The sequence below is a fragment of the Lepus europaeus genome, chromosome 8 (assembly GCF_033115175.1).
Source record: "Lepus europaeus isolate LE1 chromosome 8, mLepTim1.pri, whole genome shotgun sequence".
Classification (NCBI taxonomy): domain Eukaryota; kingdom Metazoa; phylum Chordata; class Mammalia; order Lagomorpha; family Leporidae; genus Lepus; species Lepus europaeus.
Genome location: NC_084834.1, coordinates 91068228 through 91140316, shown reverse-complemented (window position 1 = coordinate 91140316; position 72089 = coordinate 91068228). Strand labels below are relative to the sequence as shown.

The 72089-nt window shown below is 38.2% G+C and overlaps 1 protein-coding gene across 1 annotated transcript; it reads left to right on the top strand.

Moving 5' to 3' along the window:
• The first annotated feature begins 36785 nt into the window (after window positions 1-36785).
• Window positions 36786-37243, top strand: LOC133765636 (ubiquitin-like protein FUBI). The gene is given in 2 exon segments (XM_062199181.1): window positions 36786-36942; window positions 36945-37243. Coding segments are annotated over 2 exon segments (399 nt in total). The 5' UTR covers window positions 36786-36842.
• Window positions 37244-72089: the final 34846 nt, after the last annotated feature.

Genomic DNA, 72089 nt, shown 5'->3' with positions numbered 1-72089 from the left:
AAGCAATTTATAGATTCAATGAGATACCAATCAATGTACCAAAGACATTCTTTGCAGATCTGGAAAAAATGATGCTGAAATTCATATGGAGACACAGGAGACCTTGAATAGCTAAATCAATCTTGTACAACAAAAACAATGTCGGAGTCATCACAATACCTGATTTCAAGACATATGATAGGGCAGTTGTAATCAAAACAGCATGGTACTGGTACAGAAACAGATGGATAGACCAATGGAACAGAATAGAAACACCAGAAATCAACCCAAACATCTACAACAAACTTATATTTGATCAAGGAACCAAATCCAATCCCTGGAGTAAGGACAGTCTATTCATAAATGGTGCTGGGAAAACTGGAACTCCACATTTAGATGCATGAAGCAAGACCCCTACCTTTCACCTTACAGAAAATTCCACTCAACATGGATTAAAGATCTAAATCTACGACTCGACACCACCAAATTATTAGAGAACATTGGAGAAACCCTGCAAGATATAGGCACAGGGAAAGACTTCTTGGAAAATACCCCGGAGGCACAGGCAGTCAAAACCAAAATTAACATTTGGGATTGCATCAAATAGAGAAGTTTTTGTGCTGCAAAAGAAACAGTCAGGAAAGTGTAGAGGCAACTGACAGAATGGGAAAAAAAAATATTTGCAAACTATGCAACCGATAAAGGCTTAATAACCAGAATCTACAAAGAGATCAAGAAACTCCAAAACAAGAAAACAAACAACCTACTTAAGAGATGGGCCAAGGACGTAAATAGACATTTTTCAAAAGAGGAAATCCAAATGGCCAGCAGACACATGAAAAAAATGTTCAGGATCACTAGCAATCAGAGAAATGCAAATCAAAACCACATTGAGGTTTCACCACACCCCGGTTAGAATGGCTCACATACAGAAATCAACTAACAACAGATGCTGGTGAGGATGTGGGGAAAAAGGGACAGTAATCCACTGTTGGTGGGAATGCAAACTTGGAAAGCCACTATGGAAGACAGCTTGGAGATTGCTCAGATACCTGAATATAACCCTACCCTACAACCCAGGCATCCCACTCCTTGGAATTTACCCAAAGGAAATTAAATTGGCAAATAAAAGAGCTGTCTGCACCTCAATGTTTATTGCAGCTCAATTCACAATAGCTAAGACCTGGAATCAACCTAAATATCCATCAACAGTAGACTGGATAAAGAAATTATGGGATATGTACTCTATAGATTACTATACAGCAGTAAAAAGCCATGAAATCCGGTCATTTGCAACAAAATTGAGGAATCTGGAAAACATCATGCTGAGTGAATTAAGCCAGTCCCACAGGGACAAATATCATATGTTCTCCCTGATTGGTGACAACTATCCAAGCATCCAAAAGGAAACCTGTAGAAGTAAATGGACACTATGAGAAATAATGACTTGATCAGCCCTTTTCCTGACTGTCAATGAACAACTTACTATTTTATTCCTTTTAGTATTTTTTGTTCTACTTAATACCATTGGTTGAACTCTTTAATTGACACACAATTATTCTTATGTGTTGAAATTTAACTGAAGAGTGACCCCTGTTAAATATAAGAGTGGGAATAAGAGAGGGAGCAGATGTATAGTTTGGCACATGCTCACTTGGACTTACCCTTAATGGTAGAGTTAGACACATGCCAGGGGATTCCAATTCAACCCCATCAAGGTGATATGTACCAATGCCATCTCACTAGTCAAAGTGATCAGTTTCAGTTCATTATTGATCATAATGATAGGATTAAGTGTCAAAGGGATCACATAAACAAGACTAGTGTCTGCTAATACTTACTGATAGAATTAAAAAGTTGAGAATGATCCAACCTGGGAAGCGGGATACACAGCAGACTCATAGAATGGCAGATGTCCTAAACAGTACTCTGGCCTCAGAATCAGCCCTTAAGGCAATTGAATCTGGCTAAAAAGCCCATAAGAGTTTCCCAGGCATGGAAAGCCAAGACACTGTGGGAAAAAAAAGACCTAAATGAAAGATCTCTGCAAGTTAGATCCCAGTGGAAAGAACTGGCCATCAAAGAAGGCAGTACTTTTCTCTGAAGGGAGGAGAGAACTTCCACTTTGACTATGGGCTTGTCTAAATATTATCAGATTTTGTGAACTCAAGAGGCTTCCATAGCCTTGGCAACTCATGCAAGAGCCTTGGATGATTACTGATGTCATAAGAGTCAATTTGTTAAATCAACAACGGGAGTCACTGTGCAACTACTCTCCTTGTAGGATCTCTGTACTTAATGTGTTGTACCATGTGAATTAACAATAAAACTACTATTCAAACAGTACTCTATACTTTGTCTGTGTGAGTACAGTCTGCTGAAATCTTTACTTAGTTTATACTAAGTTGGTCTTCTGTGTATAAAGATAATTTAAAATGAATCTTGACAAAGAATGGCATGGTAGAGGGAGTGGGAGAAGAGATGGTTGTGGGTGGGAGGGAGGTTATGGAGGGAAAAGCTGCTATAATCCAAAAGTTGTATTTTGGAAATTTATATTTATTAAATAAAAGTTGAAAAAATAGATCCTCTTTCAAAGAAAATCCCAGAACCAGATGCCTTAATGCTCAATTTTAATAGATGTTTAACACTAATTGCAATTCTTTTCAAAATATTCAAAATAATTGAAAGGGAGGTAATCATCCCAAATGTCTGCTATGAAGCCAGCATCACCTTAATTCTAAAACCAGAAAAAGGCACAACAGACAAAGAGAATCATAGATCAATATCACTGATGAACATAGATGCAAAAATTCTTAATAAAATATCAGTTAATCTAACCCAACAACACTTCAGGTGGATCATCCACCCAGACCAAGTTTGAATTATCCCTAGTATTCAAGGATGATTGAGCATTCATAAGTCAATAAATATGATATATCACATTATAAATTGAAGAATAAAAACCATGTGATTATCTCAATAGATGCAGAGAAAGCATTTCATAAAATACAACACCCTTTGATGAAAAAAACCTTAAGCAAATTAGATAGAGAAGGAACATCCCTCAACACAATCAAGGCAGTATATGACAAACCCATGACCAGCATCATATTAAAAGGGAAAAATTTGAAAGCATTTCAAATAAGATCTAGAACTAGACAAGGATGCCCATTTCCACACTGCTATTCAATATGGTTCTGAAAGTTTCAGCCAGAGTAATTAGGCAAGAAACTAAATCAAAGGGATACAAATTGGTAAGGGAAAAGTCAAATTATCCCCATTTGCAGGGAGGCCAATGGACCCCTCACCCACTTGGGAGACCTGGATGAAACTCCTGGCTCCTGGATTTGGATCAGCCCAGCTCTGGCCATTGTGGCCAACTGGGGAATGAACCATCAGATGGAAGACCTCTCTCTGTCTCTGCCTCTGCCTCTCTGTAACTCTGACTTTAAAATAAGTAAATCTTTTATAAAAACAGAGTCAACTGACAGAATAGGAGAAAACATTTGCAAACTATGCAACTGGTAAAGGGTTAATATCCAAAATCTATAAAGAGGTCAAGAAACTCAACAACAACAAAATAAACAATCCAGTTAAGAAATGTACAAAGGACTTAAATAGGCATTTTTCAAAAGTGGAAATCTAAATGGCTGACAGACACATGAAAAAAATGCTCTGGATCACTAGCCATCAGGGAAATGTAAATCAAAAACACAGTGAGGTTTCACCTTGCCCCAGTTAGAATGGCTCACATACAGAAATAAAAAAAAATAATAAATTCTGGTGAGAATATGAGGAAAGGGTTCCCTAATCCACTGCTGGTGGGAATGCAAACTAATATAGCCATTGTGGAAGACAATATAAACCATCCTCAGAAATCTGTAGATCCTGAAGATAGACCTAGCCATCTCAGGCCTCAGAATTTACCCAAAGGAAATGAAATCAGCATGTGATGGAGTTACTGTACCCCCATGTTTATTGCAACTGGATGGAGTTGGTCTTTGGCCTGGCCCAAGCCTAGTTTTTGCGGTCACCTGGGGAGTGAACCAGCAGATGTAAGATCTCTGTCTTTCTCTGTCTCTGTCTCTCTCTCCCATCATCTCTAATGCTCCAGGTTTTTAAAATAAATATTGGGGCTGGTGCTGTGGCATAGCGGTTAAAGTCATCACCTGCCGTGCTGGCATCCCATATGGGTGCTTGTTCGAGACCTGGCTGATCCACTTCCGATTTTACACTCTGCTATGGCCTGGGAAAGCAGCAGAAGATGGCCCAAGTCCTTGGGCCCCTGAACCCGTGTGGGAGTCCCATAGAAGCTCCTGACTCCTGGCTTTGGATCGGCCCAGCTCTGGCCATTGCAGTCAACTGGGGAGTGAACCAGAGGATGGAAGACCTCTCTCTCTCTCTCCCTTTTCTTTCTCTCTCTGCTTCTCCTTCTCTCTCTGTGTAACTCTGACTTTGAAATAAATAAAATCTTTACAAAAATAAAATAAAAAATATTCTTAAAGTACAACAGCATTGCTGCAACCATTTCTAGAGGAGACAGAGGAAATGACAGCAAGATTTTTCAATTCTGTAACTCAAGAGCGATATTTAGAAATTCCTCTAGTCAGGAGTGAATTCTTTCACAACTCACATGCACAACTCCTTATTTCTGAAATGGTCTGTTCTCATGGCTTTCCCCATCCTACCTTAAATATCTTTCCCAGGGTACACCTGCAATAGATATTTAATGAGGGGCTATTTTTCCAACCACTGTCCTAGGCACTGGAGAAACAGTGATGAGGAACACATTCCCTCCATTGGAGGCAAGCTACGGTCTAGGAGGGTTAGAGATAAAGAAAGATTCATTGCTTGATGTAAGCTGTACTGCAACAGACTGTAGATGAAGGAACATTAGAAACAGGGGAGACAGAAAGGCCAGTCCACATGGGGATTCATGAGCAATTTTACAAAGAAGCAAATGCTTGGGAAGAAGTCACCCAGTAGCAAAGATGAGGAAGTATGTTCTAGACAGAGTGGGGAAAATGGCAATGACCAACAGGAGGGAAACTACATATTCAAACACTTCAGAAATCAGCCAGTAGGGTATTGGCTAGATTGAACATGCAAGATTGTTGCTGAAGAGAGGGTAGGGGCCTGGAACACTCCATAGGCTACTCTAAAGAGTTGAGTTTTTTTGCTCAAAATGGATATGAGTAGAGTAGTGAAATACTGACTTCAAGATATTCAAATATGCCTCCATATGTCCCATTTCTTCCTGGCAAATGGGCATACTGAGATCAATCCCCTTCATGGTTGCACATTTGTTTACACATACAGGTGCACAAAAGGCTTGGCCCCACACACTCAGGTTTTATTTCTCTGAGCCTGATTTCTACTCATAGAACCAAACTGTAATTTGAGATTAAGCAAAAGTAAGGAGTGAAAAGAAAGAAAAGTAAAAACAGGGATATTTGTAGTTTGAGCATTTTTAGTGATTTCTGTGTGACAGGAGTCCTGTATACTGGAGCTGTCAGAGACAGTAGAAAGGAATAAGTTAAGCTACTCCCCATGGAGAGACATTAGAAACAAAACTCAAGTACTGGTCTTATATAGAGAAAGACACAAGAACCTGAACTCTTTCACTCTGTCTGATTACTTCTGCAATAACTTGCTAGCTCCATTTAGGCATCTCTCTAGCTGGGAATGGAGTCTCTTATATCCATCAGGTCAAACCACTATATAATGAAATAGCATTATAAAACAACAGACAGACATCAGCACCTATGCATATTAATGATGTGCTAACATTTCCCTGTGGTTCAGAATTTGTAATGAGCTTTCTCTCTCTGCCAAGTGGACGGTGGCACAGTATAGGTAACATAGTGCAATCACACCTTTAAAATAAATGCAGTCCATTTATCAAATAGGACCCTCGGTAGCAGGAGAAAGGAATCTTGAAAATGTGATTTTTATTTTACTGCTTGCCCCTCCATGCAAACTCTGGCTCCCTGCCGGTCACTGATGGAGAGTTATTTCCAGTGACAAGGGGCCTGGGGAAAGGGAACCTGCCTTGTTCCTTCAGTGCCTTTCAAGAAAATGAACACAGCATTTAAAAGTCACAGAAGTTTAGACTGTTTTTTCTATGCACCTAAGCTGTGCAAGAACATATCCCGGTTCCTTGTCAGAGTTATCCGGCAGGACCAGTGACAGAGAGATCACTACCAGAGCCAAAAATCACCTTGAGTCCGTTCAACCTGAAGGTGTAAGGATCACCCCCTTCTCCTCCCTGCCAGGTCAGGCTCTCCTGCTGCCTTTCAAAAAGCATGGGTTGCCTTCATGATTTTCACCTCGATGATACGGGGGTATCCACTTCAGAAATCCTAAAGCTTTCTGACTATTGCTATAAAATCATATCTGACCAATTTCTGGGCTGGAGTTTACAATTAATCTTAAGCTATTATAGATGGAAACTGTATGTACATTTAAAATTTGTTTGAAGTATACTTTAAAGCATATAGGATGAAGAGAAAAAATGCATAGTGATATAAATCCACCTGTTTGCTTTCAGTTCTAAGAAATGGAACTGTGGTTGAAAATGTAATAACTAAGCATTCATAGTATAGATATATATAATACCACATTTTGGATATGTATATATTACATAAAATATAATAAATGCCAAATTACATTTGTAATTATATGTTAACTTTCATTTTAGGTATTTAACATATTTAATATTTCCTTTACTGTGAACTATTAATATCCCTTGCCCATCTCTCTTTCATGTTTTTATCTTATCATGGTAGGAGTTCTTCACTGATTAAGTCAATTAGTCTCTTGTAACTTGAGCTGTGAAGTTTCCCTGTTTGCTATTGTTTTGGCTTTGCATATGGTATCTTTTGCCACATATAAATGTTTTGTAGCAAAAAATATAAACTTGGGTCAGGCATATGGTATAGTAGTTAAGAGGTCACTTTGGACACCCACATCATGTGTTGGAGTGCTTGCGTTTAAGTTTCAGTTCCACTTCCAGTTCTAGATTCCTGTTAACATGCACCGAGGGAAGCAGCACGGGCCCAAGCGTGTGCATCTCTGTCACCACCTGGGAGACCTTGATGTAGTTCCCTGCTCCTGGCTTCTGACCAGCCCAGTCCTTGGTGTTGGGCTACACAGAGAGTGAACCAGTGGATGGGAGACTTCTCTCTCTCCATTTTAAATAAAAAATTGACTTTTTCAGTATCTGGATTTTGAGTTATAGTAAGAATGTTCTTCATGAAGTCAAAATTATGAAAAAACTCTCATTTCTCCAAGTACTTATATTTTTATATTTTTCCTTTTTTTAGGTTTTTTTTAAACTTTTATTTAGTAAATATAACTTTCCAAAGTACAGTTTATGGATTCCAATGGCTCCCCCCCCCCCATAACTTCCCTCCCACCCATACCCCTCCCATCTCCTGCTCCCTCTCCCATTCCATTAACATCAAGATTCATTTTGAATTATCTTTATACACAGAAGATCGATTCAGTATATATTAAGTAAAGATTTCATCAGTTTGCTCCCACACAGAAAAACAATGTGTAAAATACTGTCTCAGTGCTAGTTATAGCATTACTTCACATTGGACAACACATTAAGGACAGAGATCCCACATGAGGAGTAAGTACACAGTGACTCCTGTTGCTGACTTAACAATTTGACACTCTTGTTTATGGCGTCAGTAATCTCCCTAGGCTCTAGTCATGAGTTGCCAAGGCTATGGAAGCCTTTTGAGTTCGCGGACTTTGATCTTATTCCAACAGGGTCATAGTCAAAGTGGAAGTTCTCTCCTCCCTTCAGAGAAAGCCACCTCCTTCTTTGATGGCCCTGTTCTTTCCACTGGGATCTCACTCACAGAGATCTTTCATTTAGTTTTTTTGTTTGTTTGTTTTTTGTTTTTTGGCCAGAGTGTCTTGGCTTTCCATGCCTACAATACTCTCATGGGCTCTTCAGCCAGATCCGAATGCCTTAAGGGCTGATTCTGAGGCCAGAGTGCTATTTAGGACATCTGCCTTTCTATGAGTCTGCTGTGTATCCCACTTCCCATGTTGGATCGTTCTCTCCCTTTTTGATTCTATCAGTTAGTATTAGCAGACACTAGTCTTATTTGTGGGATCCCTTTGACTCTTAGACCTATCAGTGTGATCAATTGTGGTTGAACTCTGTAATTCACACACAATTATTCTTAGGTGTTTAAATTTAACTGAAAAGTGATCCCTGTTAAATATAAGAGTGGAAATAAGAGAGGGAGGAGATGTACAATTTGGGACATGCTCAATCGGACTTGCCCCAAATGGTGGAGTTAGAAATGTGCCAGGGGATTCCAATACAATCCCATCAAGGTTGTATGTACCAATGCCATCTCACTAGTCCAAGTGATCAATTTCAGTTCACAAATGATCACACTGATAGGTCTAAGAGTCAAAGGGATCACATTTTTTATATTTTTCAATGAAGTAATTGATCCATTTAGCATCGGTAGTGGCAAATTGTGCACTATATGCATCCAATGTTTTTCAAATATTCATGCAATTGAAATAAAAAATATATTTTGAAATTCTTTTTTTAAATTAACCACATTTGAATGTCACCAGTATCATTTATTTATCCTGAATATATTTGTATTCATTTGGAATTTTCCATTCAATTTCATTGTTTTGTTGTACTTTTTCCATTTTTTCATGATTCAGTACCACATTCTTTAATTTCTGAGATTTTCTAATGTATCTTGATATCTGACAATCTTCCTCAGTACTCTGATTTTTTAAGAACTCATCTGGACATTTTTTTCCTTAAGACACTTGGTATCACTTTGTTCAGCCCCTGTCCTCATTTCTCACTACCCAAAATAAAATACTGGGAGCATTTTTACTATTACTGAGTTTTGTTAATTTTTGAAATAACTTAGAGAATATCCTTATGATGTTGAAAGTTCTTATTTATAAATACAGTGCATTTCCATGTATTTCCATGTGTGGTTTTGTGTGCATGTGTGACTTCTAAGAATCTTTTAAAGCTTTCTTAAGTCTTGCATGTTTATCTGAATATTCTTATCTTTTTAGTATTATTGCAAGTGAAAAAGCTTTTCTTTGACCATACCTTCTATGTTGTTCTCTGTATAGTTGATTATGGATATCAATTTTGGGATCCCTAATTGTTTCTAGTAGTTTTTATTGATTCTCTGGGTTTTCTGTTCATCAAATAATCTGGAAAATATGAATACTTTCGCATTTTGAATTTTTTAAAGACTTATTTCTTGAAGGATAAGATATTCAGTGAGAAATAAACTGATTTTCCATTTTTCTGATTCATCCCCCAAATGCCTATAACAGCTAAAGCTGAAGTCATGAAATCCATCTGGGTCTCCCACATGGGTGAAAGGGGCTCAAACACTTTGGCCATCTTTTATTGTCTTCCCAAGGGTGAAGCTGGATTTCAATAAGAGTGTCTGGGGCATAACCAGCACTGGGCTATGTAGGAATAACAAGCAATGGCTTAATCCACTGTGCCACAATGTTGGCCCTTTTTCCAAATTTTATATTGTTTATTTATGCTGCTTATTAGGCTTTTTTTTGGTACTTTAATTAAAATCCCCAAAAGGAGCTTCTTGGGACAGAAAAGAGTTATTTCAGCTTACAAATTGAAGCTTACAGTTCAGGATGAGATGGTCCATGATGTCTGGTGGAAGCACATCATGACAGATGTGAAGGAATGATCAGATTGTGAGCCAAGATGGAAATCATAGAACTATGAATGCAAATAACCTACCCACTTGCAAGAATCACCCTCTGGGGCAAGCCCCCAATGACCCAGACATCTCCCACCAAACCCACCTCTTAGATAGCACAGTCAGATCAAGTCTCCACACCTAATTCATCAACAATAACATTAAGACATCAGAGTTTAAACATCTGCACGAGTGTTTGGGAGACAAGTCCTAGTCAATTCACAGAATACTATTTAATCACATTGGCCTCTATTTCTAACACCATGTTATAAAACAATGATAATGGGCACAGTTCTTTTATTCTTTAGTGGAAAACCTCCTGATGATTTCTCTTGCTTCGGGGATGTTATAAGTACCAAAAAGGGCTTAAACAAAATTCAATATCTATTCTTAATAAAATGGGCAATAAAAGAACAAATGCTAATTTTTTATCATATGATACTGTCTCTTTTCTGGGATCTATTAAATTTTCGTATTCATTCCTTTGGATTTAACTGGAGAATTAGTTTTGCTGCTATTGTGTATCATATACTGCATTATCCTTGGTAAGCCCCATTATCTGTCTAAATCTTTGTAAATAGTCCTTTTATTGAGCTCTAATAGATACCCTAATATGAATGTGCCATCTCTGACCTGTTAGGATTACAACTAAGGCCAACATTTCAGTTTTATGTCTGTTTTCTTTAATAGTACAAGCCGGGACCCATCACAGGGCAGGTCATCAGCAAGATAAGAAGGGTTCACCAGAATATGCAAATCAGTGCACAGATTTCTTCATCAAGAGAGTCTCAGTAGAATAAAATTCACTGTACTAAGTGGTGCTTACTAACATGGTTGATATTCATTTCTTATTCTACCACTGATGAGTTACAATGCTGGCTACAAGCATGGATGAGCTGCTAGTCCAAGGACCATACTTTAAGAAACACAATTGTAAATAGCATTAGATTTGTTGATTTTTAAATGCATGAATATACTTCTGTGAAAATAGCATGACCTAAGTGTTGGTTTGGAAAAGCTCTTTGACAAACTTCATTATTTATCTATTTCTTCAACAGAATTCAGTTTGTTGTGATTGTCCATCTTTTCTAGATTCAGCTTTCATTTTGTTATATTGCACTTTTTCCTCTTCAGGTATTATTTGCATACAGAAAAAGGCATAGTTCTTGCTTTGCCTAATGTACACATCTTTAACCAGTAACTTATTCAAAACACAGAACATTTTAATCACCCCCATGAGTTTCCTCATGCGTCTTTGACAATCAAGCCAATTCCTCCCCATGCAACCACACATTTAAATCACTATAGGTTATTTTTTACATACTCTTTGATATATATAAATGAAATGACGTAGAAAGAATCATGGACTTTGGTATCTGGTTTCTTCCATTAATATGCTTTAGAGTTAATTTTGGTTTTACATTTTTCTAGAAATTTTAAGTGTTGTTGGTAGTTCTTAAAATTTACTGGCATAAAGTTGTATAATATAATTCCTCGAGATTTTTAAAATTTAACCTTTTTGTATTTATTTTTCCATATTATTTATCATATCAGTCATTTATTCTCTTACTCCGTGGTTTTATTCTTCAGGTGCCGTTAAGATTAAACTCTCCAAGTGATCAGCAATGGATCATGTCACTCTTCAGTCAAACTCCTTAACATTTCCTACTGCCTGTGAAAATAACTCCAAAGTTCCTACTCTGTCATCCAAATATGCCCATTATTATTATGTTGCCTGATTTTATTCTTCAGACTCCACTAAGCTTTTTATGCATTTGGATTTGCTCTGTTTAAAAAAAAATCAACAACAATAACAACAACAAAAAGATAAATTAATGAGGGAGAATTTGATGGGAACATAATCCATTGTCTTTCACTATTTCCCATATAAATATTCACTTAAATAACCATTGTTGGAGAACTGCCATGTTTTCTTCAGTTCTGCAAAGAAATCTATGTAATTAGCCAGGATCCTTCTTCGTTTTGGTCACCATAAATTTGAAACTCATATTGAAATATAGTGACTGTGTAAGATTTTGGAAGCTGCCTATTGACTTCTCAACATCTTGTGTAATGTTTAATTCTATTACAGCTTAAACATCTTTATCTCCTGGATACCCGGTTATTTTCCTTTTTAAAAACTGTCTTTAATATCTTTCTTTTTTTATTTATTTATTTTTTTGACAGGCAGAGTTAAGACAGTGAGAGAGAAAGACACAGAGAGAAAGGTCTTCCTTTTCTGTTGGTTCACACCCAAAATGGCCGCCATGGCCAGGGCTACAACGATCCGAAGCCAGGAGCCAGGTGCTTCCTCCTGGCCTCACATGCGGGTGCAGGGCCCAAGCACTTGGGCCATCCTTCACTGCACTCCCGGGCCACAGCAGAGAGCTGGACTGGAAGAGGAGCAACCGGGACAGAATCCAGTGCCCCAACTGGGACTAGAACCTGGGGTGCCGGCACCACAAGGCGGAGGATAAGCCTAGTGAGCCGCGGCGCCGGCCTAATATCTTTCTTTAAATGATCTCTGTAACTTAAAAATGAAGTGAACATGCATGAAAAAATAAAATTGCAGCCAACATAAGCAGTCTTTAAGCTTTCAAGTTGATTTGTTCTTCTTTCTGATTTTTTCTTAATCTGGATGATTCCCATGCCACTATCTACACCTCATAACCTAAAATATTTTACTATCCATACACCAATGACCCAAACTCTATCCTGCCTTCAATATTCACATTGAATTTGGCTATTTCATAAGGTTTCCCTCACCCCCTACCGAGTGAATGCAGCTAGTTGTAAAATTCACCTTTAAGTACCATAAAACCTGACACAGACTTCTTGAGCTTCTCTTACTCTATGTTGGCTTCACCCCAGGCTGATGCCAGGATGGTCACAGCAGTTCCAGGAATTACACCACACAGTGGCAACATGCCACACAGAAAGAAATCCATTCTCTCTCTTGCCATGGGGTAGGGAAATCTTTCCTTAGCGCCCTTACCCATAATCATCATTGGCTAGAGCTGAGTGTATAACTGTACCCAAATTCTTCCATTCGCACTGGAAGAATTAATGTGCTTGCCAGGACTGGGTTGGAAAATCAACTTCATTCCTCTGAAACTGGGCATATGGTCAGTTTCCCTGAAGCCTATGAATGTGTGGAGAATGTAGATGCTAAACCAAACCAGAGCTCTGCTATGAAGAAAATTGGAGAGGAGTATCTACATGATGGATCAGTGGTGAGTTCTGCAATTGTGAGCTCTTCCTTCCAGATTCCTTATGTCACTGTGGTTATGCTTTTGATAACCTACCTTTTGCTTTCTGATATATATTATAGTTATCTTTGTCTTTATTTGATTTCTACTCTCTGGCAACATTAAGTTCTCTGAGGATAGATAGGTACTGAGTGTCCCAGTTGGCAACCTGAAGAATGGTTCACTGTAGTGGATACTCAATAATTGTATGTCTAATTAGCTTTCAGGTTTTCCTCCACAACAGCATGAGTTTAAAAATTCAGCCTCTTTGTATTTCTGTCCATGGCAGATATTTTTTGATAATTTTACATTTTGAAGATGCCTCTTATTAAATGCTACTCACTGGCCCAAACCCACAGTTTCTATAAACAGTTCCATATGTTCTATGCTTTGATTTTCCTACAGTGCGAATAAGCCCCTCTTTCATCATACCATCACTTGGTTACCCTTTGGACTCATTTGTAGAATGGCTGTCAGGGGCTAGGTACAAACTAAAGCCAAAGGACAAAGCTTTCCCTGTGCAAAGGTAACTTCTCAAACCTGGATCATGCTTGTAGCCAGCTCTCATTAGCACCATATTCTAATGCTGCACAGAGCTCCAGCTAGATCTCCATGAGTGGCAAGGACAGCAGGCTCTCTGTGTCTGATAGTGGGCAGGCCCAGCCAGGAGGAGTAAGAGAACATCTGGTAGGATTATGCACTATAGGATGCATTTATTCAATGTTTGAATAAAGGAATTACCTGACCCCACCAGGCCCCAAGATATAGCACTCAAAGAAAGGTGCCTACTCACTCAAAGCTGTTCTCTTCCCCCCTCTCACTCCAGCAGCAACAGTCAAACTACAAATAATCCCAGTGGTTCTTTTCCTCCCACAGCATGAACACAATCTGAGTATAAGCAGGCAGTTGTTTCCAGGATCCAATGAAATATTTTATTTATTTCAACTAGAAATCACCCTAATCAGCTCTTTTGAAAAAGTATACCCTGGAATGCACAAATACTACTTTCTTCTCCAACATGAAAGAAAAGGTAAAATAATAATAATAATCAATTCATAGTTAAATTCCCGAGAAGCAAGCCTGACCATATTTGCAGCAACATCTCTGACTGAAAGTATCGTTGGTTGCCTGTTAAAGATATTGGGTATATTTAATGATTAATCAGTTGATAGAGACATGGGAATCATCAGACATTCATCAAAACTATTTAAGGATTCGAAAAGCAGAAAAAGTCTTCTGGGATGCCACCAAAAAGCTCATTTCTGGAAACAGCATATGAGGGTCAAGACCATAAAATATGTTTAGGAGTTGGAATTTAAACCTCAATAACTCTTCAGCACATCTCTCTGAAGTTGAAGACACCTATTTTTCTTCATCCAGTGCCATATGGCACAGTAAATTATTTCAGGGAGGCACTGTCAAATAGGACTTGCAGACTTGCTTTCTTTGACTTCTTTCTATTGTACAAGTATTCTAGTTTCACTTCTGGACAAGTAAGGCTTTATATGCAGGACTCAGAGCTAATTAATAATAATGAGTTTGGGAGGAAGGGGATCCTTACAGATGGCTGCTCACACTGTTTTTGAAAACAAGGTATCCTGTTTGCTGGAGGTGAAGCCAGAGAAGCTTGGTACTGGCATTATAATGAGTGATGAGTGAATGAGCACATGAACATAACTGGATCTTGTTGCCACAATGACATTAGATAAGTTAATCAACATTTCTGGAGCTGTTTCCTCATCTGTAATTTGGAGAGATTTATAGTTTCTCCTTTGCCATATGAAGTTTAGATATGATAATCTATGTATTATGCTTAGCAAAATGAGTAATGCTTTAAATTAATCCATGAAATATGAATTGTGATGATTATTATAGTGGCTGAGTGCCCTCTTTCTGTGATAATAGGGCCCTCGGCCTGGGAGAAATATCAACTTTAAATTTACTGAAAACAAAGATATGGTTTGAAAACTGAATCATTGTCAGTAAAGCTATTCTCTACCATGTAGACAATATTAACTGGGTCACAGGAAAAAAAGGTTGTCCCTAACCATGAAAAACTGAGACAGTTACTTATATCAGGCAACTTTTGCCACTAAAGCTAAATACTTAACACAAGCTACTGAATGAAAGGGGGTTATTTTGACTCACAGTCTTGGAGGTTCGCAATCCAATATGGGTGGCATCCACATTGGTCTGGTAGTTGATGAAGGTGGTAGATGGCAGAACACATCCTGAAGAAGAATCACATGTAATCTAGGAATCAGAGAGAGGGGTCATGTCTGGTTTTCAGGCTTTTAAATCAACTATCTCATAAGAACCACCTTCCATGGGCATTCCTTCAGTAACCTAACGATCAGTCCCACCTCCTAGACACCACAATTGGATCAAGTCTTCAACCCCCTGGTACCATTAATTCATGATTTGGGCAATTCATTATCTGCATTAGTAGGAGAATCAAGCCACTTTCAAATTGTCATTCTGATGGAGGCAGAAATCATTTAGTCAACTGACCATGATCTTGGTTAAGAGGCTAAACTAAGAGCCAGGTCCACTGAATGGAGGTCAGAACTGATTCTTCATGAAATAGTGAGTGACAGAAAGGCTCAGGGTAAAGAATATCCAAATTTACATACCAGCCTAAGGTCATGGCACTTATGTTGGAAAAAAGGAGGGAGATAACAATTCAACTAACTCTGAAGTCCCACTCAAAAAAACTAGGCTGATGCTTATAAAAAGGATATTTGGTTTTTAATTTTCCTAAAGCCAATATAATCATGAGTCATTAGTAATGTTTCAGTTAATGACTGTGTAAACAATAATGCTGTAAAGTTATAATGAAGCTGGAAAATCACCTTCATTTCCTATCTTTCTGTACCTTTTCTATGTTTAGATATGCTTAGTTACACAATTAGTTCCAAGTGCATTACAATTTCCTATAGTATTTAGTACAGTAACATGCTGTACATGTTTTTAGCCCAGGAGAAATAAGCTATACCATATAGTCTGTATTCATGTATGCATAATCTATTATGTTTGCACAATGATGAAATTGCCAAATAATCCATTTCTCATAATGCATCCCACTGTTAAGCGATGACTGTATTTGAGGAAGAATCCCAGTGTATCTCACTTCCATCATGCTCCCCTCTCTTAGTAATATCACTTTGCTTTCTTCTTGTTATAAACTCTCTCTACATCACAGAACAGAAGCACACATGCAAACTCTAAGAATGGTTAATACATACTGCTAGGCACAATTCTAAATACTGTATCACTGTTTCTTCATATAATTGTCAGATTAACCCCTGGAGATAGGAATTGTTTATAGTCTCATATTTAGACCTTTAGAGAGATTAATTCTCTTGCCACTATTGAAATTCAGACAGTCTGGCTCCAGAGTCTATGCTCTTAATATCATCACCCTGTTACATAAAAACATGAAGCAAACTTTGCAAGGATTCATAATTCGCTTAACAAATAATCATTAGAGTCTTCAAAGGTAAAATATAAAAGTAAAGACTTTGACCTCAATGGCCTTAGTGCCTAGTACATATGTTTACTGTATGTATAAATGACTTTAAATGTAAAATAACATGTGCTACATAATAGGGCTATAGGGTTCCAAGGAAAAATAAATTACTCCTGTCTTAGATGAGCAAAATTTTCATGGAACAGTTAGGATGTAAGTTGTGGCCTGAGCAATGGGTAAGAGATGGCATGACAAGACCATGTGGAACATTTTCATCCAGAAGTGACATGAGAATCACCTGGAGAATATTTTTAAGTGGTAAAACTTGAACTGATACTGATTAAAAGAAATAATGCTAAAGATGTCATTACACACTTACTAGAATGGCCAAAGTTAAAAAGTCCAATATTAGTAAATACTGGTGAAGATATGGAACTACTGGACGTCTCACATACTATTGGTGGGAATTCAAATGGTACAGTTATTTGAGAAACAATATAGCACCATCTATAAGGTAAATGTATACTAAATAAATGGTTCAGTAATCTCATTCCTAGAGAAACAAAAACATATGTCCACATCAAGACTTGTATGCAAATAGCTAGATGCACGCAATTCATAATAACCAAGTAATGAAATAACTTAACTCTCCATCAACCTGTAAAAAGATAAATTGTGATTTATCCATACTACAGAATTTTACTCATCAACAATAAGAAAAATATTAATGTTTGCAAAAATGTGAATCTGAAAAACATGAATGTATGCTAAGTACAAAAAGTCAAACCCAAATGAATATACATTCTATGAATTCATTTATATGAAATTGTAGAAACAGCAAAACTGTGATCTGTGATGACACAAAGCAGATGGGTGACTTTCTGAGGCCAGCAGTCAGGAGAGGGGATCAATAGCCGAGAGGCACAGGCAAATTTCTTTTTTTTTTTTTTTTTTTACAGGCAGAGTAAGACAGTGAGAGAGAAAGACACAGAGAGAAAGGTCTTCCTTTTTCCGTTGGTTCACCCCCTCAAGTAGTCTCTATGGCCAGCGTGCTGCATCGATCCAAAGCCAGGATCCAGGTGCTTCCTCCTGGTCTCCCATGAGGGTGCAGGGTCCAAGCACTTGGGCCATCCTCCACTGCACTCCTGGGCCACAGCAGAGAGCTGGCCTGGAAGAGGAGCAACTGGGACAGAATCCGGCACCCCAACTGGGACTAGAACCCAGATTGCCAGTGCCGCTAGGCGGAGGATTAGCCTAGTGAGCCATGGTGCCGGCCATAGGCAAATTTCTAAGGAGACAGAAGTGCTCTAGGTCTTGTTGGGGGTGGCAGTTACAGGCCTGTATGTAATTAGCACATTTTATCAAGCTGTTGATGTTTTATTGTCTATAAATTATACTGATGCCACAACACAGACCAATGAAATCAGAACCTAGAGGTCTGAGGTTCTATCTATCTATCTATCTATCTAATCTTTCTATCAGCTATCTATCTGTCTAAGATGCAGAAAGACAGAGAGCTCACAGCTACTGGTTCATTTCCCAAATAGCAACAATGTCTGAGGCTGAGACAGGCCAAAGCCAGGACCTGAGAATCAATCCAGATCACCCATTTAGATGGCACGGACTCAAGTACTTGGGCATTCACCTGCTGCCTTGCAGAGTGCACATTAGCAGGAAGCTACAATTAGGAGCAGAGTAGAGACACATCTAAGCACTCCAATATGGGTTGTGATTGTCCCAAATAGCATCTTTTCTGTTTTGTTTTTGTTTTTTTTTTTTTAACAGGCAGAGTGGACAGTGAGAGAGAGAGACAGAGAGAAAGGTCTTCCTTTACCGTTGGTTCACCCTCCAATGGCTGCTGCAGCCAGCACGCTGTGCTGATCTGAAGGCAGGAGCCAGGTGCTTCTCCTGGTCTCCCATGGGGTGCAGGGCCCAAGCACTTGGGCCATCCTCCACTGCACTCCTAGGTCACAGCAGAGAGCTGGCCTGGAAGAGGGGCAACCGGGATAGAATCCAGTGCCCCAATGGGGACTAGAACCCGGTGTGCCAGTGCCACAATGTGGAGGATTAGTCTATTGAGCCGTGGCGCCGGCCCCAAATAGCATCTTAACTGCTAGACCAAACATCACTGCAGCAACATTATTTTTTAAAAGTTCCCCAGCAATTTCTAATATGCAGCCAGAATGAAAAACTATCATTCCAGGAAAAAGAAGTATGAACAAATATATGTTCACATAAATATTATCTTATAAATAAGTATTTTAAAAAAGAAGTAAAATTACGCATGTTCAAGGGACAATGTGGCTAAAGCGCAGGGTCTACAGGAAGGAATGGTGAAAGTTAATCTAGAAGTATAACTTGGGAATCGTCATGGAAATTCATACGTTTCCATAGTGAGTGAATACTAGACCATCCATCAGATTTGCCCCCTGAAAACATGCATAGAAAATATTCTCAATGCTTATTTGTGAAAAAGATATTCATATTTCTACAAATGGTGTAATTGTTGTTATTGATAACAAGTATTCTTTTGAACTATATTGAGTGTATTCTAAGTGTTACAGGCAAAGAGAACTGATTATGTCATTGTTAGAAGAAAAACTGAGGTCAATTAACTTTAACAAAGTTTACTTGAGCAAAGAAAAAAAGTTTAGAACCAGGCAACATTCGAGACCAAAGATGGTCTCCTTGCCTCCTTGCAATGTGATTTGCTGCTTTATGACCAGAAAGACAAGGCACATAGAAATAATCTGATTGGTACAATCTGGGATTTGCCTTATGTTGACATAACTTGGTACCCTTTTTCCTGGGAACATACTAAGGGGTCAGCTGCTGTGATTGGTTGAAGCTCAGTTGCTTAGTAATAAGAATACACACATAAGTCTCATCTCAACATATCTATATATCACACTGGGTTGCAGTTCTCTATATACAAAAGGCCCCTTTTGGCCAAACTCATTTTTCAAGTATGAAGACTGGTTTAGGTTAATACATTCTGTTTCAACATCATTGTGTGATGTTGAGCAAGTGTTCTCTTTTAACTTCAGTAAACTTCTATTTACCAATCTGTAAAATCAAGTCTTGGGCTGGTGGATTTCTCCAATCCCTTCCAGCATTTACCCATCTTTTCAAAGGCAAAGGAATTAGATCCTAGGAATCAATACCATATTGAAAATAATGACTATTATAGAATCTCAGGCAACCTTGATCTAGAAATCAGTCAGGACATGGAATAGATATTCTTTCCTTCTTTTTTTCTTCAGGGACACATGATGTCTGGAATTGCATCTGCTTGCTGTTTCTCATTTTACGGACTAATTTCTTCTGCTGACCTTTCTTGTATGTGTTCCAAAGTGACAGCTTCAGTTCTCTAGTCTATAGGACCTTTACCTTATAAATAATTTTATCACTGCCTCCCAACCTAAACAAGGCCCCTATTTCTTTGAGTACAATTCCTGATACATTCAGGGTGGGGTTTTGGGTGTGGTATGGGTGTGGGTGGCAGATGGAATGCAATATTTAGGATTGTTCCTTTCCGTATAGAACAGGGAATGGTATCACCAAGTATACTAGCAATCTAGTCATTTATTTTTCACCTTGCAGGGTTAATCATGGATCCTGATACCCTTGGAGTCTCCACTTTTATCATCTAATTGTAATTTCTGTATAATAGTGTGTTGGTCTGTATACATATAAATGTAAAGCAGGGGTATGTGTTTGCACACAGGCATATGTGCTTCAGTTAACATTCTTCTGTTTATTTCCATTTCTTCTGAAAATAGTTAAATGATGAAAGACTTGGGGACATTATATTTTTCCAAATATTTAATTCATATTTCCCAAAGACAGATAGTATTCTTCTATCTAACAAGAAAAGAAATATTTTTATATCTGGCTATCTGTCTGTATCAGTGCAACAAAATCTCAACAAGAAATAATTATGAGTATAGTTTGATACTTTACAATAGCCACAACCTGAGAATTCCAAGAAACAGGGGCAAACTTTTTTGGGCAAAAATATGCCAAGATAAGGATTGTTCTTTCATTCTTTTACAACCAAAAGCGAAGTCATCACTGATAGAACAGGCAGCAAGGCACCACCAATGACAAAGACCTCTTTATTGCTATAACTGAGATACTGTATAAACTCTAATATAATAGATATTTTTTCAATTCATGCATTAGATTAGAATTTCAACTCATAAAGGTCTTACAAATACATGGATTGATACAATAGCAAATAGGAAGAAAAAAGTCTGGCGCTATGGAAATGAACTTGTCTAAGACTAAACACTCTGTTATGAATGAAGAGACTGAGAGTTTATGCAATTAGTTTTTGGCACATGGGTATGGGCACAGGTCAAAGAAAGAAGAGATGCAGATGAATCAAAGAAGAGACACAGACCTCCCATAACTTACACTACAGTGAATAATAATTCTTAGTTAAAATAAAAAGATATACCTTAACTCTGCTACTACATGGATAGAACTAATTACATGTTTAGTGGTTGTATGCACACAAATGCAAATGTATCTGGGCAGATACACATGCTTAAGGTGACTCTGATAGTCCACGTAGATCATTCAGAGCACAAGCTTAATTTCTGTTCGCTAACCTTTTCTGTTGGTTTTCTATAGCTAAAGGACTCTTTCTGGTACCAGAAGACAACCGAGAGTGCTACATACTCTGTGTATCTGTTGGTCTATGTTTGCTTCTCTGTGTCTGTCTCTCTCATTCTCTCTCTTTTTCAGGAGGAACTGAAAAATGTTGCCTGGTATTTCCATGGGAAAGCCATTTGCCACAGCAGCATTTAAGTCCCCCTTGAGAGTAGATTATATCCCCATGTGAAACTCATATCAAATATTTTGGGCCATTAACCCATCTTAAGGCTGTGATGTAGCACTGCCAGCATGAAATATGCAATTAGTTATTAAAGGCCAATAAGAAAGAAAAAGTCTCCAGTAACAGAAGTAAAGCCTGGTATCTCTTGATTGCATGCATCATCACACCATCAGCAGCTGCTTCCTCTGTCAGTGGCAGAACAGTAAATCTGAGAGTGTGGTTAGTCATCTACAATATGGTTAGGAGAATGCCAGAAAAGAACAGAATGACTTTGGGTGAAAAAAAAAGTTTCTGGTCAGCTAAAGTTACAGTCCAACTCCAAAGGTCATGGCAACATAATCATCTTTTCTCACTGCACAAAGGAGACTCAACACTGCCTTAATTTTTTCACTCCTGTTATCCGTGGCACTCCCTGTGCAACATTACATCCAGCAAACTAATAGACAGGCCATTTACTTATTATATAAATAAATTTATGGTATCCAATAAGGTACATATACTTTGATCCTGCAGAGAGGATTATGGAAGTAGAAATGAGTTTTTCATCCATGTCTCCAAAGGTCTGGCCAAGACACAGGGGTTGGTTAACCATTATTCTAGAGGTAAACTTTGACTACTGCAGAGGCAGCAAAAGATAGAAATTTTAAAAACTATTCTCAAAAATCTTCAGCCAATGAAATATTGATCCATCAGGAGAACTGATTCCTTGACATTGAAGTGATATTTCTTCATATGTGAAGGATTCTGCACAATCTCCAGAACTCAGCCCATAGGATTTCCCAATGGGTATATTTTTTTGCCTCCCAAATTTATACTCTTTACCATATGGTCCCAAGTGTTTGTATTCATTTAGGCTTGTAACAGTTGTCAGGCTCAAACTCTGGTAAAGACTTTCATTTCAAGAAAAACAGTCTATGCAATATTTCTCTCGTGAACAAACCATTTCATCTGATCCCCTGAAAAATATTCAGAAAAGTAAAGTAAAACAAAAATCTCCTATAATTCCAATAATCAGAGATACCCATTATTAATACATTGGGATATGTAACCATACATATCTAAAACAATTTTAATGATGTACATGTATATGTTAGTAACAAATCTGAGTACATGGTTGGAAGATACTGCCATATAAACCCTAAGTACATATAAATGAATGAACAAGAAACTCAGCATCTCTCTCTTCCTTGCTGACAACACCATATCTAGCTAAGGTGCAACACAGATGCAATTTCCTTTCTCCAATCGGAGTTCCCCACTGCAAAAGTGTAAGCTCTATATTCCAAGCCCAGAAACTCAATGTCTTTCTCAGTAATAGTCATCATTGTGAAAAGAATCAAAGTAAAGAATGAATCTAAAACAAAACAAAAGGTAAGCACAGCCTTAGAGGATAGTTTTCTTCATCAAAACCTATCAATCATGACTGTAAGCACTCAACACATTTCTACCAAACTCATCTGAAACGTGGCACTCAGAGCTCTGCTCCTCTCACAATCATATGTTCCTAGTCCCCATCAAACAGCCTTCAGCTTCCCAGAGTGACATCTGTACCTCCAGATGTTCATGTTTTATCAGGCCCTTCTCAGCCATTTTGATCAGGGTACATGTACACAAATTATATCATAAATCTTCTCACACTTCATGTACTATATCAAATAAGAAAAAACTACCAAATTTTTATAGGACTATATGAAGCCTAAGAAATGTAACTTGAGATTTAACACTATTTATAAGCATGTGCTATTATTCTTAATCCTTTGATTAAGATGAGCTTGCAGTACTGTACAGATTTATTATGAACCATATGCTCTTTAATTATCATTGCCTCCCAAAGTCACCACTCTGCACATCTGCAGCCGATCCAGGCTGCTGTTCCTCTGTCCCTGCCTCAGCAGGATCTGATAATCATTTTTCAGCTGGACACCTTGATGAAGAGCCAGTCCCAACAATGTCTCAGAAGAGTGATTAAAATAAAATAAAAGGGAAGGGAAACAAACAGTGTCTTGGAGAGAGTGTGGAGAGAGGGGGAGATCTGTTAGTGCTGTGCTTCACTCATCTATCTGATTAGCTGAGATGTGTTTTCATTGTATTGTTAGTATTTGTTCACCAAAATCCAGCTGTTGCAAACGGATTTAAGGAGTCTTGCTCTCTCAAAGCAAATGGGAATGCAGAGTGTGCAAACACTAGTCTTGTTCTCAGATATCAGCTGTGCCTGGATGATTTAAAATCTTTGGTACTGAACAATCTGGGGAGACATAATTAATGGAGACTTGAATGAATTTTTAAAGATTTACTCCACAATTTTAAATGAAGTTCTAGTTAACTAAGCATCTCTCTACATAAAAAAGGAAAAGTTATTTTAAACTGGTTTCCCCTTTATTGAATTTTAACATTCTTAAGGTCAGACATCCTTTTCCTCCAGTAGATAGAAGAGACATGCAAAAGACAAATGCTTCCTGAGGTATTATATACTTTATTAAAAATGGTGAGTTTCAGTAGAAAGAAAGCTGACTTACAAATCAGGAGGCATATGTTGGGAAAATCAGTTAACTTTATAGTTTTTCATCTGTGTTGTGAAGTGCTAGAGCCAGATGATCCTTACAGCAACCTCCCCTGCCTAAATTAGGGACACTAATTCATTAGTATTGAATTTAAGAGATGTACAACCATCTGTGTTTTGGCCACATAGCAAGGTGGATGGGTAACATTTGGTCTGATTCTATTTCTGCAGAAATGAAGATCTCAAGAACATATTCATTCACCAAACACCTTATCAGAATCAATTTGAGAGTCAATCTCCTGCTTTGAAAAATTTCAATTCTAAAAAATTTATTTTAAGATTTTTCCAAAGTAAAGCTGTCAAACATGTCTTTATAAAAATAATAGATCCTAGAAAAGTGAGGAAAAACTAGAAGATGCACAATGCCAGAGCTGCAGAATTGGCTACCAGATTTCAAGACTAACTATAAAGCAGAACTAAGAGAGTGAGGTTTCAGTCCAAAACAGACAAGTAAACCGAGACAGGACAAAGGGGTCATGTAATGAATCCATACATAAACAGTCACCTGATGGATAAAGGCTGTCACTCCATTCACTAGGGAATGGACAATCTTTTCAATAAGTATAAAAAAATTAACCTGGATCTCTGCCTCATATTATGCACAAAAATCAATTTAAAATGAATCAGATACCTAAATTATGAAAGATACACAAGAAATTTTCTGGAAGAAAACAATAAAAGATATCTTCAGGATCCTGCAATAGGCCAATATTTCTTAAACCAAAAAAGAAGATAAATTAACCATAAGATAAAAATAAGTAAACTGTTTGGCATGAAATTTAAATATATTGTTTGGGGCCAGCATTGTGGTGCAGTGGGTTAAGCTGCCACTTGTAATGCTGGCATCCCACACTGGTGTGACAGTTTCATTCCTAGCTGCTCTGCTTCTAATCCAGCTTCCTCCTAATGCAACTCAGAAGGCAGTAGATGATGCTCAAATCCTTGGGCCCCTGCCACCCACGTGGGAGACCCTGATGAAGTTCCTGGTTCTTGGCTTTGGCCTGGTCCAGCCTTGGATGTTACATTCATCTGTGTAATGAACCAGCAGATGGAAGACAACCATCTCTTTCTTTCTCTTTAGATAGATAGATAGATAGATAGATGAATAGATAGATATCGCAAGAATAGATATATAAAATCTTCCCCATTTCTGTCACTTTGCTTTTAAATAAATAACTAAAAGCTTTAAAAACTTCTTTTTAAAAACCAACATTAAAGAAGTGAAAAAGCAAGCAACAAGCTGAAAAAAATAATTGCAATACACAACCCAACAAACAACTCATATTCAGAATATGTTTTAAAATCTACAAATCAATAAGAAAAAGACAACTCAGATTTTTTAATACAGGGGAAAGAGCAGACCAGATACTTCACAGAAGTGCAGCATATGACCAGTAAACATGAAAAGAAGCTTACCATGCTCAATCATCTGAGAAATGAAAATTGACCATACTTCATCCAAAATGACTAAAAATATAGAGATCTCTCCCTGCAGTAGTAAACATTGGTGAGCATGTGGAATACTCACATGTTGCTAATGGGAGTATAAACTGGTACAAGCCCTTTGGGAAATGTTTGCCCAACTAGTAGAGCTAAACATATGCTTATCCTAGAACACAACAATCTCATTCTTAGTGCCACCACCACAAAAACATCGACAAGTCTGTTTTTAGCTGTACTGTTTATGATAGCTAAAAATGGAAAACAATGAATGTCTATCAACAATAGAATAATTAAGCTACAGCTTATTCATACAATGAAACAACCCAGCAGTGTAAAAGAACAAACTTGCTCCACATGACAGCATGAGTAAAATCTCGCTGGAATAATTCTGGGCAGAAAAGAAGGTCAACACAAAAGATTATGACTGCACTCGTAGATGAAGTTTAAAATCAGACAAAACACATCGTGGTAAAGGACAGAAGAGTGGTTACCTCTGGGATGAGAATCGCAGAGAGGGGCTAGAAATCTGAGCTTCTAGAAAGCAGGAGTGAGATCATATTCTATTGGGGTCATGATTTTTATTCTCTGTTTTTAGTGAATTGAAAACATTACCCTGAATGTAAATCCTCAATTTCTGAGAATAGTAATAAACCAAGTTCCCACCAGAGCTGGACGACTGGGGAGACTTTCCTGGCCCCATGTAGTATCAAGTAGGGCTCTCTTCTATACCTAACAAGTTGTGAGGTAAAGGGAAATTGCTACTCAGGTAGCAACATGCAGAGAAAAAATCTTCTATGGTTATAGGTCAAATGAGTAGTATATTTACAAAAATGGAAGCAAAACGCCAGTAGGACCAACAGTCAGTTTGAAACCATTCTATTTCTGCAAACTGAAGTGAATCTGGGTACCTTTTAAAGAACCTGGGATTAAAGCTCTCACCTTTTCACTAAAGCAGAAGTGAAATTCATTCAAGACCAAAAGGATTAGTGGGGCTCCCATATCCAGGATCTTTGGGATCAGAAGAAACCGACACAACATTCACTATTTAAAAAAAAAAAAAGTCCTAAAAAAATCAAATTTTGGTTCTTGGATTTTCCATTCAAAGTGACTCTGCTGCATACTAAAAATGGTAAAATAATGCCACCAAGCCCTAGCCTTCCATTTTCAAGATCCTAATCTGTGAAGATTTTGCCTAGGGAGTGAGATTACTCATTTCTTATGAGATTTTCAGCTTTCATCTGTACCTAGAATATCAGTTCTTATCCAAACATCCTCCCATACTTATCAGTTATTATCGGTTGTAAAATGAATACCAAGAAATGTGTTGGTTTTTTTTATAAATAATCAAAGATGCTTTTAAAGAAATGAGTTTATTTAAGAATTTTAATTCCCATTCTATAATTGGGGAAATTGGTGACTGAGGATTGACAGGGTACTGACTTGCCCTAGGACCCAAAGTAAGGTAAAGGGGCAGGGGCCTCTGTTTTTATCATGAATTTCCTCTCCACGGGAGTCACTTGTGCCCTGCCTTTGGCATGGTGGCGTGTCTGTGACACACATCAGACAAAGAATGAGCAAGTTCTGAAAGTCTCAAGGCCTAATTTCAAAGTGTAGGTAAATCCACCTCCATGCTGCCATAGCTCATCATCTGTTTCTTACCTCAGAGACTGCAATCTCATATTAAAATGTTGTGGTCACAAATCTTGGGTATTGGAAATAACTTGACAAAACACCTGGCTCAAAAAAGTGAGATTGAGGGTCTCTTGAAGTAAAAACAGCCACAAATCTGTGAAAGATAAGAATATTAACTTTCTAGAGTGTTCTGCAATAGCATGAAATGACCACATTATCCACTCCAATTCTGTCACCTTTTTTTAGTAGTTTCTATGTTTTAGTGTTCCTTTCTTTTAAGATTTATTTATTTTATTTGCAAAGCAGAGTTACAGAGGCACAGGCAGAAAGAGAAAGAAAGGTCTTCCATCCACTGGTTCATTTTCATTCTCCAAATGGCCCCAATGGCCATAGCTGGGTTGATCCAAAGCTAGGACCCAGGGGCTTCTCCAGGTCTCCCATTTGGGTGCAGGGGCCCAAGGACTTGGGCAATCCTTTACCACTTTCCTAGGCCACAGCAGAGAGTTGGTCAGAAGTGGAGCTGCCAGGACTCAAACCAGCACCCATATGGATGCAGGCATTGCAGACAGCGGCTTCACCCGCTAAGCCACAGTGCTGGCCCCCTTAGTGTTTTCTTTTTAGAACTTATACATTTCTTCCTTAGAAACTTATTTTACTTTGTGTCACAGTCAACAGATGGGAAAATATAACCAAATGTTGAAAGATGACAATTATCTCCCTAACTAAACAAAAATAACTCCTATTTCTGAGTGAGAAATACCATGTTATACACTTATTTATTCAGTGTAAGCTGGTTGGCTTCGCCAAAGCTACATGTGATTGGAACAGAGATCACTGCTCATATAAACCTGTCTTTTGTCTGAATCTTGATGATTTCCCTCACTAAAACCTATGTGTAAGTGATTAAGTGTAGAACTTCATGAGCCCAATTAATTCAGAGAAATATAAATTTACAGAGCATCAGGAAATCAATTAATCCAACTCCCTCCATTTATAGAGGGAAAAACCTGAAATATGGTCAATTGCAAAGAACTCCATCTAAAACTGTTATTATGGATAGACTCTAACTGATATAGAAATGATACCTGCTTGATTTGTAATTCTCTTGACTAACTCTGATAACAGTTTTAAGAAATATTTTCTATAAAGGTGAAATATGTCATACTCATGTCATTTCCTTTTTAAAATCAAGGTCTGAGCTCCTTGACTTGTTTTTAACTGCATGGAAATTGTTAGCGACAACGCTGAAGAAACTGAGAAAGCAAATCCTGACATCTCAGATTGCCCCCTAGATGCTATCAGGGAATTTTGCCAACTGATTCCAAGTTGACAACAACGCCTGTCATTTCTGAGCTAAGCCTTGACTACCTGTGTGAGCTTGGCCAAATTACATAACTTCTCCATTCCTTAGTATCCCCATCTGCTTAATGGAGATAGCAACAGCAACTGCACCACAGGAGTACCGTCTACTATTGAACTTCAAAAAGTCTCTGGAGAATTGAAAATGAATCATGATGTGATTGGAAGGGGAGAGGGAGAGGGAAAGGGGAGGGTTGTGGGTGGGAGGGAAATTTTGGGAGGGGGAAGCCATTGTAACCCATAAGCTGTACTTTGGAAATTTATATTCATTAAATAAAAAAAAAGTCTCTGGAAAAATGCAATTAAGAGAAACATTTCTTTTGGTGCAACAGCAACAAAAAAACACTTGGAAATCCATGCAGTGTTTTCATATCACACATTTTCCATGAACTTTTTGAAGACCTCTCATATTTGTAAATACATGTAAACAGTGCCTGAGGACACATACATTGGCTAGTGTCATTATCATTATTCAGATAATAAGATGATGATGATGCTTTACTACACATAGAAAAAGCTGAAGTGAATATGATTTATTCATTCATATTTAATTCACCATTAAATTAACTTGGTGTCAAAATTTTGTTCAGAGTTTTTCATTTTTATTTACTTCTTTACATTTTATTTTTAATGCTTTTTTATGTTAATGTGATATAATTATAAAGAGAACAGATTCAATGTAGTCATAGATACAATTCTAAGAATGTAACAATATTCCTTTTCTCCCTCCCTAATTTCCTTCCACCCACCCATCCTCCTTCCTTCCCTGCCTCCCTCCTTTCCTTCCTCCCTCCCTTCTTTCCTTCCTTCCATTTGTCCTTCCTTCCTTCCTTCATTTTTTAAATTTTTGATATAACATATTCTTAACTTACATTATAATCAAAGGCTTAATGCTCCACTAAATAAAGAATCAATAACTAACTGTAAAGTAAAAAAAAAAAACAAAAACAAAACAAAAAAAAAACCCCTGGTTTAGCATTTATTTGAAAGGCAAAGAGAGAGATATCTTCTATCCATTGGTTCATTCCCCCAAATGCCTACAACAGCCAGAGCTAAGCCAGGATAAAGGTAGGAGCCTGGAACTCAAATCTGAGTCTCTTCACATGGGTGGCAGGGATCCAAGTATTTTAGCCATCACCACTACCTCCCAGGGTATACATTGCCTTGAAGCTAGATCAGAAGCAGAGCTGGGACTCAAACCAGATATTCCAACATGGGGTATAGGCATCCCCAGAAAGAACTTAACCACTTGTGCCAAATGATCAGAATTACTTTTAAAAATTAATCTTGTCTTAAATTCACCCAGGTATGTCATCTCCACTTGTAAATTCTGAACCCCTGAGGTACTACAGTTTAGATAATTTGAGTACACATAGCAAGGCCTAGCAGATTGCCTTGTGCATATCAGCTGCACAATCAGCATTTGTTCAATTAATGAATAAAGGTTTAAATAAACGAAGCCCAAAGGAAAAGAGACTGCTGCCCACCTTCCCCCGACACTAGGCACTCCCCCCCGCCACACACACACAACTATGCCCAATTTATTGGAAGGCATCCAAATCACTGATGAAACATTTGGCTCAAGTCTTCAAAATAGTACACAAATAGATAAATGGTCTCTTTTTTTCCTTATAGCTTTTAATATCCTGTTCTTTATAAATGACTTTCAGACTCATTTTATATTATGGTTATCTTCTGAAAATGTATTATATCCTAATAGCCAGGCTGCTTTCCCTACCTCCAACACTAGCTTTTTGGTTTGGTGGTGATTTTTTACTTTGAGACATTAATTTAAGTATTCTGCTTGTCAGTGGATGAGTGAATGAATTATTCATTTTATTATGAAACATAAATTTTAAAGAACAGCATTATAACTTCTTTTTATATGCCAAAAATAATAGATCATTCCAGAAGCCATTATGGCACCCCTTATCTAACAGAGGGTGCACTTTTGAAAGCTGTGCCAAACTAATGTGTTTTAGTATAAATACAACTATGAAATATCAGAAGAAACCAGTTCAATTTATTTTTGTTATCTAAGTAACAATAATATAAACCATACCTAAATTAGATAGTGTTATAATTCTTTGATTCCTATTAATATTAACCAGAATAAATGCTTAAGGGAAGACCAATATCATAAACACAGCTTCTTATCCACTACCCTAACCCAAATACTCACTTTTCCTACCAAAATATCATGCTCATAAATATGTGATAGATCTGAAATAAGAAATAAAGAATAAAGTTAATCTCAACATTAATTACAATTTATTCTAACTAAAGGCCCTATGCTATACATTAACATTTGAAAGATTTGTCTGTGTAGTTAAGCACTGTAAGATGCCTTACAGTAACTAGTTTTTGCTACATATTATAGCTTCTTCTCAACTTAATGACAAAAACAATTTTTTATATGTTACTATAAATTCCATTCTACATCCTTCTTTTCCCAAACTTATCTCTTAGTTAAAAGAGCAATGGGGCTTAGCTAACTGTCATCCTGTTAGACTCTACAGATAATAAGTATATTACTTTCTGGCCCATCTTTATTTTTAAATGTTATTAAAAAGGAACATGAAAGATAGTCATTACAGATGAAGAAACAGTCATTACAATGAAGGAGATAGATTTACTAAATGACAGAGGAGTGAATGAACTGAGGTAGTTAAGACTCCTAGGGAGCATGAAAAGCCATTCTGATTATTTTAATTTCCTAAACTCTTCAGTGTTATGAGAGGCCCTTTAAAGCTTCATATTCTTTCACATTTGTCTATTGCTATTATCTTGTCCAGAGCTCTCACTCACCTTCAGGCTACCCAGGAAGACTGTTAGCATCAGACTGGCAGGATTTAATCAGAGTTTATTGCTTCAGATAAAAACATTGCCACAATTTTTATCTTTTTATTAAATTTACAAACTTCAGCATCCACATAAAGGATCAAAAGGTGACTGCCCAGTTTCTCTACTGGAATGTGGGGCTGTATTTCTCATATCACAAAAAGCTCTTTCCTTTGATTTGGTAAAGAGAAACAAGACTTTTTCTGATTGGAGCTGGGCCCAGGAACTTTCCCTCCAATTATATTCAGGGTGATAATCTCTTTAAAAACACAAAAATGGTAAATTTGAGCCTCTGGCTCCTGCTCATGGATTTATTACAAAAGCAAAGTCATTGCCCCATGGTCCTTGAGTGCAGCAATAGAACTGATGATTCAGAAGTCATACATTGGACTATGGATCTCTAATTCTCACTCTGGAAAACTGATACAATTCTGTAGATAATTCTCAAACCATAGTGTATGAGTTTAATAAATACTGCTTTACTCCCAAGGTAGGACATATAACTTTTCTCTCCATTTTGAAGCATCTTGATTCCACGGGTGAATTGAAATGGTTTTTTTGGATTGAGGTAGGCTTTACTTTTATGTAATTTAAGTTATGGGAGGGGGGAAGCCATTGTAACCCATAAGCCGTACTTTGGAAATTTATATTCATTAAATAAAAGTTTAATAAATACCTAAAAAAAAAGAATTGTGTGATTAGTGAGCCATTAAAAATAAATTTTTGCTAGTAGTTGGGATTTTCCCACTGGCCTCATGTGGCAAGTTCTGGATATCTCTTATCCTATAGATATAGATACAAGTATAGTTACAGATACAGATAGAGTCCACCTTTCTTTCTTATGGGGAAAAAACTCCTTTTTAGCATAAAGAAGTTTCTATCTTCCTTGCAAATAAATAGTTGGCATCAATGTGTAAGTATAAAAGGTTTAACACAGAATGTAGTCTCATGAATTATTATTTCCATTTTTGTCCTTAACTGTTTGTCATTACTTCTATTATTTGAATAATAAGACAGACCTGGATTGGCATTTAGCCTTGCAATTGGACACTGCCTCCCATATGGAAGTAATTGAGTATGGGTCCCAGTTCTGGTGCGTGATTCCAGATTCCTGCTAATGCAGACCGTGAGAGGCAACAATGATGGCTCAACAATTGATCTCCCTCCTCCTCTCTCTCTCTCTCTTTTTTTTTTTTGTGCTCTCTCTCTCTCTCTCTCTCATGCATATCTCCCTCTCATAAATAAATTTTTAAGTTTTAAATAAATTTTTAAATATTAAAAGAAGACAGACCTATGATGAAATATTAAGTCTACAGTTTGAGTTGGGTATGATTGTGATATGGAAATCATGGGAACTTGATTTCCCAGAATCTTTTCCCTTTATCATTTCATGTTAGAATTCAACATTAACCTAACATGTGTGAGATTTGGAAGGAATTAATGAAGAAGGCATTAGTCAAATTTTGTAGGTAGCTTGTGCATGTGTGGAGATAGCCATATGAACACCTGCTGTGTATGGATGTGTGTTTCCTGTGCGTTTTCCTAATTCCATGGATTGTCCGTCAATCAAGAGCATCTTCAAAACCACCAACAGCTACTTGACTTCCTTTTCCTTGGAGTTGTGCTAGCACACAGGTGTATCTAGAAGTTCCACATCAAAGATCCATCCACAGTTTGGATTCTCCTACCAGCCCTAATGCGTACACTAAGCAACCAGTTCACACTGTCGTGGTTGGAAATATTATCTGGTGCCCTAACTATCTATCCTAATTATCTCCTATCCACTGAGTTGGTGTGAGTTCTAACTTATATAATAAAGACTTTGTTTATACTGGAGGTGACTGTGTTCCTGATTCAGTATGACAGCTACAATTGCACCATCAAAACCAATATGGGAGCTTGTTCCTTTTCAGCATTGTACAGTGAGTGGTCTCACCAGGACTTTGATATGAGAACAAGCACCTTCCTGTTATCAGGAAGACTTTAGTATTTCCTTTACTGAGAGTTAAATGGAATACCTCCATTTACTTCAAATCATATGAGTGTGTGTTTAAAAACAGTATTTTTTTCAACAAACAGGATTTTTGTACGTGTTTCTCAGAATGGCTTTTCAATTGCTTTCGAATTTGTTCAATTTGTATATGAACAAATGCTACCCTCTTTATCATTTTTGAGAAGAAATGTAAAAATACCCCATTAGAATAATTGGTCAGTTTAAATTTAGAATTTTCCCAGGTTATTCATTCAAACATATTGAGCCAACATTACTATATGCAAATAACCACACATGGTTATTTTCCTCATGTAATATGGTTTCTTGCTTATAGGTTTTATCTTGACATTAATTTCTCATTCACTCATTATATGAAAAGTTAATTAATGTTATTGTGAATGCCTTCTTGTCAAAGACTATTGGGATCAAAAGTATTCTTATAGAGGGTGTAGTATATTTTAGTAATAAATATGTTCACATACCAAGAAATGTCATACATTAAAAAGAAAATCTTAGTCCCTGTATATAAGTTTATATATTTATATACACATATATAATAAAAGTTAGAACCTTCCTCAACAAGGCTTCAATATAGCCCTATTTTAGATAGCAAAGAAAACTACAAGATAAACCTCTACCAGAAAGTTATTTTTCTTTTTTTTTTTTTTTTTTTGACAGGCAGAGTGGACAGTGAGAGAGACAGAGACAGAGACAAAAGGCTTCCTTCCGTTGGTTCACCCTCCAATGGCCGCTACTGCTGGTGTGCTTGCACCGCGCAGATCCAAGGCCAGGAGCCAGGTGCTTCCTCCTGGTCTCCTATGCAGGTGCAGGGCCCAGCACTTGGGCCATCCTCCAAAGCACTCCTGGGCCACAGCAGAGAGCTGGCCTGGAAGAGGAGCAACCGGGACAGAACCAGCACCCCAACCAGGACTAGAACCCGGGGTGCCGGTGCCACAGATAGAGGATTAGCCTACTGAGCTATGGCGCCAGCCTAGAAAATTATTTTTCCTTGATAAAGTCTGTCAACTGCCCCTTTTGAAATCAGATAGCCAAATGTGATCATTTGGAAACTCACGGACTCCAAAACTACTGGGAGTATCCATTGACTCTCTACGAGGACCATAGTAGGAAATGAGGAAAAGAAAAATCTTGATGTCATTTAAAATTGTTAGTAGTACTAACAAATTTTGTCTTCATTACAAGAAAACTACATGTTTTGAAAAGGTACTTTATATACAAAAGATTAACTTAGTATATACTAAGTAAAGATTTCAACTGTATATAAAGATAATTAAAAATGAATCTTAATGAAGAATGGGATGGGAGAGGGAGTAGGAGATGGGATGGTTTGCAGGTAGGAGGGTGGTTATGGGGGAAAAACCGCTATAATCCAAAAGTTATACTTTCGAAATTTATATGTATTAGATAAAAGTTTAAAAAAAGGTACTTTTCCATATCATGTCTTAAAAATAATCAGTTTGCTGAGCTCATTTTACACCACACACACTGCATACATTTGCCCAATAAGATAGGTATTATTATATAAGTATAGGAGAAACAAGAACAAAAATTGCCTGAGGCAACAGGCCATTAGTTTATATAAAGTAAGAGTCAATCCTAGGTTTCTAGCTCCCATGCCCATGCCATTTTGTTTTCTCATTTTCTCCTGATGAATCAAATATCAGGTTAGCCCAAGAAAGTGCTTCAAAGCCAGTTGAATAACATGATGTGCAATTCTCTAGCACCCAGCTTTACTTCCAAAATTCTGTATAAAATCTTGATTTTTTTAATAAGACATTCTCTAAAGTATCAAAAAAGTTAGCCATAATTACCTCAAGAAAATATCAGAAATGTTGGAATTGAATCATAACACATTCTTAATCTGAAAATAACATACAAAGGTAATCTATTTTAATACAATAAGTACCAAAACATTGTCACCACATTAGAAGAATTAAGTTCTGGGATGGGCATTACAGCACAGTGGGTTAAGCTGCCACTTGGGATGCTCACATTCCAAACTAGAATGCCAGTTTGCCAAGCCACTCTGCTTCTGATTCAGCTTCCTGTTAATACACACCCTGAGAAGCAACAAATTATGGCTCAAGTGCTTGAATCCTGCTGCCCATGTAGGAGACCAGGATGAAGCTACTGGCTCCTGGGTTCAGCTTAGCCAATCCATGACTTTTGCATGCATTTGGGGAATGAATCAATGGATGGAATTTTCTCTCTCTTTCTCTCTCTCTCATCTTTTCTCTTTCTCTCTCTTTTTTTATCCCCCTCTCCATTTCTACCTCTCTCTGTGTGTCACTCTGCCTTTCAAGTAGATGAAAATTAAATAAGCATTAAAAATATAAAGAAGAAACAAGTTCTAGGGTATGGCATAGTGGGGGTGATTAATACTTCACAATAATATATTAGTGCTATATAAAGTACTGGAAGAGAAGGGCCGATAGGCTCCAAATGCAAATACATGACAAGACAAGGAAACAGAAAGCCTAGTCACCGGTTTGATTGGTTTATGCTGTGTGTGTGTGTGTGTGTAGAAATATGTCTGCCAAAAAAAACTTTTCTAATAAAATAATTTTTTTAAAGATTTATTTATTTATTTGAAAGAGTTACACACAGAGAGAAGGAGAGGCAGAGAGAGAGAGAGAGAGAGAGAGAGAGAGAGAGATGTCTTCCATCCTCTGATTCAATCCCCAAATGGCTGCAACAGCCAGAGCTGAGCCAATCAGAAGCCAGGAGCCAGGAGCTTCTTCAAGGTCTCCCACATGGGTGCAGGGGCTCAAGGACTTGGGCCATCCTCTACTGCTTTCCCAGGCCATAGAGAGAGCTGGATGGGAAGTGGAGCAGCCGGGTCTCTGACAGGCACCCATATGGGATGCTGGCACTGTAGGCGGCAGCTTTACCCTTATACCACAGTGCTAGCCCCATAAAATAATTTTTTAAATGTACAAAGAAATACAGTTTGTCCATTTTATAAGCTATTCCATATGTATCATCCATAATGCTCCCAAAGAAACTATTAAATAAAACACTTTGCTTTAGCTATTTTTGTCATCATAATAATATATAAAAACATATATATTCAAATAATTATTGTTCTCCCTCATCAGACTCTTAGAGGATTATTTGTGCACACTTTTTTACCAAATGACTTTAGAACTCCCCTTGATGAACTATCTTCAGTAGTAGTTAACCCCAGATCCATCCTCCTGACTTCATAGTCATATCTGGTTTTTTTTTTTTTTTTTTTTTTTTTTTTTTTTAAGATTTATTTGAGAGGCAGAGTTACAGACAGAGAGAAAAATCTTCCATCCAAGGGCTCACTCCCCAAATGGCACAACTTCCCAGGTTGGGCTAGCTGAAGCCAGGAGCCAGAAGTTTCCTCTAGGTCTCCCACGTGGGGGCAGGGGCCAAATCACTTGGGCCATCCTCCACTGCTATCCCAGGCCATTACCAGACACCTTGATCAGAAGAGGAGCAGCCACATCACAAACTGGCACCCATATGGGAGCCTGCGCTGCAGGTGGAGGTCTAACCTACTATGCCACAGTGCTGGCACAAAGTCATAACTCTTTTAGGATAATAACCACTGCATCTCCACCCCCAAATAGTATTGTCCTGTTATATTCAATAGGCTTAGATTTAAAAATACTTTTTTTGCTCTTTCTCGACTCCATCTTTGTGCTAGCGGCAAGTAGGGGCCGCAGTTCAGCCGCCAACATGCAGCTGTTCGTTCGCGCGCAGGAGCTCCACACCCTCGAGGTGACCGGCCAGGAGACGGTCGCCCAGATCAAGGCTCACGTAGCCTCGCTGGAGGGCATCGGCCCGAGGACCAAGTGGTGCTCCTAGCCGGGACGCCCCTGGAGGATGAGGCCACCCTGGGCCAGTGCGGCGTGGAGGCCCTGAGCACCCTGGAAGTGGCCGGGCGCATGCTGGGAGGTAAAGTCCACGGCTCCCTGGCCCGCGCCGGCAAAGTGAGAGGTCAGACTCCCAAGGTGGTCAAGCAGGAGAAGAAGAAGACGACGACGGGCTGCGCCAAGCCGCGGATGCAGTACAACCAGCGCTTCGTCAACGTGGTGCCCACCTTTGGCAAGAAGAAGGGCCCCAATGCCAACTCCTAGGTCCTCTGTCATCCTGGCTCCCTAATAAAGCCGCCACCCGGCCGTCAAAAAAAAAAAAAAAACACTTTTTTATTTATTTTAATAATAAATATATCTCCTGTAAATGACAGGATATTTGATAGGACATGTGATAGTCAACATATTTTTGGCTCATTTTTTAAAACTAACTTATTGTGAAAGAAGTGAAAATGCTCCACCATTCAAAATAATCCAGAGAATTTCCTTGGAAAGGAAATGTGAGGTTTGTATTCATTGGAATAACAGATCCTCATAAAAATGACTACTTGCAAATGAACAACACTTAGGCGCATGTAGGACTTCTGTAAAAAAAATAATTCATATCAATTCACTTGTCACATCTCATAATACTGCAAAAGATTTTGGATAATTAAATTTATGAAGTTCAAATATATCTTTCTAAAGAAACATGTAAAAAAGAAAAAAATCCAAATTACTTTTAAATTTGATATGAAAGGAATTATTAATTCCCACATGTTTTTCCATCAAACTTATAGTTTAAGTAAACCAAAAGCAACTATATTTTGCCCTCATATACTTTTTGTAATTATGTACTTAACTTCCCCAATTTCCATAAGTATAAAAACAAAATTTATCTAGCTTTCTATTAAATCCCCAGTATCTAGCAAGGTACCTGGTAAATAGCAGAAGAATGCTGGAAGGAATAAAGGAATGAAGAAGAAAGTGAAAGGAGTTAGTGATTTTGATTGTATGTAGAGTAGACCTTGACACATAGTGCAAGTGAATATGAAATTTGCAGTGTAATTTCTTTATCAATATCTCTGTAAAATGTACTTCACTAATGAAATTAAATATGAATTTCATTATTTTCCTTTCTCTTAAACACTATCTTATCATATTATCCCTTTCAAATAATAAAAATACCTCAACAATGGTCACTTTTGTTAATGAGAAATATACACATACATACGTCCTATTTAAAAAAAAAGTCTTTCTAAAAAGTCTATCAGAAGATCTCATAAGCTGTAGGGAATAATATATCCAACAAATCTTTCCCCTTAATAAACAATGATTTGAAAGGGGTTATTTGCCTTCATCAATAGATCTTAGCACTAATGACTCTTCAAGGACTCATGCATCATTGTATTTGAACAAGATCAAGACGAACATCGTCACATTGAGGAAGCACACTAAGAGCTTGGCAAATTGCCTGACTTAAAATGCAAAATGAACCCAAACAAAGGCGTATTTAGAGTGTATGTTTCTGCTTTTTTACCTGCCTAAATATCGAAGAATTCTATGAAAAACTCTCTTATAAAGCAATAGATACTCATGAATGCCTTATCTCCTTCATATGAATGGCATAGCCATTACTTAGTTGCAGTAACTCTTGCCAGGAAATTTAGGTCCACTCTTGCCAGAACTTCTCGTTTTCTAAGAGAAGCCAGAAATCAGATGGTTATATAAATCTTTTAACATGTTTAGAATTGACAGCCATCTACATTTTTTATACACTGTGGAGGACTTCTGCTTTGGTTAGGATATTAGGAATCCATAAGATATTCTTGTTTCCACTCCCATAACCTAAACAAGCTGACTAGACTACAAAATTGTAGATTTAAAATAAAAGCTATTGAAGAGAGGAGAAGACAAAATTTACGTGAGGTGATGACTTCCTAGGACACAGAGATACACAGCAACTCTCATCCCTGAAAAGTCAGCCACAGAAGGAAGAGATGGAAGGAAGGAGAAACCAGGCAGATTTCTAATGGACTCTTAATGGCCGCATGTGGGTTGGGATTATGGATTCAGAGCTCCAGCCACAAAATAAGTCTGCTCCCATCTCACCAACTGTCCTCACCAAGAACACGCAAGGAGCCCAGTGAAGGCTGGGGGTTTATGATGAGAAAGAAGCCCCTTGAGGCATGCTGGCATGTCCCAAGGACAATGGGGCAAACCACTGAATTCTGGGGCAGTGGAGAAGTGTTGAGAACAGGGACCTTAAGGTCCTCACTGATACTGAGAAGCAGGTCTCAAAGGTGAGGTAAGTTCAAAAAGGACTGAGAGACCTACTAAAGACACAGAAAGCTGAGGGTAGGACCAGTAGGGAACATCTGATGTATGGGTTCAAGACCCAGAAGAAAAAAGAAGTGGGTAAAACTGTCCTCAGACGTCCCAAATTTGATGAAAAGTATGAAGACAAAGATACTTCCAGAGAAACCAATACACAAACAAAGTATCCACCATGGATGCCAAATAAAATACCTGAGGCTAACAGCAATTTCTAGTGTTCAGACTCCTCTAAACAAAATACTGTCTATAATTCCCAAATAGATTATTTCCAATCCTATCAGTGATTAGTAATTAGTCAGTAAATCGCTTAGTTCAAAATGGAGAAATCTTCCATGCTCATGGATTGGAAGAATCAATATCATCAAAATGTCTATTCTCCCAAAAGCAATTTATACATTCAATGCAATACCAATCAAGATACCAAAGACCTTCTTCTCAGATCTGGAAAAAATGATGCTGAAATTCATATGGAGACACAGAAGACCTCGAATAGCCAAAGCAACCTTGTACAACAAAAACAAAGCCGGAGGCATCACAATACCAGATTTCAGGACATACTACAGGGCAGTTGTTATCAAAACAGCATGGTACTGGTACAGAAACAGATGGATAGACCAATGGAACAGAATAGAAACACCAGAAATCAATCCAAACATCTACAGCCAACTTATATTCGACCAAAGATCCAAATCTAATCCCTGGAATAAGGACAGTCTATTCAATAAATGGTGCTGGGAAAATTGGATTTCCACGTGCAGAAGCTTGAAGCAAGACCCATACCTTTCACCTTACACAAAAATTCACTCAACATGGATTAAAGACTTAAATCTATGACCTGAAACCATCAAATTATTAGAGAGCATTGGAGAAACCCTGCAAGATATAGGCACAGGCAAAGACTTCTTGGAAAATACTCCAGCAGCACAGGCAGTCAAAACCAAAATTAACATTTGGGATTGCATCAAATTGAGAAGTTTCTGTACTTCAAAAGAAACAGTCAGGAAAGTGAAGAGGCAACCAACAGAATGGGAAAAAATATTTGCAAACTATACTACAGATAAAGGGTTGATAACCAGAATCTACAAAGAAATCAAGAAACTCCACAACAACAAAACAAACAACCCACTTAAGAGATGGGCCAAGGACCTCAATAGACATTTTTCGAAAGAGGAAATCCAAATGGCCAAAAGACACATGAAATTCACTACTGTCATCCTTAAAATAAGAATATCGGGAGATAAGGACTCCCTTAGTATCTGGAAATAAGAAGTAGTCAAAAGAGCATAATTAGGCTCAGTTCTTGAAGAGAGGGCCCTCATTTCTCTGACCTCCAAGTCTCCAGTTTCTAGTACACAGAGTGCCAAATGTTAACTGACAAGAATATCACATATTTTCGTGGGCATTCTGGATCAAATAAATAAACAAAACACTGCTTTTATTTCTTTCTCAGATGCTCTTGCTTCATTTCTCTTTCTATGTTTAATAACCTCTTTCATACACAGAGAAATCAGGACAGTATTACATTGGTTATAATGTCAGCAGAACACGGTGTCATTCTCATTGATCTAGACATCATCAGCTAGACGAAGGAGAGGCAGGAACAGCGGTTGCTTCATTGCCTTAGTGAGATTAGGCAAAATTTTCCTACATTTAGACCCCTAAGCAAGGATAATATATATCTAAAAAGTGGGAACAAAAGAAATTGAAAATATCACCAATTTTTTACTTGAAAAGGATCCAGAGTATTCAAAAACCTGAAAACCAAACTCTTAAAGAAAAGACATTGGAAAGGGAAGCATATTTCATTAAAAGGCTCTTTCAAGCAGTCATGATGTGTTTCCAACAAGCAGAGGACAGCCCAGGTGTTTTGTGAAATGATAAAACAACTTACCTTAGAGAAGCATAATGGTTAATTGGCAGCACAAATATGGCTGCATATGCTCAGATGAGATAAAATCTTACTAACGCCTTTATATTGGAGCCCACATGTCAGAGTGACTCTTAAATAATAGAATTCTATAAAGATTCTCAGAAACAACTATAAAACATATATAAATTGTGGTTTGTATAAAACTGTGTAAAGATAACTTTTTGCCAATGTTGTTTAATATCTAGCTGAATATTTATGGTGTTGACAGTGATGATATCTACTCTATTTAATTTAGTAAGAAATACAATAAAACTCCAAGAACACTCTATCACAAAAATATTGCCGTACATAAATCAACAACAGGAGTCACTGTGTACTTACGTCTCACGTGGGATCTGTCCTTAATGTGTTGTCCAATGTGAAGTAATGCTATAACTAGTACTGAAACAGTATTTTTACACTTTTTGGTTCTGTGTGGGTGCACACTGATGAAATCTTTACTTAGTATATACTGAATCAATCCTCTGTATATAAAGATAATTGAAAATGAAAAAAAAAAACTTGGTTTTGAATTGGACACTGCATAGAAAATTAATCAATTTTTTAAAAAATATCATGTAGGATATCTGTCCTTAATGTGCTGTACATTGTGATTTAATGCTATAACTAGTACTCCAACAGTATTTTTCACTTTGTGTTGCTATGTGGGGGCAAACTGTTGAAATCTTTACTTAGTATATACTAAACTGATCTTCTGTATATAAAGAGAATTGAAAATGAATCTTGATGTGAATGGAAGGGGAGAGAGAGTGGGAAAGGGGAGGGTTGCGGGTGGGAGGGAATTTATGGGGGGGAAGCCATTGTAATCCATAAGCTGTACTTTGGAAATTTGTATTCATTAAATAAAAGTTTAAAAAAAACCTTAAACATTTTCCTAGTAACTTTAAAATACTATGGGAATTAGACAAAGCAAAATAAAAATAAACCTACAATGTGTGAATGCAGTTTTTAACCTTCTTAGGAAATTAATCTTTCATAATCCTCAGAGAACCCTTATATAAAAATCTGCAAGGAATATACTATGATAAAAATCAATGTTAAAACTTGACACTACAGAATTTCAAAGGTTTTAAAAGTCCTTCTAGGAGAAAAATGGAATGTATATTTTATTACTTAGAGCATTAATTTAAAAATAGAACAAAATAAATAGATCTGAACACTGTTGATGGTGATGGAGGGAGGTGAGAACATCATTATAAAAGTTGGAATTGCAGAACATATCACATGATTATACTGCTTAGAATTACAAGAATCTGTAAACTGTGAGCTCTGTTGATTTCTTGAATAAGATTGCAAAAGGAAAATCATGACTGGTACCTGCAGGTGGCACTTCTGACATTTAGTTGATAAGACTTTGGTCAAGTATCCTAACCTCTTGTGCCTCACTTTCCTCTGCTACAAAAGGATGACAACTGTGTATAGTATAGGTTTACTGAGAAAATTAATAGTGTTTGGCACATGGTACACATGATATAAACATTTGCTATTTTATTGGACATGCCCAAATCAAATCTTCTTTATTACTTCAATCAGTTCTGAGTCAAATGACAGAAAAAGAAGTATCTTCTAGAGATTTTTATCTAATAAGATATACAAGAGCAATTTCCAGGTAGAGATTTCTATTCAAGGAAATTGTTATAAGGGCAACTTTAATAGGTGAATCCATTTATGCAAAACCACCTTTAAAAATTCAATACGTATAAACAAACACCTATCTAGTATAACTTTTATCATTTAAAAAATTATTTATTTTTGTTTATTTGAAAGACACAGAGAGGTCTTCTATCTGATGGTTCACTTCTCAAATGCTCACAACAACAAGGGCTGGGTCAAGCTGAAGTAAGGAGCCCTGAACTCAATCCAGATCTCCCATGTGGATGCTGGGATCCAAATACTTGAGCCATCATCTGCAGCCTCCTAGGGTCAGAATTAGCAGGAAGGTGAATCAGAAGCAGAGGCACCTTCATACGGTGCCAAATACCTGCCTCTACTTACTGTAACTTTGAAAGACATAAAGAAAGCTTCTTTGGTCTACTTTTATTCCTCTCCCCAACTTCAAAACATACTCCTTGTATCAAGTTTCTTTACACTTGAAATATTAATAATTGGTGATAAAATGTTTGTTCAAAAATGCTACTATTCTTATAAACATGTTAGAGAACAGGGAAGAAGCAGTCACACATCAAGCTTTATTAGCACCATATTCTTCAGAGTAAACAAGAATTCCTAAGAACCATCATGCACAAATACTTCAGAGGATGACAAGAGCAGAAAAAGCAGATGAAAAACCTTCAAATGCGGGGCTGGCACTGTGGTGCAGAGGGTTAATGCCCTGGCCTGAAGTGCCGGCATTCCATTTGGGTGCCGGTTCGAGACCCCGCTGCTCCACTTCCCATCCAGCTCTCTGCCATGGCCTGGGAAAGCAATAGAAGATGGCCCAAGTCTTTGGGCCCCTGCACCCCCATGGGAGACTGGGAAGAAGCTCCTGGCTCCTGGCTCCTGGCTTCGGATCGGCACAGCTCCAGCCGTTGTGGCAAATTGGGGAGTGAACCATCAGATGGAAGACCTCTCTCACTCTCTCTCTGCCTCTCCTCTCTCTGTGTAACTCTGACTTTCAAGTAAATAGATAAATCTTTAAAAGAAAAAAAAAAACTCTCCAAATGCAAACTTTACCTTCTCCACTTTCTGACTGGGCTGGTGAAGGTACCTTATAAATTATAAGTAATGGAATAGTATTCTGGGGGACAATTCTTAACAAACCTCCACATAACAAAATCATAATACCTTCCCATTGCAGGACTTATTATACAAAGCAGGCCATCCTGACTGCTTAAAGTTGATGGACCACTTTCTAAGTACTTCCCCCTGCAAACATCACCCCCCAAGAGTTGCAATGCATAGCTACCATGATGGTTTACTGTGTTTATTTGCAGACCTGTTTATGCTATATATTATATTATATATTATGAATATGTAACAAAATTAAACATTCAGCAAAATAATGTGAGTTTTAAAAAGGGAGGTATTGCTTCTATGTCTCTGATTTACCTACTAGAAAGCAGAGCCTCAGATGAGGATTTACACACAGTTAATGTGATCTCAAGAGTAAAGAACCAGAAAAAGCAAAAAGCCAATGGAAGAGTCTATTTCTGAGCTTCTCATTGTTGTTAGCAACTGCAGGTTAATTCCCCTGGAACTCTCAGAGAAGCTGTGTGAAAAAGAAAGAAGGAAGTGGGGTTGGTGCTGTGGCCTGAAGCGTCAGCATCCCATATGGACACCGGTTCTAGTCTTGGCTGCCCCTTTTCTGATCCAGCTCTCTGCTATAGCCTGGGAAAGCAGCAGAAGATGGCTCAGGTCCTTGAGCCTCTGCACCCACAGGGGAGACCCAGAAGAAGCTCGTGGCTTCGAATCGGCACAGCTCTGGCCATTGCGGCCATCTGGGGAGTGAACCAGTGGATGAAAGACCTCTCTCTCCTTAACTCTTTCAAATAAATAAAATAAATCTTTAAAATAAAAAAAGAAGGGAGAAGCATTAATCTATGTGGTCCCTCCCCCATCAACCAAAGTTTTCCTATAGGGCATAACTCCTTTGCACATAGGGAGATTTTTAATCCCTGCACAGGGAGTTTCACAAAGGCATTCCAAAGGTACCTCAACATGTGCCATCTCAAAGTCTTAAGGGGGTAGTGTCAAGCTAAGACTGAACACTGTCCGTTTTACCTGAAAAATATTTGTGGCTGCAACAATAGCTGAAATAAAAGTAAGCCAACATGATGTGAGCCATCCAGTAAACTATAAAAAGTTTATTACTTTAGAAAACCATAAAGGCAGGGTAGCTCTTTGGTACAGTGGATAAGACACTGCGTGGGGTGCCCACATCCTAGATTAGCATGCTTGGGTTAGTCTTGGCTCCATTTCTGATTCCAGCTTCCTGATAACATACACTCTAGGAGGCAGCAGATGATGGATCAAATTTTTTGATCCCTGCCTCCCATGGGGAAGAACCTTATGGAGTTTCTGGCACCTAACTTCAGCTTGGCCCAGCCCAGGCTATTGAAAGCATTTAGGAAGTGAACGAATAGATGGAAGCTCTCTCTTGCTCACTCACTTGCTTAAATAAGTTTTAGAAAAATAAAAGAAAACCATAAAGGAAAGTATCTAATAAAATATTTCCATTAAATTTGATGTGTGCAAATCACCTATAAAAGGTTGAGAAAATAATTATAAAATATTTTAACTGCATCACAAGGATCTATAATTTCTCATTCTACTTGAACTAAAATGAAGTTGGATATCATGGATATCAGAAAAGTGCATTAATGTAATATATACAGAAAAGTCCGGATATCTCCAATGAGAAAATTCGCGTACAAACAAAAGTTTCCAAGTCTGTATTTAAAGGTTGGTAGCTGAATGTGTACTAACATTTTTAAGTTAGGTAAAAAATTCAAAATATATATGTACCATGTTTATCATTTCCCAATTTACTCAACTTTTTATAATGGTACTAGATGCACTGAATAAATAGGTACTTAGTGTATTTTCCTGATATTTCCCAGAAACATGATAAGTAAAGCATTCCTGAGATTATCTGATATATATGGCACACACTACTACCATATAGTTGTGTTAGTTATTTTAATCAATATAAAATGCTGGGTTGTGGCACAACTGGTGAAGGAGCCACCCACAACCCTGGTACTGCATATGCCAGGTACCAGTTCCAGTTGCTCCACTTCCCATCCAGCTCCCTGATAATGTGCCTGGGAAGGCAGCAGAAGATGAATCAAGGACTTGGGCCATGCCACTGATGTGGGAGACCAGGATGGAGTTCCAGGCTCCTGGTTTTGCCCTGGTTCATCCCTGACTGCTGCAGCCATTTGGAGAGTGAACCAAGGAATAAAAGATCTTGCACGTGCATGTGCATGCACTCTCACTCGCCCGCTCTCTGTAACTCTGTCTTTCAAACAAATAAATAATTTAAAAAACATAAAATGCTAAAAATCTAATATTCCAAATATTAATTGAGTAGCCTCTGCCTTTACTGAGGCCACCAGCAAGTGCCTCCCCATCTGCTGCTGAAGGTATTTGTCACAGTGCAAACCTTTCTGGAGCACAAATTCTGTCATATGTTCTGTCTGAAATCTATTGGCTTGGGATAAATGTCAAGCTCCTCATTCTGGCTCATGAGACCATCCACTCATTCATTCTTTTAAATGATTTACTTATTTATTATTTAATTCATTTATTTATTTGAAAGGAAAAATGACACAGAGAATGGGAGAGATAGTGAGAGAAATTATCCACCTCCTAGTTCACTCCCCAAATGGCTGCAATGGCCGGGGCTCATCCATGCTGAAGCCAGGAGTCAGGGACTCCATCAGCGTCTCCCACATGGTTTGTGGGGATCCAAGTACTTGGAACATCATTGGCTGCTTTCCCAGGTGCATTAGCTGGAAGCTAGATTGGAAGCAGAGCAGTTGAGACTGACAGGCAATCCAATATGGAATATGCATTCCCCAAGTGGCATCTTAAACACTGTGCTAAATGTCTGCCCTGACTTCATGGGTTTGGAATGGGATCAATTTACTTTTTACAGTGTATTGGACAGCTTACAGCATGTGGACCCACCTTTATTTCCACTATTGTTGCAGCCACAAGCATTAGGCATTATGCCAGCCTCTATACCAGGATGCTATTTAACTCTCTAACCTCATTTCTTACCACACCTCACAACACAAATTCTAGCCATATGAACTTCTGTCTTGCCCCCAGGGCTTTGCTGATGTGTTGGATGGATCCTCCAGCTTTCCTAAGGCTCTGTTGATCTCAATACCCCTGGAAGTCACCATGCATTCCTCCTAAGCAATTTCTAATCAAGTGGTCAACTCCTTCCAGATTCCATGGAAAAAAAATAGACTTCATCTGGTAACTTTCCAATCTTCCAGAAAGTTGCATGCTGCATTTTATTCTTCCTGTCTCTTTATCCTATTATTTTTCCCACTACTTTCCATAAACCTTCTCACTTTGACAAACCAGGGTCACATTATTTTTTTTTTCTGCTTTACCTAGTTGCTTTATTTTTGACCAGAGTTTCACTTGTTAGTTTTGCTGGTTGCACCAATGGGCATTCAGCCTGGAAGTCTTCCAGCCAATCTTCTGTAGCACATCAGTTTTACAGTCTTGTTAACACTCAATTTTGAAAAAAAATTAAAATAGGTCTCTATTAACTTAAAATGTATCATAAAAATAAAAGCTTAGTAAGCGGAGAATGAATTACCAGTAGTTGAAGAAAAATTGATAGAATTCTTAAAATTATATTCTTTTATTATTTTAAAGCTATGTTTTAAACCAAATTGACCTTACATGTAATATGAGGAAAGAACTGTTTTAAGGTTATTTCTTTTAACCACAGAGAGTATGAATTACTCTAAATTCTAAGTAGTAGAATATGAACTAAAGAAGTTTTATTTTACTTTTTATCACAATAATTTTTTGCATCCTTCCATAGGTGGAGTATGATCAATAACTAGAACTAGTAAAAGGTAAGATTTTTGTCTAATTACTTATAGTTAATACAAAATCATCCCTCACTAAATGTTTAGGGGAATAATGTCCTAATTCCACTTTAGGTCTAAGATGACTGACAAAGTTTAAAGAGTATGAAATTCTAATGACCACAGAAATGAACCTGGCATTATGGAGAGCAGTTAGATGGGCCTCTGCTGCATGACCTTGAGGAATTCATTCATCCTCCTTGAGTCTGTGTTTCCCACCCATAAGAGGAAGGGGTCATACCAAATGGTCTCTAACATTGTTTTCAAAATCTGATTCCTCTGGCTCCTGGCTTCGGATGAGCACGATGCGCCGGCCGCAGTGCGCCGGCCGCGGCAGCCATTGGAGGGTGAACCGAAGGCAAAAAGGAAGACCTTTCTCTATGTCTCTCTCTCTCACTATCCACTCTGTCAAAAAAAAAAAAAATCTGATTCCTCTTCAGCACTGACTGGAACTCCGCTTTCAGTCATCCTTGCCAGGCTTGTTTTGCACCTGAAGTTGAACTATCTTTTTTCTAACATTAGAATGTGCAGCTACTTATTTCCCATGTTGTATTTTATCCTCTGCCACTGTCTTCATTTTCTTCATTTAAAGGTACTTCTCCCATTCTCTGATGTGGGTGTTGACAAGCAATGATGCAGGTGTCCAATATGTCATGTCTCACTCGTCCAGACTGTTCACTGCTACTGCCATGAGTTGGTGGCCAGCTCACCTCCTCAGACTGTTACAGGATTTCTCTCCAAGAGTCAGAGCAGAAACAACATTCTCCCAAAGCTCATGGCATCATAGGAACAGAGACAGAAGCTCTGTAAACTTTTCATTTTGCTGGTGAAAATCTCTGACACCTATTGAAGCATTCTGACTTCAGTGTATTTAGTAGAATGAATTAGAGCAGAAAGGGGGTGAATCTAGAGGGACAGGCTTCTGTCTCCTTTAATATGATGGGATGGATACATTTTGTTGGTGTAGATTATTTCCCAGTTTTCAGTAATGCTGGCATGAGTTTAAAGAAGTTTCCAACGGTAGCCCACTTTTCCAGTTGAAAATATCCACCATTAAAAGAATTATCACCTCCCTCTTATTGCAGATCTTAGAAACAATATTAATGATCACTTCAATAGTTTTTCTCTATTGGTCATTCATTTACCCACTCTACAGGTACTTTTTTGAATGTCTACCATGTGACAGACCCTATATAAGACCCTAGAGACACAGAAAAAAAAAGACAATCTCTGCCCCGAGAGGTTCACCCTTGAGTGGGAAACCAAGCAGGTACAGACACAGTGGATGCAGAGGGACATACAAATAAATCTCATCTATTAACTTGAAACTTGTCACTGTTTTATGGGTTTATAAGTAAAAGGCCTCTGAACTGAAATGAACCAAGCAACAGTAAAAGATCATTACTGAATACACTGTTATGCTATTGATTAGCTCCTATTTGTCATATACATTAATGGTGAAAAACAACATGTAAGTGCTAAGTATCATATTTTCAGCATGCAGTTAATAACTTAAATGTGACATTTGGATTATATGTTGAGTTTCAAGCAACAAACTACCACTAAATAGCCCCAGTATGGTGTCATCAAATATAGAGATCCAAAGATGATAAAATTTTATGTATGTTTTTATGCATTGCCTATGTACAAGTCAGCAAATCTATAACAGTAATTTGTAATAGACATAAATTGATATTAATATAATAGCTATATATTTAATATAACTGTCCACTCTATCTCATAGTCCACAAAATGTATAATAATCATTAAATGCACAAAGTCTCCCCTTGGGAGTAATAGACTGAGTCAAAGGAAATAACCAATCCATGTGAATTCATCAGGGAGGGAGTTAGGAAAATAAATACCCTGCCTTCACTTCTTTACTCCTCTCCTATCTCCAGCTAGCACTCATTGGTTGAACCCAACCAGAAGCCAAAGAGCTAGGAAGCCCATTGATGCAATCCTTATCGGCAAGCATCTCAGGGCACATGGTAATATGGAAAGAGTAAATTGTAGAAGAATAAGTTGAAATCATCAGCATAAGAGTAGCAATGATAGCAATAACACTACAGAGAAATGTGAACTGAGCGATAGCACAAGTGGCATTTTAGGTTTATTCAGCCTATGCCCACGGGCGCAAATTCATAAAAATATCTATTTATTCATTTCTATGAAAGACAAGACAACACAGACAGTGACAGAGAGACAAACAGATAGCTTTCACCTTCTGGTTCACTCCCCCACATGGCTGCAACAGATAGGGTTTGTCTAAACCAAAGCCAAAAGCCAAGAATTTCACCTGGGTCTCCCATATGGGTGACAGAGGTGCAAGTACTTGGCCCATCATCTGTTACATTTCCAGGAACATCAGCAGGAAGCTGCATTAGAAACAAAGCAGCTGGGACTCCAACCCACAATCAGATATGGGGAGCCAGTGGTTAAAAACAGTAGCTTAACCCACTTTGCCACCAACCCCACACCAACCTCACAAGAGTGTAGATTTCATCAATAAAATCAGGATGGGTGTTAGTGCCATTTTATGTTATATTAGTATATGAAGAACACTAAGCTAGGAAGATAATTTAATATGGCTATTACAAAATGAATATCTAAAAATATTAATAAATGAGAATGATATGCTAAAATCAATATAATAACACTTATTTGAGAAAATGTTATAGCTGACATTTTAAAAAAATAATTAATCACAACAGAACAGAAAGTAGATGTGATTAAAATCATGGAAGTTGTATTTGATCAGAACTATAATATAAAGTTTGACTTCAATCTATGAATAAAAACACAGTATCAAAATCAAAAAGTTATGAACTGAAGCTGATCACTTTGACTAGTGAGATGGCATTGGCACATACCACCTTGATGGGATTGAATTGAAATCCACTGGCATGTGTCTGCCATTTGGGGCAAGTCCGATTGAGCATGTGCCGAACTTTACATCTGCTCCCTCTCTTATTCCCACTCTTATATTTAACAGGGATCACTCTTCAGTTAAATTTCAACACCTAAGAATAATTGTGTGTCAATTAAAGAGTTCAACCGATGGTATTAAGTAGAACAAAAAAATACTAAAAGGGATAAAGTATTAAGTTGTTCATCGACAGGAAAAGGGCTGATCAATTCATCGTTTCTCATAGTGTCCATTTCACTTCTACAGGTTTCCTTTTTGGTGCTCAGTTAGTTGTCACTGATCAGGGAGAACATATGATATTTGTCCCTTTGGGACTGGCTTAATTCACTCAGCATGATGTGTTCCATATTCGTCCATTTTGTTGCAAATGACCAGGTTTCATTGTTTTTGACTGCTGTATAGTATTCTATAGAGTACATATCCCATAATTTCTTTATCCAGTCTTCTATTGATGGGCATTCAGGTTGATTCCAGGTCTTAGCTATTGTGAATTGAGCTGCAATAAACATTGAGGTGCAGACAGCTCTTTTATTTGCCAACTTAATTTCCTTTGGGTAAATTCCAAGGAGTGGGATGCCTGAGTTGTAGGGTAGGGTTATATTCAGGTTTCTGAGGAATCTCCAGATTGACTTCCATAGTGGCTTAACCAGTTTGCATTCCCACCAACAGTGGGTTAGTGTCCCTTTTTCCCCACATCCTTGCCAGCGCTTGCTGTTGGTAGAGTTCTGTATGTGAGCCATTCTCACTGGGGTGAGGTGAAACCTCACTGTGGTTTTGATTTGCATTTCCCTGATGGCTAGTGATCCTGAACATTGTTTCAGGTGTATATTGGCCATTTGGATTTCCTCTTTTGGAAAATGTGTATTGAGGTCCTCAGCCCTTCTCTTAAGTGGGTTGTTTGTTTTGTTGTTGTGGAGTTTCTTGATCTCTTTGTAGATTCTGGTTATTATTCCTTTATCTGTAGCATAGTTTGCAAATTTTTTTTTCCCATTCTGTCAGTTGCCTCTTCACTTTCCTGACTATTTCTTTTGAAGTACAGAAACTTCTTAATTTGATGCAATCCCAAATGTTAATTTTGGTTTTGACTGCCTGTGCCTCCGGGGTATTTTCCAAGAAGTCTTTGCCTGTGCCTTTATCTTGCAGGGTTTCTCCAATGTTCTCTAATAATTTGATGGAGTCGGGTCATAGGTTTAGATCTTTAATCCATGCTGAGTGAATTTTTGTGTAAGGTATAAGGTAGGGGTCTTGCTTCATGATTCTGCATGTGGAAATCCAGTTTTCCCAGCACCATTTTTTGAATAGACTGTCCTTGCTCCAGGAGTTGGTTTCAGATTCTTGATCAAATATAAGTTGGCTATAGATATTTGGATTGATTTCTGGTGTTTCAATTCTGTTCCATTGGTCTATCCATCTGTTTCTGTACCAATACCATGCTGTTTTGATTATAACTGCCCTGTAGTATGTCTTGAAATCTGGTATTGTGATGCCTCCAGCTTTGTTTTTGTTGTACAAGATTGCTTTGGCTATTTGAGGTCTTCTGTGTCTCCATATGAATTTCAGCATCATTTTTTCCAGATCTGAGAAGAATGTCTTTGGTATTTTTATTGGTATCACAATGATAGGATTAAGACTCAAAGGGATCACATAAACAAGACTAGTGTCTGCTAATACTAACTGATAGAATTAAAAAGGAGAGAACGATCCAACATGGGAAGCAGGATACACAGCAGAATCATAGAATGGATACACAGCAGAATCAGAATGTCCTAAACAGCACTCTGGCCTCAGAATCAGCCCTTAAGGCATTCAGATCCGGCTTAAAAGCCCATGAAATATTTCAGGCATGGAAAGCCAAGACACTCTGGCAAAAAAAAAAAAAAAAAAAAAAAAAAAACTAAATGAAAGATCTTTGTGAGTGAGAATCCAGCAGGAAGAATCGGCCATCAAAGAAGGAGGTACCTTTCTCTGAAAGTAGGAGAGAACTTCCACTTTGACTATGACCTTGTCTAAATAAATCGGACTTAGAGAACTCAGGAGGCTTCCATAGCCTTGGCAACTCATGACAAAAGTCTCGGGTGATTACTGACATCATAAATAAGAGTGTCAATTGTTAAATCAACAACAGGAGTGCACTTACTCCTCATGTAGGATCTCTGTCCTTAATGTATTGTACTATGTGAATTAACGGTATAACAAGTACTCAAACAGTACTTTACACTTTGTGTTTCTATGTGGGTGCAAACTGTTGAAATTTTTACTTAGTATATACTGAATTGATCTTCTGTATATGAAGATAATTGAAAATTAATCTTGATGTGAATGGGATGGGAGAGGGAGTGGAAGATGGGAGGGTTGCAGGTGGGAGGGAGGTTATGGGGGAAAAAGCCATTGAAATCCAATAGCTGTACTTTGGAAATTTATATTTATTAAATAAAAGTTAAAAAAATAAAAAAGTTCTGGGTTGATCATCAGAGTATAAGTTTCTGCATTCAGAAAATGAAGAGTAATCAGCATAGTGAATGTCAGAAAACACACATACCCCAAACCAATCTTTTGTGGTGTACATAGCTACTCTGAGTCCTACTCCACACCTTCCCTCTATCAGACAGCGTCTGAGTTTGCTTTGTGTTAGTAATTGAGTCTTAATAAAAGGGTCTGGGTGTTCCTCTTCTAGATATGATTTGAATCATTCCTTTATACAATTTCAAGTTTTCCCAGATGAGAAATTTGGGATATGTTTGAGCACTGGTAATAGCACAGTAATTTTCCATTTAAATCATATCCATAAAAATATCTGACACAACTCATTTGTCCTAAGATTTTTTCCTCTCCTATTTAAGATGTTTAAGTGGGTCATTTTAAAGTAGAGATTGACAAGAAAAATGTTATCACAGCTTCTATTAATGTGGGGGAAAGGAAGAGAAAGATAACAGGGCTTGAGCACTTATTATGGCCTAAATATTTTACCTATAATTGTATTTACCTATTCTACAGCATTTATTGTACTATTCACATGTTACTGATATTTAAAATCTTGCCTTAGTAAGGCAAGTAAAAATTAGCCTATCTGTCTAATCACAGGGTTCAAACCCAGGATGAACAGTCTACTCCTTGTCTTGAACTGCGATAGTTCAAACCTTATCTCTCTTTTTGTAAATTTCTGCCAAAATGTTGGTCTAATTAATTTGCCTTGGTAGTTAAAACAAACATTCAGATACATTCAGTTGAGAATGGTTAATAGTGGGGAGTAGCAATGAAGTTCATAAGACTTTAGGACAACCAAACCTCTCTCCAACACACACACACACACACACAACACATTTTACCACATATACACACACACACACAACACATTTTACCATATATATATATATATATATACACAAATATATATATATATATATATATATATCCATTTTACTTGAAAAGGCAGAGAGACAGAAACAGAGATAGAGACAGAAATAAAGAGAGATCTTCCATTTGTTGGCTTACTCCCCAGATGCCTGAAACAGTCAAACTTGTACCAAGCTAAAGCCAGAAAGCTAGAATTCAGTCTGGGTCCTCCATGTGGGCAGCAGGGACCCAAGTACTTGTACTACCATCTGCTGCCTCCCAGCAGGAAGCTGGATCAGAAGCAGAGTGGTGACCTGACAACTAAAACCAAGCACCCACCTCTACATTGATATTGATATTTGCTGTCCAGGTATTTACATAACTACTCAGCAGCTCATACTGTATTGTCTCTAGCCAAATTTCTGCATTCACACACACAAAATATTCTGATTGCCAATTCTTAAGATGAAGATGACATGATATTTAATACGGGCCATATCAGTGAGTTATGATTTATGCTCATATATAAACCTGGCTGAGTGTATTTTTGAATCATCTATGAAAAAATGTGTCACATTATAATTGCTCATATATATTTAAAAAAGTATACTGCTTTTATTTTTTAAAGTATTCAGTCAACATAAAAGCAATGGGTAAATCCATTACAAATCTCACATTTTAAATAACAATAGATTATTTTAAAAACTTTATCAGGCAATGCTTGACCAACCAAATTCAAATATATGGAGAAGTAACACAGCTGAATTTTTCAAGGATGTAGTTTCCATTGCTTGTGTTATCTCAGAGTGTTATATTTTCTATCAGTTTGATTTTTGAGCCACTTGGAGCTACACACTGTCTTCATGACATCCCCTCATTTCTTCAAAGCCCTGGGCCAGGGCATGAAAGCTGTCTATCTATATGAGAAGCCAAATTCTCTCCCTGAGGACACCAAGCATTTTCCCAAGGGCAGCATTTGGCCTGCCTACAGTGCTTGTTTTTGGTCATCAAGATACACATCTAGTGACTCCATTATCATGAACCTCTTGTGCCTCTGAGAGAGTTATAGCCTGCCTTCCAACCACCTGATCCAGAGCCATGTCACAAAGCTGCTAATGTTGATCATACAACAAATAACAAAACAGCCCTGTTAAAAGCCCTGTAGGAGTCCATTCAGAAGACAGAGCTCAAATGAAGAGAGATGAGCAGTGAGAGCTCCCACCTACTTTTTCCCCTTGCCACTCACCGCTCCTCTAGGGCTGTGCGGCAGGCAGCCCTCAGTCACTTAAGACTGTCGTGATGAGGGAGATACTCATGGTGTTTGACTTTATTACAGCCGAGCCAAATCAAATGCACAGGCACTGCTTCCTTAGATGTCTATATTTCACTTAAACTGGGATAAAGCAAAGAAACTGGAATATTGTCTCATCATGCATTCTAAATCAGTCAGGGTAGAAAATAATGGGGAGTTAATCAGATCACTGAAACTCTAATTCACTTGGTATTGATCGGGCAGATTCCTAATGGGATGGCAGACCAATTTCAAATTACAGTAAGCTGACTTGTCCTGGAATACCAATGACCAGGCTGGAGGAAGAGCCAAGAGGACCAGGAGCTCTGCTCTCCCGATGCTACTGCCTCACCAGCAGGCATGAATACATAATCCAATGCGGCATTTAGCTAATTAATAAAGGATTGATGAAAGGTTCAGTTTTGAAAGCAGCCATCTCACTTGAATAAACATGGGACCAGAGCCCCATGGGGATGGCTAGTCAGGTCCTTGGAAGGTAGGTATACAGTGAAAGCTAATGGAAAGTAATGCAATTAACCCAGGATTTTAATTATATTAATCAGTGACTTCATAGGAGCCCACTGCATATGGAATTCACTACTGAACCCTCTGCCAGCACCATGTTTCTGATTCATTTCTGAACTAAAGATAAACAGAAACTTGAAGAAATATAAACAGGTACCTATTTATGAGTTAATTTTCCCCCTGCCTAAAAGTTTTGCTGGTGTGAAAGAATATCATTTTGCTAATAAGCCAGACTCTAATAGACAAGTAATACTTGTTTTCTCCTGTGGTAGTTAATATGTGGAGTATAAAAATTATGTAGGTATCATATCATTTGGAATATACTTATAAATATTATTTCACTGAATCATGCCATGTAAATGATAATATACTGTTCCACATTAAAGAGAAAAGAATCAGGGCTGGTGCTGTGGCTCAGTGGGTTAAAGACCCAGCCTGCAGTGCCAGCATTCCATATAGGTGCTGGTTTGAATCCAGGCTGCTCCACTCTGATCCAGCTCGGAAAGTAGCAGAGGTTGAAACAAGTGCTTGGGTCCCTGCACCCACATGGGAGACCTGGAGGAAGCTCCTGGCTCCTGGCTTTGGATCGGCTCAGCTCCAGCTGTTGCGGTCATCTGGGGCAGCAGATGGAAGACCTCTCTCTCTGTGTCTTGACCTCTCTCTGTAACTCTTTCAAATAAATAAAATAAATCTTTTAAAAAGAAAGAAAAAAGATATGGAGGGAATAGTGAGGACTTACATGGTGATAGTAATGTTTCGTTTTTAATTTGGGTATTGGGTGTGAGTGTGATCAGAAGACAAAAAACTCATTTCTCTGTACACTTAGGTACATTTCTTGGTATGTATACTCCATGCCAATAACATTTTTAAAAAAGAGAAAAGTAGAAGAAAGAGGAGAGGAGGAGGAGACTGGTTCAAATAGAAAAGTGGTCCAAAGACTGCTTTTGTTAAGATTGATCTTGATCTATACATTCTTCTACATTAGATTATTTGGTCTGAGTGTGAGGACACATAGTTACATGGAGTCAGAGCAACTTAAAGTTTTAATTGATGAATGCTTATACTTTAGAAATAGTCTGCCAAATTATCATGTAAAATACTCAAATGAGTGAATCAGTTCTCACCAACAATAACTTCTTAGCTTGGGTCCCTTCTTTAACCATTTGTCTCTCTCTTCTGTCTGTGGCTGTGTGTGTGATGTATTTGTGTGTATATCTGTGTGTGCAATGTGTATGTGTATGATGTGTGCTTGTGTGAATACATGCTTGTCATGCTTCTGTGAGGTGTGTGGGGTATGTGGAAGGTGTATGTGCAGTGTGCCTGTGTATGTGTGTGAGGTGTTTGTGTCTGAGCCTGTGGTAAGAGTGCGTACACCCCTGTCCATCAGGCTCCCTATCTCCTAGCCTCACAGAAGCCCAGCCTCAGGCACACATCAGACTGAAGGGACCTAAAGTGACTGTCTTGCAGGAAACCACAGTCTCTGAGCTTCATGCAGATAAATAGACCTCAGCCGCCTTACAAAGGAAACAAAATCATATTGCCACATGTATGGCTCGGATTGCCCTATTTTTCAATCTCCCAGTATGTCCCTTAGGTAACTTGCTTTTTCAGTGAAAGCTGACCTTTAAATACTGAAGCTTATAGTAAGTAACCAGAAATAAACACTTGCTGCTTTAAGAATCTTCCGAGGTATTACTGAATATATTATTAGTCACACTTTACAGAAGTGAAAACCATGACACAAAGAGATGAATGAATTCGCCTAAATCCACCTATGTCACAAGCCAGGGAATCAGTATTCTAACTCACTGTAAAGATCAGATCCCTGCCCACTATGACAGCTTGGGCTGTGGGTTAGGTTCAGTGAATGAATGGAGAGAAAAAGGGAAGCACAGACTATTGTTAGTAACAACAGCTGCAATCAGGCCTATTTTGATTCAGAGATTAGCCACAGACACACACACACACTTGCACTCACACACCCATGGCAATACCACATTACTCAAAGTTAGTCCTTAATTCTAACAGGAATTTTATATGTATATATACATTCATAAAACACAGAATAAAATAGCCATGATTCCCTGAAGAAATGGATATGCAAAGTATAGTATAGTAATATGATATAGTACTATTTGCTATCTAAATGAGTAAATCACAGTGTATGGGCTGATCCAAGAAGGCAGATTGCCGTCTCTGTCCCCAGCAGATAATCTACCCAATAGGAAGTACTAATTAAGCATTTACCACATGAAAGTGCTGAACACATAAAATACTTAGATGCAATTATGTTAAGTGAAAGATTAGTATTAAAACTTTATGGGCTGGCGCTGCGGCTCAATAGGCTAATCCTCCGCCTGCGGCGCCGGCATACAGGGTTCTAGTCCTGGTCGGGGCACCGGATTCTGTCCTGGTTGCTCCTCTTCCAGGCCAGCTCTCTGCTGTGGCCTGGGAGTGCAGTGGAGGATGGCCCACGTGCTTGGGCCCTGCACCCCATGGGAGACCAGGAGAAGCACCTGGCTCCTGGCTTCGGATCAGCATGGTGCACCGGCAGCAGCAGTCATTGGAGGGTAAACCAACAGCAAAGGAAGACCTTTCTCTCTGTCTCCCTCTCTCACTGTCCACTCTGCCTGTCCAAAAAAAAAAAAAAAAAAAAAAAACACTTTATGTCCCCAATAATTACGACTCTGAGTTTTTTAGATAGAATGAAGAATAGAGACAGCCACAGAGATTGTCAAAAAGTTGGTTGTTTCGATGTAAATTTTTAATAACAAATGATAGTAAGAGAATGTATGAGGGGCCTTATTTTAAATGTATGATCTCATGTTACAAATTCATAGGCTTTGGAATATAGCAACGTTACATATAATCTAAAGAAACTCTAGCATCCCAATATAATTCAGCAATATTTTAACGGTTAAAATAAGTAACCACAATTATTTTTAAAAGATCATTTAAGTTATATGAAAGGCAGTGTGTCAGAGAAAGAGGGGAGGGAAAAGGAAAGGAGATGAAGGCAGAGAGAAGAGTAAGAGAGAGAGAGATAGACAGGGAGAATATTTTCCATCTACTGGCTCTCTCCCCAAATGGCCAGGGATAGGCTGTACCCCCAAAATGGTGTACAACTATTTCACATTAATAAAAATATTAATTAACCACCAGAATAATCATCAATTGGAAAAGAATTGTGATTTATGAAGTTGTACACTATATGGAAGATGAAGTAGCTGAATAAGATTTACACAGAATACTATGAATAAGTTTGACAACAGTGCTGATTTTTTAAACCTATAAAGAGATATATAACAATACTTCAAAGATTTTGTGGAAAAATGAAGTTAAAGGTAAGTTCACTTTGCTGCAAAAAATTGAAATTCATGTATATACTATGTTTTCATAATATATGTTTCTCATGAATGTTTTAAAGACCCCTAATATATGGTTTTTAGAATTTATGTAAACAACACTGTAGTGTTATATTAAACAATATTATAATAAATAGCATAATACAGTGTTATAATAAATAAGATTTTTTTCGTTTTTTTTTTTTTTTTTTTTTTTTGACAGGCAGAGTGGATAGTGAGAGAGAGAGAGACAGAGAGAAAGGTCTTCCTTTTTGCCGTTGGTTCACCCTCCAATGGCCGCTGCAGCTCATCGTGCTGATCCGAAGGCAGGAGCCAGGTGCTTCTCCTGGTCTCCCATGCGGGTGCAGGGCCCAAGCACTTGGGCCATCCTCCACTGCCTTCCCGGGCCATAGCAGAGAGCTGGCCTGGAAGAGGGGTAACTGGGATAGAATCCGGCGCCCTAACCGGGACTAGAACCCGGTGTGCCGGCGCCGCAGGTGGAGGATTAGCCTGTTAAGCCACGGCGCCGGCCTAATAAATAAGATATATTTACAGATAAGAATATAGGTGAAAATGTTTGACATATGGACATGGAAGACATTTTTAAATGTGATAAAATGTTAGTGTGTCAAGACAGAATAATGAGTTCACACAAACCTATTACATTATTCTCTATAGCTTTTGTATACATGAAGTACTGGACATATATACTTTTAAATTAATATACAGTTAACATTTTAAAATAAATAAAATAACTTTTATGATTTGAGTAGCAGATTGCACATAGTGAAATGGTTTATTTTATCTCCAGATTCTGAACATGAGTTAGAAAATACCTGATAAAGGGAGTAGGGGACTCTTAACTTACCTGCTGCAAATTATGCCTAGAGTATTTTTTGCATGTCTGTGTTAGCTTGCATAAGCCTCAAATATCTAATAGAACTCACCAGGGACATCATTCCCATTAGGGAGCCCATATTGGTGGGAAAGGTGAAACCCAGCATCAAGGTCAAATCAGTTCCACAAGAATATAGTCCCACATCACCTGTATCAGAATCATCAAGGATGGTAGTAAAAACAAATTTCTAGGCCTTACCCCACATCTATTTAATTACAATCATCAAGTTAGAGCCCAATAATCTGTATTTTTAACAGGAACTCTCCAAAGGCTACAATACACATTAAAGTTTGAGAACCACTGAGCTAAATCATTCAATGGATTCATGGCAATTCTCTGAGGATGCTGTGAACTGGTGATTTCCCTTTGATGAAAACCAGCATTCATTGCCAGGTTTGAGAAAATGTTTGAGCTCTTTGAAAAGAGAAGGAAGCAAATCTTCTCCCAGTATGGGGATGGGGAAAGTATGAGGCAGGCATGAAGGCTAATAAAACAATTTTAGTATCCTACAGCCATTCTAAAGACACTGCTCCAATGTTTGTTTGGAATAATACAAGGGGAAATACATGTATACTAGGTACACAGTCAGCCTTGTCAACAGGACACTGGATGTAGAAGGAACAAAGTCACAAGAATGTTGATGACTGGTGAAAAACATCTAGCCTGATGTTTGGCATAGACTACATGGTCAATACTGTGTGTTGTGTTGCTTGGTCAAACTCAGGTGAAAAAGAAAGTCAGTGTGGCTGCTTAGCAAAATAAACTTCTGAATAGTGCAGGGTTGTCCAACACCCAGGAGAGGGATTCCTAAGAATCAGGTGGACACAAAAGAGCAAGGACTTTACTCAACTCTCAGATAACAGAATCTCCAGAGAAGCAAAGAAGAATTAGCAACAGCTTCAAGTATTTTCAAGGTCATTAGGAGCTAACTTCACAGAGCAGAAAGAGGAACTGAGAGGGTAGGAAAACTAGGATGCAGAATCTGAAAAGGTATAATACTGCCTTGCAGTAGTGCCAATTCACATCTACCAAGGTCTACAATCTGAACAGCCTGATCTCACATCCAACCTAGATAGGCAAATTTTGAAGGACACCAAAGGATTTCCAGTGTCATATGCCCCACAGTCACATCAAAGCCACCAAGGACAGACCTAGAGAGCAGAGGTAAGCTCTACAAATACTTTATAAGATTTGATAGTGCTGTGCTTTCTCTATGTTTGTTAGTTTTGTACCTCTTTATGCTTTCATAATGATCAATAATAAAACCTTAAAACAGAAAGCACCATTACAATTATTGTGGAATGTGGCAAGGAGTGAAGAGAATTCTCCCATTTTATACTCAAATGGGTAGCAACAACTAGTAAAAGGTAAATAATATAGATTAAAAAGCCATAGCAAGAAGAGAAACAAGTGGATTAGAAAGTGCATAAGATTAAGTTGGGCTGAAAGAGGCTAAAGGAGATTTGCAGATGATTTTCTGACCCCAGCCAACATTCTTCAATTCTTTACTTCATTAGATTAAGAACAATCTGCTATGAGTGTTTTGCAGGGCAGTTATAGTGAAGAATGAAACACAGTATGTCAGTGATGCAATTAAAACGCTGCAGATGATCTTTTTAAAAGTCCTGAAACTCAACAAATCATTCAGAAGGAAATTGAACAGATAAGAAAAAACTGTGACGTTCTGCCTACATAGCAGCCTCCAGAGAAGAAAACAATCGTTTCTTGGGTGCCTTATGTGCCAGGGAGATCACATACATTATCTCATTTAGCATCATAATAATCTACAACATATGTATCACTGAAGCCACTCATAAATAAAAGGCTGGGGCCTGAGAGAGTCATATTCTCAAGGTTATACAGTCGGTAAGCAGCTCAGCCAGGATTTAAACTCAAGTCTAAGTCACTCTCAACTGTCCTTTTTCTCTCCCAACCAATGCTTCCTGAGTTCCAGTCATTCATAAACCTCCTTTTTGTCTACCTAGCCCTATAATATCAACATTACTAGTTATATCATACTTACTGTAAACTGACTTAAAATCTATCAAGTTTTATATTATTTAGCATCACATTGAGAAATTATAATTCTCAAATCTGGATTTGAAGTGCAAATCATATTTTTCTAGATAGCACTAACAATATATAACTATTTGAATTCTTTTTAAAGGCAGAGTTACAGAGATGGGTAGAGAGAGAGAGAAAGAGAGAGACCGAGACCTAGAGACCTTCCATCCACTAGTTCAAATGGCCACAATGGCCTAGACCAGAGCCAGGAGCCAGGAGCCAGGAGCCAGTAGCTCCACCTGGTCCAAGCCAGAGCCAGCACTTGGGCCATCCTCCACTGGTTTCACAAGCACATTAGTCGGAAGCTGGATCAGAAGTGGGATAGCCGGGAATCAAACTAGCACCCATTTAGGATGCCAGCATCATAAATGTCACCATAACGCACTATAACACAATGCCAATGCCTATTTAAATTTTTTTAAAAATGCAGACCATGTATATTCTAGAATCATTTACATGGTATAACAAAAAAAAAAAACTTATGATTACCAATACAAGTGGAATGTTTGGCATGAGGAGGGAAACCTGGTCATAGAGAAAAAAATTAGGACTTATTGAAAATGTGTATTTCACTGTTCTCAAGAAATTAGAATTCACCCATTGGTGAATTGAGATTATAAGTGAACTTAGAAGCTCCTTTATAACTTGTTAATGTATCTAAAATGGTTTTGATAGTATACTTTAAAAGAGATAGTTTTTAAAGCTTGATTATTAATTATATTTATTCACACCAAATCCATTTTGTCTTACCCTGAAATTTTTCAGATTCTCCCTCCCAAATTACATTAAACTACTGAAGATTTGTTTTGCTTTTTTCTGCAATTAGCATCCTCATTAAGTGCCCTCCAACACCCTTTTTACCTTCTGCATCCATATTCCTCATGTCTTCCCTTACCTCCTCACCCCTACCTAACCTGGGTGACGATGTAAAGGATCTTCATATGCTTATCATAACACACGTTTCTGCTACACTTTTTCTTTGTTGCACAAATCATAGACACACTAAACAAAAATAAACTCCAAGATCCCTTTAACTGCCTTGACTTTGAAGAAAAACTCAAATGGTCAACCTCCCAGTTCTTGTAGCCACTACCCAACTTACTCTCACCCCTGAGCTCCTACAGTTAAAGTCCATTTAATTTTAGACTAATTTAGATTACTGGTTGTGATATAATATTAGTAACATAATATTTAAGTACCAAGAAAGAACTTTTACCCCATAGCTATTGTCTATGTGTCTGAGTGAGGTTCATCTAGAATGTGACCATTTGAATAGGAAGCAACATGAGAAGAATGAGTTAAAGAAAAAGCCCCAGCATGAACACATCCCCATTCCTTATTTCAAAATCCTGCAGGAAAACAGGAATCAATATACATATACTGGGATCTCCTGTATCTCTGGAATGGGGTAGAGTTAGAAAATAGGGGTGAAAGAGAAAGTTACTGTCTCATTTTGTGTCTTTTAGTCTTTTTCTTCTTCCAACTTGTGGCTTCTCCTTTTTCAGCATGATGAAGACCTAGTAATCAAGGGCTTTCTGATTCATTGGTGTTCAGCATCTCCTCCAGAATGAAAAGAACTCAATGAAAAAGTACCCCCCATTATCATTCCTGCTCCCCTTTGTGAAAAAAAAATGAACCATTACAGTTACATGGTGTTGTTTAATCAACAGCATATACAAAACCATCACCAGGCTTGTCGAAAAAATATTTTTCTCCACTTCGCTTTTGGAGTTATCCTTTCCCTTCCTTCTTTTTGAGGGAATCTCAATGCTCACTTCTTCATGTCTCTCTGATTAATACCTTCTTTCACTGGGTTTACTAGCAGCTACTAACTCTAGTGATTTGCTGAATAGGTTCTTTAGTTACATTACAAAACCACCAGTGTCTCTTCCAAAAAATTTGTTTATAACATTTAAATATTTATGAATACTGACATGATCTTTGAGCAGTGTGAAAGAGATTTCATGGAGAGCTGCTGGAATCAAAGATGAGATGATGACATCAACAGGGCTAAGGGTTTGTTTCTTCAGTAAGAAACTGAACCCTATCTGTTACAAAGATATAATGTAAAGTGGCAAAAAGCTGCAAAGCAGTGGTAATGGTAAGAATCATGGTAGGCACACATTACAAAGGAAGGAAAAATGAGCAGACTTCAACCAAATCCTGAGTCAGTCAATACACAACTTGCTTTCTTATATGTTGCCATGGGGGCACTACACCCAGGCTTATATGTTTTAATCTGGAGGTTAAAGGTCATCAAAGGAATTTTTGCCTCTGATAAAGCTATCAGCTGATCATCTCACAACATTCTTGAATGCCTATAATTGAGTATATAACTAGTTGTCTATTCAAGCTGTCACTGCCTTCTCTCTTCTCAAGCAGAAATTGCCAAAGAGGTCATCATTCTAATGTCTAATGTCTCTTCTGTCAATAGTGCCTACAAGTCACTTCTCAAAATCCAGGTTCCCCGCCGGTGCCACAGCTCAATGGGCTAATCCTCCACCTGCGGCGCCAGCACACCGGGTTCTAGTCCTGGTCGGGGCACCGGATTCTGTCCTGGTTGCTCCTCTTCCAGTCCAGCTCTCTGCTCTGGCCTGAGAGTGCAGTGGAGGATGGCCCAAGTGCTTGGGCCCAGCACCCGCATGGAAGACCAGGAGAAGCACCTGGCTCCTGGCTTTGGATCAGCGTGGTGGGCTAGTCACAGCGCACCGGCTGCAGCGGCCATTGTGGGGTGAACCAACGGAAAAGGAAGACCTTTCTCTCTGTCTCTCTCTCTCACTGTCCACTCTTCCTGTCAAAAAAAAAATCCAGGTTCCCCAGCAAAGCAACACTTAAAGAATCTTTAAATGGCACTAAAGTCTGAGTATTTGGAAATCATGACACAATATTGTATTAGTCGACACAGGCTATATACTAGTGCAGGAACAAATGAAACCCCAAATCTCACGGGTTTAACTCAACAAGCAAAAGTTGTCTTTTGTTTGTTTTTGCTGTCCAGGGCAGTTTGGTAAAAGGGTCCCTGCCTCAAGTAGTCATACAGTGTCTCTGAATGAGAGGGGCCTCATCACCTTGTGGAACTGCCATCTGAATATTGTTGCAGAAAATGAGAGTTGGAGATGCATGCAGGGGCTTTTACCTGTTCAAACACGAGCAATACTAACAATCCAGTGGACTGAACAAGCCACAAAGTAACCACCAAGGGGCTGGGAGGAGTAGAGATCTGTGAGGACTAATAATTGTACCATCCATGTGTGTTATCAATTTTACCTAAATAGTATTCCATAAGGAAAAGCCTCGTCTAATTATAAATTATTTTGAAGTGTGTCCTTTAGCCACAATTTTCAAGGATTTGGATTTCTACAATCTTTATTATTTACATCATTCTAGATATTGGAAATTCTGAATCACAATTTGGATGTTTTGAGTTTTTATGTGAACTTTTTAAAAATTTTTGTTTATTTTTATTCACTTGAAAGGCAGAGACAGACATCTACTGATTTACTTCCACCAAAGCCAGGGCTGGATCAGGCCAAATCCAGGAGCCAGTAACTCAATCCAGGTCTCCAATATGGGTAGCAGGGACCCAACTACTTGAAACATTACCTGTTGCCTCCAGGGTATACAATAACAGGGAGGTGGTATTGGAATCAGCCCAAAAATGGGATTTGCCCAAACAGCATCTCAACTCCTATGCTTAACACCTGATCCATGTTAACTTTTTAAGATATTATTAACATACAAAATAATCATCATTCTAAATGCTCAGTTTGATGAATTTGGATACTTACCTACAACCTGGTAACCACTACCACAATCAAGATAAACAACCTCTGATTGCCCTAAAGCACTTCTTGATGACGTTTTGTAGTTAATTCCTTCTGAACCCAGGTAACTGTTGATTTGCTTTCAGTCAAAACAGTGTTGAGCGACTATAATTTAATTTGTAGAATTTATTTTATAATCCAAATGAGAAAATTAGAAGTCTTTTGTTACCTTTTGTAATTTGGACAAGTTATTTGATACATATTTAATGCTACTCATCTTGCACAGCATTTCTGCTGTATCATTCAAGAGTTGTCTCTTGCATCTAAATAAGAAAATATGCACAGCCAAATAAAATTTTAGGAAGTAAAATCTCATGTGGAGAATAAGGTACCCTAACACACTGTTGGTGGGACTGTAAACTAGTACAACCACTTTGGAAGACAGTACAGACATTCTACAGAAATCTTAAAATAGACCTACCATATGACCCAGCCGTCCTACTCCTGGAAATTTATCCAAAGGAAAAGAAATCAACATAAAGAGTTAACAGCTCAACTCACAATATCTAACATCATCAACCCAGATGTCTATCAACTGACAACTGATAAAGAAAATGTGATTTATATGCACTATGGAATACTGCTCAGCCATAGAAAGAGTGAAATTCTGTCTTTTGCAACAAAATCAATGCAGCTGGAGACCATCATGCTTAGTGAAATTAGCCAATTCCTAAAAGATAAGTATATTGTTCCTCTGAAATTGATACCTTATGATTTGATTATTATTTACACCCCTTATCTAAACTCCTGAGGAACAGTGGTCTTTCTAATTTTTCCTAGTTGAATATTATAGTTAGTGGTGCATTATAAAGTAAATTAAAGTACGTTACTAGAAAAGTTAAAGGAAAAAAAGGATGGAAGGAAGGGAGGGTCAGCAGAGGGAGGGAAGTATGGTTATCTTGTTAGAATTTTATCTATGAAATACATGAAGTCTGTTCTCTTTATACTAATAAAAATTTTTAAAAAAGGAAGTAACGTCCTAGCAATCAATTCATTTAGAATATGTTCATTGACTTCATCAATGTCAATTCTATGCCACAGCAAAGAGTAGGAGTATTCTTCTCTCTTTATGTCTAAAACTCTATCAAGATTGAACTGAGAAAAACATCAAGGGAAATTAAAGAGACACCTTTCTAATTTGCTTTGGAATTTATAGGAAAACAGCCCTGTACATCAATGACAATATTTGAGGTTATATTAACATGAGTATATGTGTGTGTGTGTGTGTGTACGCACAATGAAGAGTCACTACAGAGAGCTGCCACAAGTATTCATTCCAATGATGAAAATTTCCTTCCCTCCTCCCTCATCACAGAGCTGTGACAAGGGATCACAGTAAATCTAGGCTTGGGAAATGAGCTGTGTCAGCCCAGCGGTTGGTGGGCACTGGAACAGGAGGTTGTTGGAGCCCCAGGGACCAGATAAGCTGCCCCTCCCTTTCAAACCCAATTGTGAGATGCACTTCCCATCTTGTGAGGGGAGGAAAGACTATCAGTCAGAATTTCACCACAGTGCTCTGGGCATGCACAGTAGTGGCTGGTGGCTTTGTATGAGGGCACAGTAATGGCAGTCGACAGGGAAATAGTTGAACTAGTACAAGGCCAAAGGGTAATATCATGCTGCCCTCTGCTTACTTGAAAGAGACATAAGATGGCTGTGTTCCTGGGGACCCAATGACCTGGGCAGAGTACAACTGGAAGTCTGTGATTCAGACGTCTTCATGCTTTAACTAAAGGTCAGCATGCAAAATTTTGCTAACACAACTATTTTCCAGAAATCTACAAGAAAAATATACTTTTCTTTCATCAATATTGCCCGTCTTACTTGTTTGAAGTATTCATCTTTTCCTTCAGTGGTTCAACAAATATGTAGTGAGCACCTGCTTCATGCAAGAAAAAATACAGAGAGCCACACTCACAAGTTGGGTTACCTCAGGCAACACTATAACAAGATAAGCATTTGGCTTTTATCTTCCTCCCTTTATGAAAGCCTCTCCTTATGCTGCAATATCTCTCAATTCCCAAGCTTTTTCCCCCACCCTCGCCTTTCCCAAGAACTTCCAGGGTAGCTGCCATTTGTAACATGTCCTAGACCAAATTGTTCAAAAGCATTTTCTGCAGTGATAAAAATATTCCATGCCTGTGCTGTCCAATAGTCACTAGGCACACACGACTATCAAGCATTTGCAATGTGACTATTGAGACTGAGAAAGTTTTAATTCTGTTTCCATCTTAATGCATTCCATCTGAAGTAGTCGCAGGTTATTAGTGGCTACCACTCTTTCCCCATACTTGTCCCCCAGACCTTAGTCTATTTAAGTCCAAGAAGCAAAAAATTAATACATTCACCTGATGCATAAACTGTATTTCAGGAGAGAGCTGTAGTACCCTTGTTAGCTATAGCACAAAGCTACACAGTGACCCCCTTGACCAAATTCATGGTCTTAAAGGATCTAAAATCAATCCCTGGAGCAAGGTCAATTTTTTCAACAAATAGTGCTAGAAAAACTGAATTTCTGTGTGCAGATGTATGAAATAAGACCTTCACCTTATACCTTACACAAAAATCCACTGAAAATGGATCAAGGGCCTGAATCTATGATGCAATACCACCAAATTACTAGAGGAGAATGTTGGGGAAACTCTGCAAGACATTGGCATAGGCAAGACTTCTTGGAAAAGATCCCAGAAGCACAGGCAATTAAAGCCAAAATTGACAAATGGGATCATATCAAACTGAGAAACTTGTGTACTGCAAAAGAAACACTGGGCAAAGTGAAGAAGAAACTAACAGATTAGGAGAAAATATCTGCAAACTATGAAACTGATAAAAGATTAATATACAGAATCTATAAACAGCTCAAAAAACTCAAAAACAGCAAGACAAACAATCCAGTTAAGTAATGGACAAAGGACATGAACAGGTATTTTTCAAAAGAGGAAATCCAAATGGCCAACAGACACATGGAAAAATGTTCAGATCACTAGCCTTCAGGGAAATGCAAATCAAAACCACAATAAGGCTTCACCTCACCCCAGTCAAAATGATTGGCATATAGAAATCAACATGTAATAAATGCTGGCAAGGATATGGGGGAAAAGGTACCCTAATTCACTGTTGGTGAGAATGTAAATTGCTATAGCTATTGTGGAAGAGAGTATGGAGATACCTCAGAAATCTGAATATAGATCTACCATATGATCCAACCATCTCACCCCTGGGAATTTACCCAAACAAAATGAAATCAACATATGAAAGAGTGATCTGTACCCCCATGTTAATTGCAGCTCAATTCACAATAATTAAGATATGGAATCAACCTAAATGCCTATCAACCAATGACTGGATAAAGAAAATGTATGCGTACACTATAAAATACTACTCAGTGGCAAAAAACAAAGAATGAAATCCTTCCTTTTGCAACAAAATGGATGCAACTAGAAACCATTATACTTAGTGAAATAAACCAGTCCAAAAAAGGCAAATACCATATGTTTCCCTGATTTATAGTAACTCAAAGAGTATCCAAAAGGTAATGTATAGTAGTGAAATTGATATTTTAAGATTTGATGATTATTTACAGCCCTGTCTCTACTGTTGAGAAATAGTGTTTTTTTCTGCATACTATTTGTTGAACTCTTTACTTAGTGCAGGGCTAATCTTAAGAGTATAAAGTAAACTGAAAATAGATCTTTGTAAAAATAAAGAGAATAGAAGATGGGGGAAGAAGAAGGGTGGGAGCATGTTTGGGAGGAATGTAGGATGGGAAGTATCACTGTGTTCCTAAATCTGTATACATGATATGTATGAAATTTGTATACCTTAAATAAAACTAAATAAAACTATGGCCTTCCCAAGACTTCACATTATGGATGTATCTAGTAATGGGGTTATTAAATATATGATTAGTTATGATGAGGTTATACTAGTGTAGAGTATATGATGAGGTTATACTAGGGTAGAGCCCTTAATGCAATAAAACTGTGTGCTTATAAGAAGAGAAGACAAAGACACAGACAGCATGCCATGTAACAAATAAGCTGATACTTGAGTGACATATCTACAGTCAAGGAATACCCAAGATTGTTGGTAACATAAAAGCCAAGAGAATGCCATGGGAAAATTCACCCTGAGAGCCTTCAGAAAGGATATGGATCTGTAGGCAGCTTAATTTCAGTAGTCCAGCCTTCAGAACTATGGGAACTGCCCAAGGTTTTAAACCACACTCTGCAGTAATTTGTCACTACGGCCCTGAGAAACTAACACAGGTACTAAGGTTAGCTTCACCTATGTCTTATTAACCCTTAGACTATTGAATAAGGGTTTTACAGTCTCAAATATATTCCCCAAATTACTAATAGGAACATGTGCTTTACCCTCGTGGTGGAGTATTTAGCAGTAAAGATACTTAAGAACAGCAAAGGGCTGATGGTGCCTTAGGTGAGGGCTCTCCATCCAGAATTTTCTCCCTAACCAGACTTTACCTCACAAGTCTGTTTTGCAAAGCCTGAGACCTCTTTCTGAATCAAAAATGTGACTTAAGTCTCAGAAAGTAGCCTGGCTTCTCTCTGCAGCCCATTAGTGACCTAAGGATGCCATTATCACATTAAGAAAATAAAGCTGTGGGCCAGCACTGTGGCAGAGTGAGTAAAGCTGCCACCTGCAGTGCTGGCATCCTATATGGGTACCAATTCGAGCCCAGGCTGATCCACTTATGATCTAGCTCTTTGCTGTGGCCTGGGAAGACAACAGAAGATGGCCCAACTCCTTGGGTCCCTGCACCCACATGGGAGACCAAGAGGAGGCTCCTGGCTCCTGGTTTTGGATCTGCCCAGTCCCAGCTGTTGCAGCCATTTGGGGAGTGAACTAGCGATGGAAGACCCCCCCCCCCCCTCTAACTCTGCTTTTCAAATAAATAAATAAATATTTTTTTAAAAAAAAGGAAAAGAAAGTATTATTCATCCAGAGAAAAAGTATGACAGATTAATATTCTGTCATTACTAACATGTACCATTCTTACCATAGCTTTCTTCAAACTCTCATAGTTACATCCAGGTATATGGGTGTGGATACTGTGTGCACATATACAGCATGGCTGTATATTATACACACACATCATGGAAGAGAAATATTTTTTTGAATGACTGAGAGTTTGTTTAGAGAAGCTCAAATTCCATCAATGTCTCCTGTACAGGAGCCACAGACCCACCTCTTAAAGGAGAGCCTGTAGTAAGTTAAATGGACATTGACATCAACACCAACAGCATCATTGAGATGATCTCGATTTGACCTGAAGGAGAGTCAGAGGCCCTCAGCCCACCATTCTGCACCCTGCCTGCTGAGGAACTGTAAATGTGGTGCAAATCAATAAAAAATCCCAAACATCACAGTCGACTCTCCCCCTACAGTGTTTAGGGTTGTTGCCACTATCAGTCAGATATGCCCATTTTTCAGTTTTTAAACAGGCAGGCCAAGTGAAATGTTTTACAGACCATTTTTTTGATCTGAGAGATATCTCAGGGACTGGTGTCCAGCCATTCAGACAACCCCCAGTGAGGGAAACCACAAGGATCTATCAGAACCGAGCAGGACAAAGAAGGCGCCAGATCTGTCTCTCTCAGGGGGCCCACTAAAGAAGCAACTGTTGTTCTTTATATGCGGCCACCTGAGAGAAGCCAGATGACAGGCTTCCTGAGAGACTTTTCCTGTGGCTGGAAAGAACCTATTAGATTGTAATTGATGGGATCCAAGAAAAGCTGCCTCAGAGAAGGCCACTGCTCCCAGAGGCTCTCGTGGAGTCCCCATAAATTTCGCTGATGACATTGATCCCAGGCCCAGAGCAAACCTTTGTGAGGGCTGCATGGTTAGGCTTCAGTGGATCTCTCCTCTCGTCCAGAAAGCTATCCATCAGCTACAAATTGTGACTGATACACAGTGAAACCTATTTCTGGCCTTTTCTGTGGTACAGACTGAGGAGGGCCAGACAAACTGACAGGTTTGCTCACATACACTGGTGGCCTGACAAGCACAGGGTTTCTCTGCCTCGCAGAAGCAGTAATGCACATGGTGACACACGTCTGCTGTTCTGATAATGCTAAG